Source organism: Rosa rugosa, chromosome 3, assembly GCF_958449725.1.
Source record: "Rosa rugosa chromosome 3, drRosRugo1.1, whole genome shotgun sequence".
Taxonomy (NCBI): Eukaryota; Viridiplantae; Streptophyta; class Magnoliopsida; order Rosales; family Rosaceae; genus Rosa; species Rosa rugosa.
In genome coordinates, this window is record NC_084822.1 from 38,747,929 (window position 1) to 38,818,811 (window position 70,883).

Here is a 70,883-nt window from a genome sequence, read left to right on the forward strand (position 1 = left end):
TGTTCATGTTTCCTACCCACATGAAGAAAGCTAGATGTTTTTCTTTTTTTCCTTGAATATATTTTTCTACTACAATCTCTTTAATAGATCATCATCACTTCCATGTTTTTGCACCTTCATGCCTTGCTTTCATTTCATCATTTCTCTATCTTTTCCATATTTTACAAATCACTTTCATACTCCACTTTCATTATTTTTCTTCCACTCATCATTTCACTCTTCTTTTTCTTCCCTATATAAACACATTCTCTTCTCATTCTAAAACACACATTCACAACATCAAAACAGCTCTAAGATGATCTAAGTTCTCTCTAGAGCAACCTCTCTAAGAGCAACTCCTCTCCTTCTCTTTCTCTTACCAGTGATCACACTCCTAGTCCTAGTCTTCTCAGAAGCCGACTTTCAGTGCCACCAAACCCTCTGTCAACGTACTTCAGTCCTAGTCTCCTCGAGAGCCGATTGTAGTACCACGACCAAACACCGACACCAAGACACATACACATTCACATTCACAACATCAAAACATCTCTAAGATGATCTAAGTTCTCTCTAGAGCAAACCTCTCTAAGAGCAACTCCTCTCCTTCTCTTTCTCTTAGCGGTGATCACACTCCTAGTCCTAGTCTTCTCAGAAGCCGACTTTCAGTGCCACCAAACCCTCTGTCAACGTACTTCGGTCCTAGTCTCCTCGGGAGCCGACGGTAGTGCCGCGACCACAACGGTTACAGAACCAGCCAAGCAAGGGTAACGCCCTAGCAACCCAGCCAAGCTAAAGTCACGCTTTAGCAAGTTCTCCTCACTTCCCAGTGGTTCTCGCTCTGCTCGATCTACAACATCAAGTATCGATTGTGATTTTCAAGAAGCTCAGCAAAAGTCCTCGCCACGAGGCACAAAGAATCCCACGACGAGGTTGGTGCTCTCCTCGTCCACAATTGCTTGAAAGAAGTCAGGTCAAGGGACACCCCCGACGACCGCACCCGAACGGTGCTGGCACGCCCGCGCAAGAAAAGAGACTGTTGACCAGCTGCAGCAAAATTGGAGCCAAACAGGTATTTTCGTCAATTTATGTTTTCCCACCAAAAATTCCATGGGAGATGATCTAAAATTCCTTTCTTTTTGCTGAAAATAAATCTGTCATCAAGGAAAATATTATATTTGGGTTTATGGAAGATCAATTTAAGTTATTGCATGTACTGGAAATTTGACTTATTGTTATGATCCCAGGAAACATAATAATTAAAATGAGAAGAGGTGAGAGATTTATCGTTTTCAGCCTGCTAATTCACAAATAGAGAGTGATCTGGATAAGATCAGATTGTCTGCTAACTTTATTAATTGTTGATTCTATATCATCTTATTTTAGCTCTTCAAATGTAATTTGTTGGGTAGATACTAGTTTTCTTTCAAGTTTAGGGTTTGAGTCTTTCCCCTTTTAATTGAAGAACTCTTCAGACAAAGAAGGAAAAATGCTTGTTCAATTCATTATGCATAATCAATTTCAATAGCAATCATAGCAGATTGTCTCTAGTAGAGTTGTAGAAATTGCTTGAAACTTTTAGTATTTATGGTTGTTGTAGTTATTTGCTTACTCTTTAAATATAGATCCATGGTTATTTGGTTTCATCGGCAATGAAGAAAGATGTAGCAAGTGTTTTTGTTTTTTAATAAAAATAAATATGAATTAACGGAGTGAGTTTTTGTTAAATGGCAAATAACATGAGATTTTTGGTGGAAAAATATAAATTGACGAAAATACCCATGACAGAAAGCTACATGACACTTGACTTAACGGTGTTATTAACAGCGTGTATGAATCTTATGCATAAATAATAAGTTGAGGTATCAAAGTGATATATTTAGAAGATGGGGTACCAAAGTGTAGAATGACTTTAAGTTGGGGTACTGTTTGTGACCTTTTCCCGAGATATCGTGTTGATACTAATATATTTTTCCTTTCCTCTTATGAGATATATATTTTATAGATAAATATTTGGTTATTAAGAGTTTTTTTATTTTAATTTTTAAATAAAGGACAAGTCTTGATTAATGAAACTACTAAATACAAGAGAGGGATATTGAGCATAAACTCCTGATTACAATCAACATAGAGAGAACGTCCTAAAATGATATCAGAAGTCTCTACAAAATTAAGTTAACAGATAAGAAGGTTGCTCGTAGCCGACTAAGAAAACCAGGAGGGGAGGATAAGAGGAAAGAAATTAAAAGAGAGAAAAAAAAAAGGAAAAGAAAGAGATAGACGGGGAGACAGGGAGGAAGAAACATGTAATACCCGCAATTTTCCATTTCGTCTCGTGAAATTGTGCGAATTGATTAAAGTGCTTTTGCACGAATATTACCCGAAATAATTCAACTTTTTGAATTATCGAAGTTTCGAAATATTCGTTTTAACAAAAGCTCGAATTGTGCGATTCAAGAAAAATCGACTTTTCTACGTACGGAATTTGGGAAAAACTTCCTTCATAAAAGTTGTAGAGCTCGTCGATATGATCGCGTGCATATGTCGAACGAAATTTTTGGAGTTCGTACGATTATGTTACGAATTTTGGAAATATGAGATTCTTTTTATAATCTCTTTTCCTCGGATTCCCTTTTAGAAATTTCTTTTTCTTCCTTTTCCTTTTCCTTTTCCTTTCCTCCGGGTCTCCTTCCTTCTTTTTCTTTTTCTCTTTTTTTTTTTTCTTCTTCTTTCTCTCTCTCGCTCGACCGAAACCGAAAACAGAGCAAAGGCTCTTCGGTCTCTCTCTACCTCCACCGGCCACCAAACGGCGTCGAACCACTTCCTTTTGCTTCGTCTCAGCCTTGCGCAGCTGCCAGAGGCAGCCTTGCACCGTGACACGGCCACCAGCGGCGGCGGGAAGCTCCGCCCGGTTTGAGCTCGTTTTGGAAACAAGCTTGATATCTCAAGCTACCGGTCACCAATCCTCACCAAAATCCATCCACAAGCTCGCCTCAACTTCCTGAAAACTCCCAGAAGCAGCCTCACACGGCGGCGTGGCCCGTAGCAGTGGCTGCAAGTCAAACCCAACCAAGAACGAGACCGGAGCTATCGATCAAGATATCTCGAGCTGTAGTGCATCGTTTTGATTGATTCTTTTTCCAGTGGGTTCCCCTTGATGTTATTAACAACTCTCTAGAAGGCATCGAGGCCTGAAATTGAAGCTTTGACGTCGAAATCGAGCCTTGCCGGATTCTGCAAAATTCTGGAATTTTTCCGACCACCGAAGCTTTCGATCGGTATATCTCGAGCTACAGACCATATTTTTCTGTGATTCTTGAACCAGTGAGTTCTTCTTGAGTTTCTTAACAACTCTTCAGAAGAAATCGAAGCCTTAAATTGACGTTTTTACGTCGAATTGGAGCTCGCCGTTTTCTGCAGTTTCTCGCCGGTTTCTGGAAAATTCCGGCCACCTTCATACTGTTCAAGGTAATTTTCGACCCCTTCCGGTCATTTTCAGACTTCGTGCTAGTTATGAAAGTTGTCAAGCATGATGAGAGGAAGAAGAGCAGCCCGGCCCCGACACCATTGGTGGTGGTCGGCGGCGGCTCTGCCACTAACTCCGGCGGCCCTTTCCGGCCACCTCCGGGGATCAAAAATATGGTTTCTGTACATTTTCAGATTCTATATTTCAATACGATCATTTTGATTTATTATACGCAATTTTTGGTTATCATATGATTAAGTTATGAATTTTTACGTTTCGATCGATTTTGATCGTTTGATTCATGATATGTGAAGTTAGGACCGTCAGATGGACTTGTAGTTTTGATATGATGATCTTATGACTGTCCCATTGGCTTTGTGTGGTCATGGGCGAAGATCCGACCGTTGGATCTTCGTATAAATGCAAAACAGTGATTAGGAAGGCGATCCGTGAGGATCCGACCGTTGGATCATCATTTAATTTCAATCCGACCGTTGGATTGTCGTTTGATTATGTTTTTGAGTTATTGGCTAAGTTAAGGTCATGTTTGATTAGGTGATCGACGGTTTGATTTGGCGGACGATTCGTGAAATTGTATTTTGAGCTGTTAAGAAGACGCAGCGGGAATTTAGAGGTGAGTAAACCTCACGTGGTTCATATTACGAACCGAATAAATTTAATTACCTTATTTTGTCGTAATTGCGTGAAAATATTTATGGAATAAATATTTGTTTTAAAATCATATGGACTTGATCAACTACGGTCCATGGGTAAGTAAAATGATTTTTACTATACAAATGAATTTCTCGGTTTTATTGCATGTGAACTATAGTTGGTAATAGTGATTATCCCTGAGCGGATAATTACGTATATATATATTTACGTGATTATATGTGGAATGGTGTGACTTTGAAGAGTGTGGAATTTGGGATGATTAAAATACTATGAATTGAAATTTGACTTATCATATTTATATGTGATGATCATGATTGATGAGTTCTTGTTAATATTCATGATTTACATTGGAGTATGTATAGAGTTAGAGAATGTAGGGTTCTGAGGATGAGGTGTCCGAAGTTCGACGGTTAAGGATAACCGGAGTGTTTGTGTGCTGAGGACGGGGATGTCCAAGGTGCGACGGTTTATTATTAACCGAAGTTGTGTGCTGAGGACGGGGATGTCCAAAGCGCGACGGTTTATTATTAACCGAAGTATATGGTGCTGAGGACGGGGATGTCCAAAGCGCGACGGTTATAGTGTTAACCGAAGTATTTTTGCCGTTGCTTGACCCTAGGCCAAGGTGTCAGAGGTAACGAGGCAGTTAGAGCTCTAACGTGTTATTGGGATGGACCAGAGTGGTGTTATGTGGGTTGGGTGTTTGCAGGACCAGTGTGGTGTATTGTGATTTGAGGATTGTGAAAATGTATTCCTTGTGGTTTTCCATGAGTGGTTTGATGTCTCTTTGCAGACGTAATACTGTTGAATTTTACTTGAATTGTAATTTAATAAATCAACAGTTCTTTCTTGTTTACTCATACTGGCTGTAAAAAGCTTACCGGGTTTTGTGTTGTTGCAACTCCGGGTACACTATTCAAATTGTGTAGCGGGTAATCCTACAGGACAGGAGAACCAGGACGGTGATCGTGCGGTTAGAGCAATGGTTATAGTTTTACAGCAATTGTAATAGTGAGGCGAGTTAAGCTCATTTGAGCATTACAATTTGATTTGGTGGGAGTGTGCTGTAATAAATAACTTGAGGATTTGGGTTATTGTAAATTTGAGAGTTGTGAAGTGTGGTTGTTTGTGAGAAAAAAATTCAGGATGTTAATTGTAATTTGTTATTATTCATGTTTCGGATTTGAATTGATTATTCAAAATTCGGGGCGTGACAGTTTGGTATCAGAGCGTAAGGTGCATATTTGGTGATGTGTCAATACCTTCCGAGTGATGGCCCGTCTGCAGCGGATCCCCATCGTGTGCTCTTCGGTATTGGCTAAGTCATTGGGTATGCGTGAGTGTTGGGAGTTGTTTAGACCGCTAGGTCGTTTTAGGAACGTGAATGCCTTCCCTATAGTATTGACTTGGTTAATATGAATTTGTATTTGACTTATACTGTGTTTTAAGTGTTATACATGTATTAGCCAAGCATACTATACTCCTTAGGTGATGGATATTCGAAGGGGTTGTACTTAGAACCTTACAGTTGTCTTGTAGGTTCGTATGGGAATAAGTTCAGTGGCCGCGAGTTACAATCCTTGAGGAATAGGAACCTCTTGATTCAACTCTGTTAAGTCAACGAGGATTGTTTTATGGAAGTGAGGTTCTTTTGGATGTTGAAGTGTTTGGTTGAAGGCATGATGTGGACCTATGCACATACCTAGTGTGGATACGAGTATTAATGGATAGAAAGTTTGCCTTCTTAAGTTGGACGTACATATGTTTTTGGATGAGATATACATGTCAAATAATAGATATCTTGTTTTGTAACGAGATGTCTTAGTGGGGTTTTGGTAATTGGCATGGGTGATGTGTTTAAAGTGGCTTTGAGATAACTATGCTAATCTTGTGTGAGATTGAGTTATTAGTATAGATTGAGAAGGTTTTGTAGTGACGCTATATACACAACGTGATGAACTTTTAGAAGGAAAAGTTATGAGTAAAGGTATGGGTTTTTCCCTGATGTCTATAGTAGACTTGTGCATATGGCAGCGTTTGTGGCAGTGCCAGTAATGATTTTGTAGCAGCTTTCGTAGCAATGCTTATGTGATAGGCAGCTTGTGTAGTAGTGCTTGTGTGGCAGTGCTGGTAGTGCTTTAGTGGTAGTTTGTGTGACAAGGAATTTTATGGGGGCTAGATAAAGCTAGGCTTTATCTTGATTGTATTCTAAGTGGTAGGACACCTGTAAACAGGGATTGGAAATTCTCCGTTTGGACACCTTGGTCTGTTGACCTGACTATGACTTGTGGACATAGTTTTATTTAAGTGAAGGAAATTGATTTTGTGAACTAGTTTTCTTAAGTTTTGGATCGTAGTATGGAGTTGGACTGAAGTGAATTTGAGGTTGTTGTGTTTTAAGTTTAAGTAGGCGGGACACTTAAAGTTTTGAAATGGAATTTGATCTTGGTCGGTAATTAATGGGGAGATTTAGAGTCAACTCTCTGTAAATGTTATTAGATGAGGGTGTGTTTCTGTGGTGATGGATTTTAGGAGAAATGGTTAAGTGCAATTTTGGGTATTGATTGTAGTGACATTGTTGGGTATCCATAGTGGTTCAAGTGAATTACTATGCGATATGGAGTTTGATTCGGTTTCTAAATCGTAAATTCATAGGGTATGAATTGTGGTAAGTTTAATGGAGAAATTAATAGAGGAAATGGTTGAGATTTTATAAGATTTGTATGAGTAACTCTAAGGATGTGGGTTTTTCCTAGCTAACTCAGGATGTGTTTAGCTTTATTAAACCCTAATTCTAACGACAAAATTGTTGTGTTTGGTTTGACTCTAAGGATGCTAGCTAGACCCCTGTGCAACTTAATTGATTGTTTGTGATAAATCATTATGATTGATGTGTGCAGTAGAGTTGTTTATGGTTTTGAAAATAGTATTGGGTGACCAAGGTTCGATCATTGGTGTTGTTGTTGGTTAAACAAAAAGAAAAGAAAACATGCACACCATCTTATTGATTTAATATTACAAAAAGGAAATTGGAACTACGCTATACTAAGCCTAATTGGTAGCTCCGGATGGGTTGAGGCTGAGCTCAAGAGAAACGTTAGAGCCACTGTTGTAACCGCCTGAGCCACCAGAATAGTAACCAAATGCGCTACCTTCCTCAGAAGTAGTCTTCGGGTTACCAAAGACGTCCTCGCCGTGCACGAGGAACAGAGGAAGAGTTTCAACCTCCTGGTGATCTCCTCCTCGTTGTTGCAGGGATGTTTGTCCTCCTGTTGTGCCAAAAGAGTTGTACTGGTATTAGTGTTGAAGTGTGAGGAAGAATATGAAACAAAATTTAAATCAAGAAATCCTTCATTACCAGTAGAATAGGTGGAACCAAAGTTGAGATCAATGGATCTACCATCATCAGTAGAACTAGTGGACCCAAAATTGATGTCAATGGATCCACCAGCTGGCCCAAAATTGATGTCGATGGATCCACCAGCACCAGTAGAACCAGTGGACCCAAAATTGAGATCAATGGATCCACCAGTACCAGGAGAACTAGTTCCCATGGGCACTTGAGCAGCCTGATTGCACCTCTTCATCTGCTTCTCTCGAGCCCTGACATTCTGGAACCAAAAATAAATGTTCTTGCCCTCAACCTGTCCATACTGTTGCAGCTGGAGACAGATCTCGTGAATCTGCTCTGTAGTTGGGGTCTTAACTCCCTTGTCGTAGTAAAGATCCCTGAGGATCCTTATTTGATCTGGAGTAGGAACCCACCTGGCACGGCTTCGCCAGAAATCTGTGTTGGCACTACTCCCGGCTGCTTGGTTGTTTCCTCCATCCTCGATTTGTTGCTGGGTTTGTAGCTCCATTAGTTGCAGAGTTCGTGGTTCCATGGTGATGAGTTGAGAGGAAGTGTAAATTGAAGAACGAAGTTGTTGAGTGTTTGTGGGAGATTGACCTTAGAAGGATTAAGGTCGATGAAGGGGTATTGGAGATCTGAAAGTTCAGAGGAAAGAAGAGATCGAATCTTCAAATGGAAGAAAAGATCTGAGAGAGAAGGATTGAAGATTTGAGAGTGAAAAAAACTGGGGATTTGAGAAGAGAAAGGCTGAAGAGTTGAGAGAGAAAGGCTTGAGCTCGGAAGAAAATTTCTTTTCCTTTGGAGTGAACAGTCGCGTCTCCAGAATGCACCTATTTATAGAACAAGGTGAGCAGATCTCCACCGTTGGATGAACGATCTCAGAATTTGAATCCACGCGTTGGATTAAAGTCGCCCCGAAACCCGGAAAAGCTGTTGGCGCGTGTTGAGCGTGTAAGGGGACCGAGGGAATCTCGAGGCGCTGTGGCAGACAGCTGTAGCCGAAAGCAGATTTGACTGCCGTAAATCACGGAAGGGATAAGCCGTGACACAAGTGGGCCGTACTTGGGCCTGTCTCGGATCAAGGCATCACTGTAGCTGTGGGTGGAGGCCTGATGGGCCGAGTTTCAGAAACAGTTTTGGACATGATGGGCCGAGTTTCTGAAACAGTTTTGGATGAGTTGGGCCGGATTTCTGTAACAGTTTTGGATACGTTGGGCTGGGTTTCTGCAACAGTCTTGGATGTTTTGGGCCGAATTGTTGAAACAGTTGAAACAGTTGGTTTAAATAAAAGGATTGGTATGGATAATAACGTGAGCAGCCGTGCTCGAGTGGTTGAGTGTAAAGTTCGTGTACAAGAGGTCTGAGGTTCGAACCTCGCCTCTCGTTTATTTTTATTATGTTCGTTTAAGACATAATAAGTTTAACGTTTGTACACATTATATTAAGCATAGCTTGTGCTCCAGTGGTTGGGAGCGAAGCATTGGTTTAGGGGGTCTGGAGTTCGAGACTTGCCTCCACTTATATTTTATTTATGTCGCTTATGACATAATAAATATAACAAGTGAGCATATATTAATGAAAGCAGTTCTTGCTTCAGTGGTTGGGAGCAAGACCTTCGTGTTTGAGGTCAGGAGTTCGAAACTTACCTCTTACATTATTTTTGGAATCTTGTATATACTCAGTATACGGACGTATTTTTATACGTAGAGCAGTAGTTTCGAAAATTTCTACAGTTTATTCTGTATAAACTACAGAAAACTTTAAATCGGGAGAAATGGACTCGCGATTAAATTTCGGGACGAAATTTCTTTAAGGAGGGTAGATTGTAATACCCGCAATTTTCCATTTCGTCTCGTGAAATTGTGCGAATTGATTAAAGTGCTTTTGCACGAATATTACCCGAAATAATTCAACTTTTTGAATTATCGAAGTTTCGAAATATTCGTTTTAACAAAAGCTCGAATTGTGCGATTCAAGAAAAATCGACTTTTCTACGTACGGAATTTGGGAAAAACTTCCTTCATAAAAGTTGTAGAGCTCGTCGATATGATCGCGTGCATATGTCGAACGAAATTTTTGGAGTTCGTACGATTATGTTACGAATTTTGGAAATATGAGATTCTTTTTATAATCTCTTTTCCTCGGATTCCCTTTTAGAAATTTCTTTTTCTTCCTTTTCCTTTTCCTTTTCCTTTCCTCCGGGTCTCCTTCCTTCTTTTTCTTTTTCTCTTTTTTTTTTTTCTTCTTCTTTCTCTCTCTCGCTCGACCGAAACCGAAAACAGAGCAAAGGCTCTTCGGTCTCTCTCTACCTCCACCGGCCACCAAACGGCGTCGAACCACTTCCTTTTGCTTCGTCTCAGCCTTGCGCAGCTGCCAGAGGCAGCCTTGCACCGTGACACGGCCACCAGCGGCGGCGGGAAGCTCCGCCCGGTTTGAGCTCGTTTTGGAAACAAGCTTGATATCTCAAGCTACCGGTCACCAATCCTCACCAAAATCCATCCACAAGCTCGCCTCAACTTCCTGAAAACTCCCAGAAGCAGCCTCACACGGCGGCGTGGCCCGTAGCAGTGGCTGCAAGTCAAACCCAACCAAGAACGAGACCGGAGCTATCGATCAAGATATCTCGAGCTGTAGTGCATCGTTTTGATTGATTCTTTTTCCAGTGGGTTCCCCTTGATGTTATTAACAACTCTCTAGAAGGCATCGAGGCCTGAAATTGAAGCTTTGACGTCGAAATCGAGCCTTGCCGGATTCTGCAAAATTCTGGAATTTTTCCGACCACCGAAGCTTTCGATCGGTATATCTCGAGCTACAGACCATATTTTTCTGTGATTCTTGAACCAGTGAGTTCTTCTTGAGTTTCTTAACAACTCTTCAGAAGAAATCGAAGCCTTAAATTGACGTTTTTACGTCGAATTGGAGCTCGCCGTTTTCTGCAGTTTCTCGCCGGTTTCTGGAAAATTCCGGCCACCTTCATACTGTTCAAGGTAATTTTCGACCCCTTCCGGTCATTTTCAGACTTCGTGCTAGTTATGAAAGTTGTCAAGCATGATGAGAGGAAGAAGAGCAGCCCGGCCCCGACACCATTGGTGGTGGTCGGCGGCGGCTCTGCCACTAACTCCGGCGGCCCTTTCCGGCCACCTCCGGGGATCAAAAATATGGTTTCTGTACATTTTCAGATTCTATATTTCAATACGATCATTTTGATTTATTATACGCAATTTTTGGTTATCATATGATTAAGTTATGAATTTTTACGTTTCGATCGATTTTGATCGTTTGATTCATGATATGTGAAGTTAGGACCGTCAGATGGACTTGTAGTTTTGATATGATGATCTTATGACTGTCCCATTGGCTTTGTGTGGTCATGGGCGAAGATCCGACCGTTGGATCTTCGTATAAATGCAAAACAGTGATTAGGAAGGCGATCCGTGAGGATCCGACCGTTGGATCATCATTTAATTTCAATCCGACCGTTGGATTGTCGTTTGATTATGTTTTTGAGTTATTGGCTAAGTTAAGGTCATGTTTGATTAGGTGATCGACGGTTTGATTTGGCGGACGATTCGTGAAATTGTATTTTGAGCTGTTAAGAAGACGCAGCGGGAATTTAGAGGTGAGTAAACCTCACGTGGTTCATATTACGAACCGAATAAATTTAATTACCTTATTTTGTCGTAATTGCGTGAAAATATTTATGGAATAAATATTTGTTTTAAAATCATATGGACTTGATCAACTACGGTCCATGGGTAAGTAAAATGATTTTTACTATACAAATGAATTTCTCGGTTTTATTGCATGTGAACTATAGTTGGTAATAGTGATTATCCCTGAGCGGATAATTACGTATATATATATTTACGTGATTATATGTGGAATGGTGTGACTTTGAAGAGTGTGGAATTTGGGATGATTAAAATACTATGAATTGAAATTTGACTTATCATATTTATATGTGATGATCATGATTGATGAGTTCTTGTTAATATTCATGATTTACATTGGAGTATGTATAGAGTTAGAGAATGTAGGGTTCTGAGGATGAGGTGTCCGAAGTTCGACGGTTAAGGATAACCGGAGTGTTTGTGTGCTGAGGACGGGGATGTCCAAGGTGCGACGGTTTATTATTAACCGAAGTTGTGTGCTGAGGACGGGGATGTCCAAAGCGCGACGGTTTATTATTAACCGAAGTATATGGTGCTGAGGACGGGGATGTCCAAAGCGCGACGGTTATAGTGTTAACCGAAGTATTTTTGCCGTTGCTTGACCCTAGGCCAAGGTGTCAGAGGTAACGAGGCAGTTAGAGCTCTAACGTGTTATTGGGATGGACCAGAGTGGTGTTATGTGGGTTGGGTGTTTGCAGGACCAGTGTGGTGTATTGTGATTTGAGGATTGTGAAAATGTATTCCTTGTGGTTTTCCATGAGTGGTTTGATGTCTCTTTGCAGACGTAATACTGTTGAATTTTACTTGAATTGTAATTTAATAAATCAACAGTTCTTTCTTGTTTACTCATACTGGCTGTAAAAAGCTTACCGGGTTTTGTGTTGTTGCAACTCCCGGTACACTATTCAAATTGTGTAGCGGGTAATCCTACAGGACAGGAGAACCAGGACGGTGATCGTGCGGTTAGAGCAATGGTTATAGTTTTACAGCAATTGTAATAGTGAGGCGAGTTAAGCTCATTTGAGCATTACAATTTGATTTGGTGGGAGTGTGCTGTAATAAATAACTTGAGGATTTGGGTTATTGTAAATTTGAGAGTTGTGAAGTGTGGTTGTTTGTGAGAAAAAAATTCAGGATGTTAATTGTAATTTGTTATTATTCATGTTTCGGATTTGAATTGATTATTCAAAATTCGGGGCGTGACAAAACAGAGAAAGGAGTAAGAACAGGAAGGAAAAGAGAAGGAAGGGAGATGGAGAGGGGGAGAGAGAGAATAACAAAAAGGTGAAGAGGAGAACGAATAAGCATAAGAGAGGATTGTAGTTTTTTTTGAAATTGGTGCGGGTCTCTCTTGTTTCGGTAATAAGAAGAGAAATGAGAACTTGGTGAAATCAGTGCTGAGGTTCTTCTAATTTGCTTTTGCAATGGTTCTTTTTGTTTAATTTTCCTTTTTATTATGATTTTGAGATGTAAGCAGTTTTGTTAAACTGATTTTGCTTTGTAGTTTAATTCATCAGTTTTGCTTATTTGTCCTTTTGGATGATTTAAAATTGGATGTGATTGAGCTTAGTCTGTTTCTATGAAATTAATCTGCTTGTGTGAGGGAATTCTAATTCTACAGTTATCATTGGATTATGGTGCTAATGAACCTTTGGATTGGGTAAAAAGGGTATGTGTGTGGGTAGTGTAATTTTATTATGAAATTGAAATATTTCGTATCCTGGATTTGTGCATGTATCAGAGGTGTGTTCCATATTTTGTGAACTTTTGAAAATCAGTAGTTAACGTTGTAAATAGCATTCAAACTGTTTACATAGTACGAATCTTCTAGCCAACAGAAAGGCGGTGTTGGTGTTGTGCACAATATTTATTATGTGACCATGATCAATGACATGATCGTCGGGCTTATGTAGCCCTAAGCTTTGATAGCCAAAGACATAGTTAAAGGACGTGCAATGACACTCCATTATTATTAATGCATTGGGCTTAGTAGCCTTAGGCTTCGGTAGCCCTACGCTTTGATAGCCAAAGACATAGCTAAAGGGGTCCAGTGGTAGTCCATTATTATTAATGCATTAGGCTTATGTAGCCTAAGCTTGGTAGCGAAAGACATAGCTAAAGGACATGCAATTACATTCCATTAATAGTATGATAATGCATCGGGCTTAGGTAGCCCTAAGTTTTGGTAGCCAACTATGTGCCGTGGTAGCCTATTATTATTACATTGTATGATTATCTGATAGTAATTGTTGTTTTCGGAAAAACATTATAATTATTAGCCCAATAGTTTGATCTTAATTTATATGGAAGTACTGTAGTTAGTAAAGAACAAGTTTTACATTTGTGTTGTTATCAGTAACGTGTCTGGTTTTGATTTTGTGGGCTGGTTCGTTTCAATCTGCCCAAAAATTCAACAGGGTTAAGTGGTTTAGCCACATATACTGCCAGTATTAAAATTTCGAATCAATCAGCCCTCACTTGGCTTACACTAACAAAACATAAACCCCTCAAAATTAGTCGTTTTGATATTGCTACGTCCATCAATACGAGAAATTTTGATCCATTACGCATAAGCCATGCTGAAAATCGGCATCACCATCGCCAACCCTAACTCCACCTTTGACAAACTGACTTGAAGTCAGTCACTACCACCGGCCAAAATAAAACAATTTCGACAAATTTGATTTTGTTGTATTAGTAAATCTTTTTAGAGCTCATATGAGACTTTGGATTTTTTTTTTTTGACTTTGTCAAGGGGAACCTAAAGGCTTCCTAGGACCAAGATAAACCACTTCGGCGCATGTGAAATGCTCCAACTGTGCATTGCAGCACAGTGCCTAGTCATTTTGACAGCTTCGGGGTTCGAACCTAGGTTGGGGAGTACACCCAACAAGACTTTGGATTTGCTTTTGGTGAAAATTTTAAAAGAGTGCAATCAAATAAAAAAAAATTAAAAAAAAAAACCTTCTGGAATTTTCTAATAAACAAAAAAGCATTTCGTGATAATATAAATAGCCAAAAACCCTTTGCGTTTTTCTCTCTCTCTCTCTCTCTCTCTCCCCTCAACACTCCTCCCAAACCAACCGCTCTCGCGCCTCTTGAAGATCCAGCAAAACCCTAGACACCGCCAAACCTCCATCGGAGGTGAGAGAAGTCACTATCAACCACCAATCTTCTCCTCTTCTCTCACCTCGCTACCTCCGATCCACCAACTCAGGTGCCTCCTCTCGCTCTTCAACTCTCTTACGTTGCTCTCTTCAATTTGTTCTTGAAATTTCTGCTTCCTTCAGATCTCGCTTTGTTATACTCAAATCTGAAATCACTATTTTGACTTGTACTGAAATTCTACGCTTCGAAAGGGTTTTCCTTTTTTTTTTTTTGTTTTTTGAGCTGATTCAGCTAGGGAATGAGTAGAGATTTTATGTATAACAGCGTGAGATAGATGAGTAAAGTGGATTAATTTTGTGAAAAGATTTACAGTGTTTTAGTTAATCGGAGAAAAAGGTGTATTTTTTATATTGAAATTCAGTTAAATTATGTAAGAAAAACGCTCGGAAGTTTCAATTGAAAGCAGTGGAGACTTTTGGAATTGAGTTTTCTTCCTTGTACAAATTGAATGGTTGATCTTATTTTATTGGTTCGTTATGTTTAATGGTTTGTTTTGGTTTATAGAGGTTGAACAGAGATGGCGTCCCCGGCGGTGCAGCAGCAAGTAGCTCCTACTGCCGATGTGGTATGTATTGATATTAGGGCCCTTGATATTATATACAATAGTAGTCGAATTTTTTTTTAAAATAATTTTTTATTATTTTTATAAGAGAGTTCCTTGAGGTTGCTAATTGAACTCGAATGAAACATTTGGTTAAATATAGGTTGGCAATGCGTTTGTTCTTCAGTACTACCATATCTTGGAGCAGTCTCCTGAGCATGTTTACCGATTTTATCAAGATGATAGTAAGTTTGGTCGCCCTGAGGATAATGGGATGATGAAGACTGTAACCACCATGGATGTAAGCTCCTTTCATACCCTTGGTTTCTTTTTAGTGTCACCCTTTATGTTTATGTAAGATCACAATATATCAAAGTGTCCTGTTTGCGGCCTAGTGGTTTAAAGACAGTGTATCTTTAATGTATATTTTGTGTACTGCCGAGCTAATACTGATATAATCTCTGGGAACTTAGAGAAATCAGAAAAGTCTGCATATAATTCTTTTGCTAATCTTGATTTAGTGGCAGTTTTAGACCACTTATTTGTTAGAGCCAGGAGATTGTGGGTTCTTGTTACTTTTGTATATCTAAAGCTGAAAATTTGAGATTTTCATCAACTTGATAGAACAATTTGAATTATGTACTCCTAGTGGAACATATAAACTTCTGAGAATTTGACTCCTGTGGGTTTTGATTTTATTGGGCAGATAATCAACAGGAAAATAGTTGAGAATGGGAAGCTCAGTGCAAATGTTGTAACTGTGGATGCTCAAGAATCTTTCAATAGGGGTGTATTTGTCCTTGTGACTGGGTTTATAATTGGAAAGGACAATTTGAGGAAAAAATTTACCCAAAGCTTTTTCTTGGCACCACAAGAGAAAGGTGGCTTCTATGTTTTGAATGATGTTTTCAGATATGTGGATGATTCCATTCACCAAAATACGGACCATGGTTCAGTTGCTGATGTTGAACCTCCTCTTACTTCGGAGCACGGTATGTATTATAATGATTATTATGTGAAATTTACAGCTTTTATGTGCTCTAATTGATGTTGAGAGTAATTCTGTTGCAGATCCTTCTTTTCCAGACAGTCGTGTTTCTGAGCCTGTTACTGCTGTTTCTGAAGACGTCACTGTGGAGGAAGTATATAATCCTCCTGAGAATGGGGAAGTTCCAATTGAAGTAGAGGAAATTCCAGTACCTGAAGTTGTCGATGAAATCCCAGATGATTCAGAGGTAGTGACTGAATCTGGATACTCGGCACCGGTTGTGGCCATGGTGGAATCTGAGAAACCTGCATCGGTGGTGGACGATGCTAAATACTCAGCAACTGTGGTGGCTGAAGCTGGACGTTCTGCACCGGTGGTGGCAGAATCTGTACATTCGGCACCGGTGGTGGTCGGATCTACTCCTAAATCAGAAGTGCCTAAGAAGTCATATGCCTCAATTGTAAGTGGCTGTTATGCAGTATATCATCCTTCAAAGTCTTTCATATTTGTGATGTTTTCTGCTTTCAGTTGCAGTTATGGTATTCCATTTGTGGTTAATTCAGTGATAAATGTGTCCAAAAAAAGAAAAAGAAACACTCCTTTATTGTTTATCTGTCCTTTGCTGGGGTCTTATATAGTAACCACTTGTTCCAGGTTAAGGTTATGAAGGAGAGTGCTTTACCATTTTCTACTCCTGCACATGCTTCTGTGAGAGCTATCCCAAAGCCCCAAGAGCAGCGGGTCATTGCTGCTCCACAACCTGCTTCAATTTCTGAAACAGTAGTTTCCAGCACAAATGCTAAAGAAGATGGGAACCAACCAGAGGCTGAAGGTGTGCAATTCATTCATGCTAGTTACCTTGATCTCACTTCTATTGTTTGCTGTATAATGTCATGCTTGTGTAATAATATAATTATGCTATCGTGAACAGTTGAAGGGCACTCTATCTACATCAAAGGTCTGCCTTTTAATGCCACACCTGCTCTAATAGAGAATGAATTCAAAAAATTTGGACCCATCAAGAACGGTGGTGTACAAGTTAGAACTCAAAAGGTTTGTCCTTTCTCAACTTGGCTTATCTTCTGATTTATGAGATCTTTGTATAGTAACATAGGTTTATCATCCCTTCACCTTTACATTACAGGGCTTTGGTTTTGGGTTTGTGGAATTTGAGGATGCAAGTGCTGTACAAAGTGCACTAGAGGTACTTAACTAGTTTGGTGTGCTGAGTCTCTTCTTTTTTCATACTGTGATATCTTGGTATGTTTGAACAAAATGATAGTACTAATCTGTTCTGTTTTCCCTTGCTCTTAGTATTGTTGGCCATGTTTCCTTCATTAAGAAAGGCAAAAAGAATGTAGTTGATATTTGAATCCCTTGGTTTTGCATCTGTTCTTTTATTTTCAACTTCTAATATGAATTGTATCTCGATATGTGTTTTAGGCTTCACCCATCATGATTAATGGACGCCAAGTTGTTGTTGAGGAAAAGAGATCTACGAGTCGAGGTGAGTGGAATTGACGTGAACATCTTTGTTTGTGACTAATGTCTCTACTAGTATAGGGATTTGAGTATGGGAACAGGGTGGTGGGTATATCTCTCTTTTGGTAGTGCATATCTTATAGATTAGTGTACATCTTTATTGATACTAGTTCTCTTTCTAGTATTCACGATCACAGTCAGAGTTGGGCAAATCAGTCTCATGGATCATTTGACACTAGTTCTCTTTCTGTTATTCATGGGTTTCATGGAGGCTGATGGGAAGTTGCTGTTCAATTTTCTGGCATGGGTGCTAATTCCAGCATTTAATAGGGAATTACTGTTTCGTAGTAGAGTTTTATTGAGATCTGCAGATATTTATAATCCTTCCACTCTTCAATTCTTGTTCTTAATGTTTCTTGTGTGTGTGTTCTTTTATGTAGGGGGGAATAGGGGAAGGTTTTCGTCTGGAAGGGGGAGTGGATACAGGAATGAAGGATCTAATGGGTACAGGAATGAAGGAGCTAATGGGTTCAGAAATGATGGACCTAATGCTGGATACCGAAATGATGCACCTAATGGATACCGGAGTGAGGGACCAAGAGGACGTGGAGGCTATGGAGGTGGTAGAGGTTATGGCCGCAGCGAATTCAAGTCCGAATTTGGAGGTAGGAATACAGGTAGGGGAGGATCATCGGGCCGTGGAGGTGATGGGTATCAGAGGTCTGAGAATGGTGGTCGAGTGAATCGTGCTGGTGGGCCGACTGTTAATGCAGCAGCCAAAAGTTCAGCTCCCCGGGTGTCTGCTTCTGCTTGAGAAAGTCTTGGCTTAAGTTGGTTAGTGGATACAAATGATTTTTTTGGAAGTATTTCAATGGTGAAGTTGTTTGATAGCATATTAAGAGGGCTGTTTCTGATCTTTTGGGGGATGTGAACCACCTAGTATAAACCATAGGATTTTCTTTGACCATTTTTTGTTTGCGGTTTTCATACTTGAGCTGCTTTTTGGGTTTGATAGTGGCCTAGATTCCTGCAAGTACATGTTTCCTGATGAATTGCTTGTGGCCTTGTGGGTCTCTATTCTCTTTATTTCGGAAGGAAGTGAGAATTGTTTAGGTTAGTTAGCAATTCGCCTTTTTGTTTAGGTTCTGCTGTACTCTTCGTGTTGTAGGTCTCTATGATTATTCAAGTAAATCTAATGTCTGCGGATGGTGTTATCTTGTCAAGGAATTTATCAAGCCTCAAGTACTATTAAGAAAAATTCTGAGAATGAACAGATGGAATGAGCATGGATTTGTTTTATTCATTTCCCAAAAGTCCAGGGATTGCAGCCCTGGCTTAGACATCTAGTCCCAATTCTAATCTGTTCCCATCTCTAAACTCATTCCTACTTGATTTAGACATTTTCTCTGTGCTTTAATCCTCAATGGACCTAATCATGAGGCTTTACAAAATGGATCAATGAAGGGGGGTTGATTGATTCTTGTTGAACCGAGTGCTTAAGCAGGAGCAGCAGCAGCAGCACTGCATGTTATTCTTAATGAAATCAATTGCATTTTCTTTTATAAAAATTGTCATGACCGTACTCTGCTATACAAACGTACTTATATGGACAAACTACGGTCAGTAAATCTGGAAAGATGCATATACTGAAACCCAAAAAAGGGCGCAGCACATCAACAAGAATAACAACACAAAACATTCAAGATTCGATCTGAACTGAAAAGGTTACATAGTCCAGCAAATTCATCTCAAATTTAGTTCCCGATAGCTATCTAGTTAGTTTCTCCACCATCTGCACATGCTGATTGTTGTCCTAGAATAGGAACTGGAGTCACATCCATCTGCGCTAGTTCTCAACATCGTTTGCTTCATGTGCTCTTTTTGCAACCACTTCTTGTAGACTACTTTTTCTTGGCGCTACAGTTTCCTTGTCCGTCACATTGATACTATGTGAATCAACGACTGACTGTTGAGAGTTGAAGAAAATAACAGTTTCTTCTGATTAGAGAATAAATATGCATACACCCACCAAGTTCCTGCTCTCGAGCAGGAAAGTCTTCCAGCCAAAATGGTGGTGGCACTAGTACAATCTTGACTAAATCAAAATGGTTATCAAGTGGATCTCATCATCTGCACCAACTCAAGATAAGTACCATATTCTTGCTTTCTTTCAGCCTATGGTGTATATTTTTTTATTTTGACAAAAGCAACCTACAAACAAAACAAAGATCCTAATACCATCAATATGGCAATTAGGCAAAGAAGAAATAGAAGAAAGATGGCACCAAACCAGGTACAATTAATTGGATATATGGTAATAAACTCGGTGAAGCTCCCTTCTTCATGTATACTTGAGGTAAGTGCGACTATTCATATAGTCGGCGAGCTGTGAGGAGTAAGAACTTCCAACCATTCCCTTGTATTCCTTCCACCATCGCATAAAACTGCTCTTCTCCAAGAAAATATCAGGACACACTGTATGGTTGTCGACGACATCCCACACATAGTCCTCAAACTCTTTCAACTCCTCGTTGTATGTTACTTTCTCTGCATCAGTAACTGCTTTCCCATTCTTCAAAAGGTTGCATAAGATAATGGCGTCCTCAACGCGTGCCCAGAAACAAGAATCCTCATTTGAAGTGGCAGCCACCTCTCTTTTGGGCTTTGGTTTCTGTGTTGCTTGCTTCTGCTCGAGCCATTTCTCCAACAAAATGAAATGTTTAGGCCTTTTCCCACCATTTTTGTAATTTCTCGCGCCACTTTTCTTGTAGAACTCTGCAATGTGAAGTGGTTCAATCATCCTTCTGTAGTTTGTACCCGCCCAAAGCCAACGTACTCCAAGGGGAGATCCTTCCATCTGAGGCTTATTCTCTACTTCTGTAGCTGTGTCCTCCCAGAAATTCCAAAGCCTTTTCTTGTACTCATTAACATTAATATCACTCGGATTGCACTGCCTTTTGTACATGTCATAGTATCCAGTGTTCAAAAAGTTTGACTCCTTCTTGTACCACTCGAATAAGGCCAAACACGTTTTCATTTTATTCAGTTTCTTGTCTGAACCAGAATTCTTCTTCTTCTGAATTAATAACTCTGTTTCATGTTTTTTCATCCTTCGAATCAGATTCTGCATCTCTGTATCGGGCAGTTGCTGTTACAAAGATTAAGGTTACAAATAACTCAGTAAGCTGCGAAACAAGTACAGAAAGATCATAATCATATTTCCCTTGGTTTTCTTTTTTTAAAATTTGATGTAGTTCTTTAAGGGTCCAAACTAAATACTAAACAAAGAGTAAAATGGTAATTTGTTGCAAAATGTATATATATTCAAGCATGAAGTTGCTATATGATAATAAAAAAGCATTGAAACTCTGCTACCTGTGTGAGAAATCCAATTACTAGAAGTTGTGTGACAATGCTTGCTTGAAGTGGATCTCTTTCCCTTTCAATAGACTGGGAACTGCTCTTACATAAAGCCTTGTGCTTGAGATCTTCCAAAACTTGACCGTAACGAAACTCTATATTAGGATCTTGGTTTTGTGCACTTACAGAATTGGTTGTCACCAATTGTTCCAAGATGAGGTCCGGATCCTCAGAGCAAGCACAGCCGGATGAAGAGCATAATAGGAATGCCCCGAAAGGCTTGTAAGTACCACTCGTATTTCGGGTTAGAAAAAGTTTAGGTGTAGGATCTTGGTTAGAGGCTACATGCAAGAAGCAAGATTTCCATGTTGCGAATTGCAACACGCATTGTCGGAGGTGTTCATCGCCAACAAGGGGTGAGCCAAAAGTAATGCAAAGGGGGCGTTTGGTTTTCAATAAATCTAGCCTTTTCAACAACCATAAGGTGAAAAGCGTAGCCACACTGCCTCCCACAGATTGTCCGGTGATGATTATTAGTGAAGTCTTACTAAGATTTATCAGCTGCAACATTAAAAAAGGTTACTTGCAAGCTAAGCTAGTCGCAATGATCAGGAACAAATAAGAGATCCAAGCAAGTTATTAGCTCTCAGTACCAACTACCAACCTCATTTTTCTTCCGATTCAGCTCATTGTAGTTGGAGCGAAAGAGCTTGATTGCTGATTGATTGATCGAGAAACTTCCGTTGCTTTTAGTGCATAAAAATTCAAAGTCAGTAAAATTGTCGGCCTTGAGATTTGACGATGAAATCAAGCCTTCTTCTTCTTGAAGAGAGCCAAGTGGAGTGCCAAAAGCTATGATGGTAAGATTTGAATCTTGGATTACATTGCACAAAGTTGGTTCTGCATTTGGATTAATCTGTTTTTGTTTCTGAATCACACTCCATGCCTGGTGTACCGGATCAGAGGTCACCACCAAGTTTGCCGATTCTAAACCGCTGCTAAATCTACCATCATCAAGAACAGGAGTCAAAGCATAGTAGAAAAACGAAAACTCATAAATCCTAGCAAAGAATAGGTGGAGTTTACTTACTGGTTGTGAATCATCTTGAATGTGCTCTCCTATTTGCTTAGAAACACAGCAGAATAATATGGGGCTAGAACAGACGGTAGTTTCAAGGGTCTCGAGTCTCGACACATGTGAGGATCAGCTTCTACTTAATTTCCTTCCAATCAGGAATCCACAAGGAACTTTACCCAGATCAACAAAGGACAGCAAGTCTTCGTCTTTGTATATGGCTAAGTCAACGTCAAGAATATATTCCAAATAATTCAAATGGTTCTCTTTCCTGCTTCTGGGTCTTTTCCAAATAATATTATAACCCTTTTGGGTTTTTATTTGATGCAGAAGAAAGAATATGATCAAAACAATGCACCGCACGCGTTTTCTAGTCATCCACATCTGCCTAAATTCACACTAGGAAATGGGATTTAGGAGTTTGGTTACATTGCATCAAATCAAGTAATTAGACGAGCTCAATGGAAGAAATGGATTAGCTCCAAGAATAGAAACAATGGAGCATTGCAGAAATGTATTGAGCTTGCAATTCCGTGGCAAAGATAAAAATGCATTACCTAGTACACAATTGTCTTTGACAAGTAAAAGTAGTAAAAGTGCATAATATTATATATCCACTACATCATTGCTTTAGTGGATATGTTTGGGAATAAGAGACATAGTATGCAGATTTACATTTCTGGGTCCAAGAAACAGTTCAAGGCAGTTTACTGATTATCACCAATTTGAATAATTTAGCATCCCAGGTAACCTCAAGTTGTATTCCCTAATAAAGATAAACCTAAGATTGACATGGAAAACAAGTATGCTACACTTAGATTGATGCCGATCTTCTCTATACCTAATACGAACAATTGGACATGCAAGGAGCAGCAACCGAACCCGAAAGTGGATAACAGCTTACTAGCTTCAGGACTAGCATTTGCAAATCCTCTAACTAGGGCTTCAGCAACTTGAGTCATTTATATCCCAAAGTTGCAGCCCTGAACAAACTCTAGATCATAATCAACGTGCTTTTCCCAGATTGGCTTGAACTAGTTCATGGCAATATCAAGCCAGGGCTTCATATTCCCATTGAAGTGCACCACTGCAGCATTGCGAATCTCGTCCATGCTGATGCTCGGATTATAGCCAAGTCCCAGAACATGCCATGACTTGTCCAGTGGCTTTGTTGTTGAGTAAAATGTGATCAAACCTGGGGGTAAAGTCCCCAATTTCCACAAGGTACGATTCTCATTCTGCAACGAGATTAACATCCATAGTTAGTGCTACTCAATACAGGACCAGAGAAAGATTAAAAGCAATAAAAACAAAATCAACCCTAAGATATCCTGAAACAGAATAACCAAGAAAAATGACATATAGCATCAACAAGGCATAACTTCCCCCTGTGTTTCCGTTACAGCTTATGATACATTCTTTATCATTCCCTTAGTAAACTAAAGAGATGTTGAAGAACAATCGAAAACTAAACAGAGAGAAGGAGAGAGTGTAGATGGAGAGATTGAAGAGTGAATTGGTGAGTTTATTCTTCTCACATTGGAGGGTTTACATAGGGATAAAAAGCATAGAAAATACACTATTATAACCCCCACATTCCATTACACTTATCTCTTTACTATTGTACCTAATACATGATATAGACATTAATAGTATAAAATCAATTACACTATAACACTCCCCCTTGGATATATCATGTTTAATAGTATTGTCTTGGTGATGCGCTTCTAAGTTGCCTCGTTAAAAACCTTGCCAAGTAATAAAACCCTGTGGGAAAAAACAATCATGGTCGAAGGAGAAAAAGAGCACAACGCGCATGAGTGTGGAGTAGCAATACCGTATCTTCGGAGATAAGTGGAGTCTTCTTATCAGCATCATAAGTAGGTAGTATGTCTACGAGAGGGATGCAGTATAAGTGGGGCGACCATACTAAAGATGTGCCTCATTAAAACCTTACCAGGTAAAAACCCAGTGGGAAAAATAACCCTGGACGAAGGACAAAAGAGTACACGATGGTCTGGATACTCCCCCCTTGTGTCGCTCAAACTTGGCGGTGACGCTTCATCCGTTGCCTCGTTAAAACCTTACTCGAGTGTAAAACCCTGTGGGACAAAAACAAGCTCGAGGAGGAAAAAGAGTACAACACGTCCTTCACTCTTCGAGATCGAACATGTAGACATCATAACTCCCCCTGAAGTCGATATCTCCCCCTGATTGCTTCAATCATGGGAGTTCGGATAACCTTTCCAATCCGATGTTTTTCACATGTTTCTCGAAGGTGGATTTAGGTAACGACTTTTAGTGAATAAGTCCACTACATTATCCTCTGATTGGATTTGATTCATTTCAATATTGAGGAGAGTCTGTTGTTGCTGATTATGCTTGATGTTGTCGCTTTTGATGTAGCCTTGCTTCATTTGTTCAAAAATAAGCAGCATTATCCTAAATGCTTGTAGGCTCATCTGTGGTAGACTTCAAACCACAACTATTCGAACATGCGTAACTACGGATCCAATCCATATACATTCACGAACCACTTTGCGAAGAGCAATAATCTCTGCCTCGTTCGAAGATATAGCGACTAAGGTCTATTCTGTAGACCTCTAAGATATTGCGGTCTCATCCATGGTGAACACTTAACCAGTTTTTGGGAAGACCTTTGTATGGGTTATGAGATACCCAACATCAGCAAAACCTTCCAAAACACTTATGTTGTTTTTGGGGTGGGGATAGAAAACGCAGGCCAGCGTTTGGCGGCATTTCTGGCTGTAGGGATAGAATAAGTCTATATCGATCATACATCTCAAGTATCGAAGGATATCTTTTACACCAATTCAATGGTGTCGCGTTGGCGCAGAGCTATACCTTTAGCTAACAAGTTTATGGTAAAATGAGATGTCCAGCCTTGTGTATTTGAGCTAAGTATAATAATGCGCTTATTATACTTAAGTAAGGCACACTACTGCCTCTAGCACATCTTCGTTATCATCCTTTGTACGAAGAGGATCATTTTTCAGGATCAAGACTATGGACAATTATGGAGGTGCTTGAAGGCATGACCTTGTCAAAATGCCTAAGCTTTTATTAACACGATGCTCAAGTTTCAAACCGAGGCATAATCGTGTTCTCCCAAAAATCCTTCATCTCAAACTCGGATTTCAAGTGTTCAGCAGTTTCCCTTAGCTCTTTAAGGGCTTCTAATGAAGATCATGTCCAACATGAACCGCGATAGAATCCGAAACTTGTTTATGAAAACGCGATGACATATACTTTTCCAATCAAGTAGTCACTTTAGTGAGCGTTTCAAACTTTATTGCAAACGCGCTCCGTGGTCTAAAGCCACTTGACTTGGGTAAATAAAGTTCATTATGAACTTTCATATATATTCCTTATCTAGATCCCCATAGAGATACTTAGTGACCACATTTATAAGCTGCATGTTCAGTTATTCGGGATCTACCAAACTGACAGGGTAGTGAAGTGCAATGACATCCATTACGAGAGAATATGTCTCATCGTAGTCAATTCCAGGGCGTTTTTGTGAGAAGCCTTGCGCCATAAGGCGAGATTATCATCTCTTTGTCTCAACACGCTTTCTAACGAAGACCTATTAATCAATAGGTTTTATGTAAGGAGGTGTTGACATCACTGGCTCAAAGACCTTCCTCTTCGTTTAGAGAATTCATCTTAACCTGGATCGCATTTTTCCATTTAGGCCAAATTTCTCTATGTTGGTATTCATGCTTCAACAGAGTGTTCTCTATGTTGGTGTTCATGCTTTAACAGAGTGTGGTTCGATATCATCGTACTCAACAAACTCATGCGTAATAAAATGCGCAATTACATCATCACTTATGATGGAGTTTCTATCCCACGTCTCATGTATACTAGTGTAATTTTCATAGAGCTCTATATTCTCAGGAATAGGTTCTGACGTTTGAGGCGTCCCCCAACGATAACCATAATCCGGAAGATACTCATGAGACGGATGTTGAGTGTGATCCAAGGATTGGTTTGTGCCAAAGTATCATTCGAATCCACTGGCCTCCCATGCATCTTAGCTGGAGCCATGGCCTGTAACGCCAGAGTGCCACTCTCTATGGCGTTGGCGCCTTGCCTACCTCTGTGTAGGGTGGCGCTACATCCTCTTGTAGGGACGTCCTTCCTTGTAGGCATATTTGCAGCAAATGTGTGTGATCTTGTCACTTTAATAGGGATCGAGATGAGACATAGTGGGGACAGACCACGACAATTCCTGTCGTTCCTGCTGAACATTCATGTTCTTATCTCCCCCTAACGACGGGGAGACTGTCTCATCAAAGTGATATTTTAAGGAGATCGCCTTGCAAGGGCATTAAGTGGCGGACGATTGTTGGAGTCTCAAATCCAACTGAGTTGCTCACTCGTTTTGAAGGACCTATCATAGTGCACTGTGGCGGCGTAATTGGCACATAAATGGCTCACTCTAATGTGCGTAAGTACAAAATACTTGTACCCAGCCACTAGCTGTAACGCAGAGATACATTGAGTGGCGGTAGGTCGGAGATGATTTAGCATAGTTGTATGCGATATTGCATCACCCCAAGCGGTTTATAAGGAGATTTGGTGCGCATCACCAATGTCCAAACTATCATCGTAGTTATTTCCGCGAGACCATTTGGGTGTGTATATGGGAATGTGATGTCCAACATCTCCCATTGCAATAACCATCGAAACTCTTCGATGTAAACTCTCTAGCATAGTCAAACCCGATTGACTGAATAGGATGATCCGGGAGTGAGCTCGTTGTCATATGATATGTGCTAGGAGTATAGCATAAGTAGCTTTTACAGATGGACAATGGCACAACACGTGACTAGCGTGTTTGCGTGTCAACCAACAACATGAGATGTTTAAACGTCCGCAAGTTGGTTGAATGGGTCCATAATATCAATTTGGATTCTTTGCAAGAATGGTATTTAGTGTCCTTTGCATAGGATGGTCTCGATCCTATCTTTGCTAAAAAGCAAGCTTTGCAAAATAAATGATATCCGTGTGAAGTCTTTAATATATGGTTCATCATATCATGACCTGGATGTTCCAAACGGTCGTGCCAAAGCTTATATGTGTCAGAATCCCATAAGTCATCTCTTTATGACATGGTTTGATTTAATGACTTGAATAGTGGCTGCATGCAACCCACTAGAGCAACACATAAGTTCCTCTAATACTCGTTTATGTCCGTAGTCATTAGAGGTGATGCAAAGGAACTCTTGTCTATTCTCACCATGTGTTTTCACATGAAAACCATTGGCTCTTTATATCTTTCAAATAATAAAGTTCGGATTTTAACACATGTCCATGACATTGAATAATAATGCGACACTTTATTAATAGTCAATGATTACATCAAAGTTTTCCAAAGTCTATTCCAAAATCAAACTTTAGACAAATTGTAGTCACTCAATCCGTTTGGTAACTCCAATAAAATATGACCAGGTAAGTAGAGAGATGTTGGTGGAGCGAGGCTCGCTTAAATACCCCGATCTCAATTACTTTCCTAGACATCATATTTTATTGGGTGCGCCACTGAGAAAGAGTTAATACAATTGTCATCTATTGATTAAGGCACATTTGCCGTTCTTGGAAAATAGAAAGGACTATTCTAATCAAAGTCTGCGGCATTCTCGTGCTCTTTATTTGCAGCTTGGAAGTCCTTAGTGGTGAGAGTGATATCTTCACCATCTTTATCTTCAGCAAGATTGATTTCTTGCTCTCTCAATTGCCTATACTCCTTGTAGCTTGCAGCTAGTTGGGTACTTGCATGGCATTGCTTGAACCAGTGCTCAATTGATCCACATCGATGACACATGTCATTATGGTTAGCTCCCTTTATTTGAGGTGCAGGTTGTGCACGTTGTGGATATGACCGAGGAGGGTTGCTGCTACTACCATATCTCATGGTGCGACCTCCACGGCTGGTGTTGCCATATCCACCTCTCCCACGTGTGGCGTTGCCATCCCGTGTGCCCGCTCTATAGTTGCGGTTTCCTTCCTTATTGAGGCAGTGATATGGACTTGTTCGTCCTCCATATCCCTTGTTATTAGGGTACCGCTCCTTGCGCCCTCTTTTGGGTGCAATATAATTCGCCTCACGAACGCTCTTGGTTCCTATGGGCCTTGAATTATAATTCTTTACGAGGATGTTGTCGTGTTTTTCAGTTACCGACAAAAACATTTATGAGCTCATTAAACCTCGTAAGTCGTCCAGCATTGAAGTCAGTGCGATATTGCTTTGACAGTATAAGTGCTGCGACAGGGAAGGTGGAGAGAGTCTTCTCAATTAGCTCTTCTTCTGTGAGAGGTTTTCCACAGAACCTCAACATGGCTTTGAGGTGAAGAGCTTCTGAATTGTATTCAGAAACAGACTTGAAGTCGGAGAAGCGTATATCATTCCACTGAATCTTCAAGTCAGGGAGGAGGGTATCTTGGATATTGCCAAAGCGCTCTTCTAGCGCTACCCATAGCTCTCTTGCATTCTTGATCGACATATACTCCAACCTGAGTGCTTTGTCCATATGACGTCGCATCAAGATAATTGCTTGAGCATGCTTTATGGGTGTTCGATAGAACACAAGGCCCTGGTGAGGCGCCTGGATTATGGGCAATATCTCCCTCGAAGTGAGATAGTTCTCAACATCGGTTACCCAGCTATAGTAACCTGAGCCTGTTGAGTCAAGCATGAGAAAGTCGAGTCTAGGTTCATTCGACATTCTAAAAATAAGAAGAGAAGATATATTAGTTTCGGAGTTATGCTTCCACGAAAACTAAAATAATAAGATTTCCGAGCTATGCTACCAAGAAATCAACTTCCAAGAATATTTAGATTAGACCGAAACAATGATGTTTATATGGTCATAAATCGATGCTTACGGACGCTCTTAGTCCGAAGTCTTATGAACATTCTTAGTTCATTGATTACGAACGCTCTTAGTTCGTATAGCGTGAATCCCCACGATTCAATGCTTACAGACGCTCTTGGTCCGAAGTCTTATGAACACTCTTAGTTCATTGATTACGAACGCTCTTAGTTCGTATAGCGTGAATCCCCACGATTCCGCTTTCTGATTGTAAGTTCCTGGGAAAAACAAGAGAGGTTAAAGAAATAAAAACTCAAAAGCGGGAACTTTTAGTAAGAAATACCTCGAAATAGTGTTGTCGAAAAATCACCGAAAAGTGTCCGGAAAGTCGCCGGAAAAGTGTCCCGAAAGTCGGCGGAAAAGTTGCCGGAAAGTTGTCGGAAAAGTCGCCAAAAAAATGCTCGGCAGCTGCTGCGCAGCGTCTCGGCAGGTCCGCTCGGCAGATGTCGGCAGGTCCTGCGCAGCTTCTCGGCAGCTGCTGCGCAGTGTCTCGGCAGCTGCTCGGTAGCTGTCGGCAGGTCCTGCGCAGCTTCTCGAGCAGCTGCTGCGTAGCGTCTAGGCAGGTCCGCTCGGCAGATGTCGGCAGCTCTTGCGCAGCTGCTCGGCAGCGGTCCGATTTTTCTGGCCGCCGGTTCAGGTAGTTTCCGGCTGGTTCTGGTGGTTCTGAGACCGGTTATGGACTCCTTGGATCAAGGGATTTGATATGTGGTAGGGTTTGGGGGTTTGTTGTAGGTTTGGAAAAATGACTTTGATGGATTTGAACTTGCTCTACTCTTTGTCGATTTTTTATTCTAATTCTAGAGCAACATCGTGCTGATAACGTGTTGAAGAACAATCGAAAACTAAACAGAGAGAAGGAGAGAGTGTAGATGGAGAGATTGAAGAGTGAATTGGTGAGTTTATTCTTCTCACATTGGAGGGTTTATATAGGGATAAAAAGCATTGAAAATACACTATTATAACCCCCACATTCCATTACACTTATCTCTTTACTATTGTACCTAATACATGATATAGACATTAATAGTATAAAATCAATTACACTATAACAAGAGATACATTATTTTAAGGCAACAAAACCAACAAATGCACCATAATTTGCATAATCAAACAAATATGTTGCATATATACCAAAAAGATATCAAAACATTGATTTAAAATGTAAGGATTCTTGTCAAGAATGGCACTGAACAGAAAATAAGAAAATCATCACTTTCCAGATTCTGCCAGTAGTGATAATCCGCTGCCAGTAGTGATAATCTGCCAGTAGTTAGCAATTCAACTTTTTGTTTAGGTTCTGCTGTATTCTTCGTGTTGTAGGTCTCTATGATTATTTAAGTGAAACTAATGTCCGCGGATGGTGTTATCTTGTCAAGGAATTTATCAAGCCTCAAGTACTATAAGAAAAATTCTGAGAATGAACTGATGGAATGAGCATGGATTTGTTTTATTCATTTCCCAAGTCTATAGGGATTTTGCAGGCCCTGGCTTTGTTCCAATGTTTTAGTCCCACTTCTAATCTGTTCCCCCTATCTAAATAAGAAGCTCATTCCTACTTTTTTTCCTGAAGCTTAATCCTAATTGCATTTTCCTTTATTAAAATTGTTATGATCGTACTGGACTGCTGTACAAACGTGCTTATATGGACATATGACGATCTGTAAATCTGGAAACATGCATAGGCTGAAACCCAAAAACACGGCGCAGCACATCCAGGAGAGTATTGGATCTAAATCGGAAAGGTTACATAGTCCAACAAGTTCATGTTAAATTTGATTCCTGGTAGCTATCTAGTTGGTTTCTTCACCATGGGCACATGCAGCTGATTCTTATCCTAGACTAGGAACTGGAGTCACGTCCATCCGTGTTAGTTCTCGTTCAATCCTCATCACGTCTGCTTCGTGTGCTCTTTTTGCAATCCATTTCTTGTGGACTGCTTTTCTTGGCGGTATAGTTTCCTTGTCTGTCACATTGATACTAGATGAATCAACAACTGACTGTTGCGAGAGAAGTACAAAATAACAGTTTACTTCTGATAAGAAAATATATGCACACATCAAGTTCCTGCTCAAGAGCAGCAAGTTCTTCCAGCCAAAATGGTGGTGGCACTAGTACAACCTTGACTAAACCAAAATGGTTATCAAGTGGATCTCTGAAAGAATGGATGGATTTCAAAACTTTTTAATTAGTGCGGAATTAGTTTAACAATTAAACTACTAACTAAACATAAAATCCATTCCTTTAACCCATGATCTTGGCTTATTGTGATATGTATATAAACATAGCATGCATAGTAAGGAAGAACAAAGAGGTGTTGAAAATTCTGATCATGGTGAAAGAATAAGCCCTAAGCTACATAACAGAGGAAGAAGAAGAACAAAGGAAGAAGACGATGTACTTTTCTGATTTTTCTCTAGGTAGCTTTTTTACAATAGGTAACCAACATACAGTGAAAGATAAACCTCCCTATTTATACTGACTATTATTATCACTTTTATCTTTGACTAACTGTATTGACTCTGACTATACTCTTAACATCCCCCCTCAAACTAGTACTTGGGGACCAAGTACTAGGTTGCAGCAAAGATATAAACTGTGCAGTGTGAAATCCTTTGGCAAAAATGCAGCAAATTGATCAAGCACTTGTCTCAACCAGGTGGAATGAGCGGAAGTGATTGCCATAAATTCGTAGACTCACAAGCTTGCCTACAAGTTCTTGGTGTCCGCAAAATTTCAATTTTCTTGAGGAGAACTTGCTGCAAATGAGGCTTGACAACTAGTGATTGAGAAGAATTGTTATTTGGCTGAGTGGCAATGGAGGGTGGATGTAGTTGAGTGCAGATTGAAGCAGACAAATCTTTAGGTGCTACACATCTTGGTGGTTGAATACTACGCAAACATTCTGTTGCATTGTGGCCATTATATGGAGATTGAAGAACTTGACTATCCGGCATATAGTTGTTATTCAAGTCACAAAATTTCTGAGAATGAGATGGCTGATGTCTATAGCGGCAACTTTTTGCAACGTGGCTAGGCCTCTTATAGATTTGACATACCACAGTAGAGCTTGAGGGACCATTCTGAGGTTGAGAGTTCCTTTGAAAACATTTGTATGCACTATGACCTGGTTTCTCACAAATCTGGCACACAATTGGATTGTTATAAGATGACCTGTTGTTGTTTCTTGGCCTATTGTTGTCATTGATCATGTTGGAGTAGTTTGCACCCTTGTTTGGAAAGTTGGGATAATTCATGTTGTCTTCTGTATGGCCTCCTTCAGAGCATGAATTCTTTGGTGCTTGTGAGAATGAACCTTGCTGTAGTGGCATTTTACTGTATGCACCATTGTTATTGGAGAAACCTTGCTGTTGTGAGTAGTTGTATTGAGGAACATAACCATATCCACCATTTTGAACCATGTGACCACCATTTTGGGCCATAAATCCACCGTATTGAGGAACATAACCATATCCACCATTTTGAACCATGTGACCACCATTTTGGGCCATAAATCCACCGTTTTGAGCCATAGAGTTACCCTTCTGAGGTGCATAACCATAAGATGAAGCAGATAATGAAACATAATTTCCATTTCCAACACTATTGTTCAGCATATATCCAGAATTAGGTATTGACTGTGGAAAACTAATATTTGAAGTGAATGGAAGCATTTGTTGACAGTTTGGAGGAGCAGTAGGCACATTAAAAGCTGAGCTTGATATCATGCTATTCAGTGGGAACCCAAAATGTGTAGTAGAGATAGGTGATGGAGCATTATAAAGATGGATATTGGAGTCAGAAGATGAGGTGTTGAAATGATTATAAGCAGGCATACCAGATATCACATTAGTATAGGTAACATTAGGCAAGAAACCAACATTTGATGCAGCAGTGTGTAGGGGAGGTGCCAAAGAACAATTACCAGCATACTGTGATGGAAAGACTGCATGAGATGATATTCCTGTACTTGGTATTCCATATTGCACACTTTGAGATGAATTGGCAAGATTGTTTAGTGCAATCATAGCAGCAAGAGAAGACAATGGCAATGCTTTATGTTCGAATGCAATCTCAGATTCAGCAGAAAGCAACAATGATCTAAGTTCTTCCAAATCAATATTATTCTTTCCCCTAATGATTTGCCTTGTGTGACCATATTCACTAGGTAATCCAGCAAGAATGAGTACCATAACATCTTGATCAGACATTCCAACTCCCACGATAGCTAATTGATCTCTAATACTCTTAAACTTCAACAAGTACTTTTCTATGGAATCAGATCCCTTCTGAATACTTTGCATAGCAGACTTTAATTGCACAATATGGAACTCAGAGTCAGGAGCATACCTCTTCCTGAGAGTGAGCCAAACCTCCATTGCAGATTGACATCCAATGACTAGAGTAAGTGCATCAGCAGAAAGTGTAGTTGTGATCAACGAAATTACCAAGCTATCTTGTTCCAACCACTTTTCATAAGCTTCGGCATTGTCGACACTCTGAAACTGTGGAGGGCAAGTATAAGAACCATCAACATATTTCAGTAAACCATGGCCACGAAGGTAATGATGCATCTGGAAAACCCAGGTGGGGTAATTTGTTTCGTCAAGTCGAACAGAGATAGGATTACAAAATTGATTTGAGATTGCCATATCAGATCTTGATGAGAACAGCTACAAGATTGAATCTTGAAGAGGAAACCAACTTGAATCTTCGAACAAGCTTCTTGAAAAGTAAGGGAGCTAAGGAATTGAGAATGAACAGCTACAGATATACTAGAAACTTTGATATTTCTTCACCTGTAATTATACAAATCTTGATTTTTCTTCGTAATTGTGCAGAAATTTGGTAATCTGATCTGGTAATTGTACAAAACTGAATCAATCTGAGTTTTTGAAGAATGAAATTGACGAACTGATACAGATAGCAGTGGAAAACAATGGCGGTGAGCGATGGTCAGGCCTCCATGGGCTCTGATACCATGTTGAAAATTCTGATCATGGTGAAAGAATAAGCCCTAAGCTACATAACAGAGGAAGAAGAAGAACAAAGGAAGAAGACGATGTACTTTTCTGATTTTTCTCTAGGTAGCTTTTTTTACAATAGGTAACCAACATACAGTGAAAGATAAACCTCCCTATTTATACTGACTATTATTATCACTTTTATCTTTGACTAACTGTATTGACTCTGACTATACTCTTAACAAGAGGGAGTTTATGTTCTACTCACCATTGGAGCGTGATTTTAATCCGATCCAAGTGAACCACCAAAGTTCCTCTCCTTGATCTCTCCTTGTGTGTGTTTCCTCCACCTTGAAGCACCTTGAATTAAGAACTCATTCTTGTGCTTGTAATCTCCTCCTTGATGTAACAAGTAAAGCCACAAAAATATATGGCCTCTAAGGATCTTCACCAAGTGAATCAAGAGATGAAGAAAGATGAAAGAAAAGAAGAAATTATGCAAGTGTTCTTCTTTCCTTTAATTTCTGAAAAATGGACCAAGAGAGAACTCTCTTTCTCTCTCTCTAATCTGAAAATAATAGTGTGGAGACACTCACTTATTTCTTTGTCCATGCTTTCCCTTTTATATAATAGGAAATAACTCCAATTACTAAAAGAAAAATATTGACTTTCATAAAGCCAATATTTTGGCTGGTCCATACATGTTATTGGGCACTAAAAATGTGTCTTGGGCTTTCATTTAAATCTCATTTAGTGAAGCCCAAGTCCACACCAAAAAACCCGACAATCGTTTAGGCCCAATAGGTTCGGTTTTACCCGAAAATCCTAATTATGTTCAAATAATAAATCTAATTAATTATTTGCTCATAACCAACTCTTGTTTAATCTTCTTCATATACAATCTCAAGGATCCACTTATATGGTGTGCGATCTCTTAGGTTCTAATTAACAAGACAGTGAAGTTTATAGAAACCATTCTATTTTGTTTACGAATCAAAAACGGAATTTTTGATTCTCCCTTGTTATTAGGATAATAAATGTTTATTAATCCTCGGGGACTTCACAAGTCATGAGTGACGTCTTGCAACATATCATGACTACCCTAGTTAATGTAGAATGACAAAGAACCTATTCAATTGGAATTACAATACAATACGGTCATTCTCTAACACGATGTTCTAAATCACATCATCGGGGTATGGAATTGATATGTCAATCCCCTAATGTGATTTTCATTCTTATGTGATTCTTAGAATGTGATTAAAAAACTCCTTTTTTTTTTTAAATCTCATTCAATGCTTTGGCCAAAGACTCATTGAATCACATCTTTGAACATACACCTTATTTACTTAAGGATAGAGATTCCTTGTTGTACACTCACATGTCTCCATGACTGAATTGATTATACCAATGAATGCATCTATTATATCCATTAAGGGACACAATATTATTGCATCATCAAGAGATAATCCATTCACTCATAAGACAACTATGGTGTCTCAGGTCAAAGGACTAATTTGTATTATTGCAATTTAGAGTTCAAGTTTGACATGTAAGTAAGACTCCATACAAGAACTCTAATGATCGCGTTCAGTGTACTCTTTAAGTTAAGAGCACCCACATACTTGTATTAGTGTCTCTACACAAATGACAAGAGACATATCATCCTCCATATTGAGCATACATAGTATGTGCTAGTCTTTCCGGATTATCAATGTCCAAGTGATAATCCTATGACTAGGAACCTTTTAGGATAAGAGTGTGATCTGTAAAGGTCTCACACATCTAACTCTTTAGATTACTTTCTCTTTAACTCATATTCCTTGGACCTTGTTCAATCAAATATTAAATATAAGCAATGAACAATAAACTTGCCCTTTTGATTAATAATAATTACAATAATAATTATATCAAAATGATTGTTTTAGGACACAATTCCTTCAATCTCATCATCTGCAACACTAACTCAAGACAAGTACTATATCCTTGGTTTCTCCTCCAGCCTATGGTGTATATATTGTGTTTTGACAGAAGCAATCTACAAACAAAACAAAAGGTCCTAATACCATCAATATGGCAATAGGGACATCCCACCAAGAAGACAGAGAAGAAATACAAGATAGATAACACCAAACCAGGTACAATTCATTGGATATATGGTAATAACCCAGTGAAGCTCCCTTCTTCATTTATACTTGAGGTAAGTGCGACTGTTCATATAGTCAGCGAGCTGTGAGGAGTAAGCACTTCCAACAATTCCCTTGTACTCCTTCCACCATCTCATAAAAGTGCCCTTCTCCAAGAAAATACGAGGAGCCACTGTATAGTTGTCGATAGCATTGCACACGTAATCCTCGAACTTTTTCAACTCCTCCTTGTATGTTACTTTCTCTGCATCGGTAACCGATTCTCCATTGTTCAAAAGGTTGCACAAGATAATGGCATCCTCAACGTGTGCCCAGAAACAAGAATCTTCATTTAAAGAAGCAGGCATCTGTCTTTTGGCTAACCCTTCTATCTCCTTTTCCAGCCATTGCTCCAATAGAATGAAATGTTTAGGCCTTTTCCCACCATTTTTGTAATTTCTCGCGCCACTTTTCTTGTAGAACTCTGCAATGTGAAGTGGCTCAATCATCCTTCTGTAGTTTGTACCCGCCCAAAGCCAACGTACTTCAAGGGGAGATCCTTCCATCTGAGGCTTATTCTCTACTTCTGTAACTGTGTCCTCCCAGAAATACAAAAGCCTTTTCTTGTACTCATTAACATTAATATCACTCGGATTGCACTGCTTTTTGTACATGTCATAGTATCCAGCGTTCAAAAAGTTTGACTCCTTCTCGTACCACTCGAATAATGCCAAACACGTTTTCATCTTATTCAGTTTCTTGTCTGAACCAGAATTCTTCTTCTTCTTCTTCTGAATTAATAACTCTGTTTCATGTTTTTTCATCCTTCGAATCAGATTCTTCATCTCTGTATCGGGCTGTTGCTGTTACAATGATTAAGGTTAGAAATAACTCAGTAAGCTGTGAAACAAGTACAGGACGATCATAATCATATTATCCTTAATATTTTTTATTTTTAAATTTGATATAGTTCTTTAACGGTCCAAAATAAATACTAAACAAAGAGTAAATGGTAATTTGTTGCAAAATGTATATATATTCAAGCATGAAGTTGCTATCTGATCATCAAAATGCAGTGAAACTCTGCTACCTGTGTGAGAACTCCAATTGCTAGTAGTTGTGTGACAAAGCTTGCTTGAAGTGGGTCTCTTTCCCTTTCGATAGACGGGGAACTGCTCTTACATAACGCCTTGTGCTTGAGATCTTCCAAAACTTGACCGTAACTAAACTCTATATTAGGATCTTGGTTTTGTGCACTTAGAGAATTGGGTGTCACCAACTGTTCCAAGATGAGGTCCGGGTCCTCAGAGCAAGCACAACCGGATGAAGAGCATAATAGGAATAACCCGAAAGGCTTATAAGCCCCACTCGTATTTCGGGTTAGAAAAAGTTTAGGTGTAGGATCTTGGTTAGAGGCTACATGCAAGAAGCAAGATTTCCATGTTGCAAACTGCGACACACATTGTCCGAGATGTTCATCGCCAACTAGGGGTGAGCCAAAAGTAATGCAAAGGGGGCGTTTGGTTTTCAATAAATCTAGCCCTTTCAACAACCATAAGGTGAAGAGCGTAGCCACACTGCCTCCCACAGATTGTCCGGTGATGATTATTAGTGAAGTCTCACTAAGCTCTATCAGCTGCAACATTAAACAAGGTTACTTACAAGCTATGCTAGTCGCAATGATCAGGAAGAAATAAGAGATCAAGCAAGTTATTAGCTCTCAGTATCAACCTCAGTTTTCTTCCGATTCAGCTCATCGTAGTTGGAGCGAAAAAGCTTGATTGCTGCTTGATTGATTGAGAAACTTTGGTTGCTTTTGGTGAATAAAAGTTCCAAGTCAGTAAAATTGTCGGCCTTGAGAGTTGACGATGAAACCAAGCCGCCTTCTTCATGAAGAGAGCCAAGTGGAGTGCCAAAAGCCATGATGGTTAGATTTGATTCTTGGGTTATATTACACAAAGTCAGTTCTGCATTTGGATTAATCTGTTTTTGTTTCTCAATCGCACTCCATGCCTGGTGTACCGGATCAGAGGTCACCACCAAGTTTGCCGATTCTAAACCGCTGCTAAATCTATCATCATCAAGAACATGAGTCAAACCATAGTAGAAAAACGGAAACTCACAAATCCTAGCAAAGAACAGGTGGGGTTTACTTACTGGTTGTGAGTCATCTTGAATGTGCTCTCCTATTTGCTTAGAAACACAGCAGAATAATAGGGCTGGAACAGACGGTAGTTTCAAAGGTCTCGAGTCTCGACACGTGAGGATCATCTTCTACTTAATTTCCTTCCAATCAGGAATTCACAAGGAACTTTACCCAGATCAACAAAGAACAGCAAGTCTTCGTCTTTGTATATGGCTAGTCAACGTCAAGAATATATTCCAAATAATTCAAATGGTTCCCTTTCCTGCTTCTGGGTCTTTTCCAAATAATATTATAACCATTTTGGGTTTTTATTTGATGCAGAAGAAAGAATATGATCAAAACAATGCACCGCACGCGTTTTCTAGTCATCCGCATCCGCCTAAATTCACACTAGGAAATGGGATTTAGGAGTTTGGTTACATTGCATCAAATCAAGTAATTAGACGAGCTCAATGGAAGAAATGTATTGAGCTCGCAATTCCGTGACAAAGATCAAAAATTCAAAATGCATTAGCTAGTACAGAATTGTCTTTGACAAGTAATAGTAGTAAAAGTGCATAATATTATCCACTACATCATTGCTTTAGTGGATATGTTTGGGAATAAGCGACATAGTATGCAGATTTACATTTCAGGGTCCAAGAAACAGTTCAAGGCAGTTTACTGATAAATATCAGCAATTTGAATAATTTAGCATCCCAGGTAAGCTTAAGCTGTATTCACTAATAAAAATAAACCTAGATTGACATGGAAAACAAGTATGCTACACTTAGATTGATGCCGATCTTCTCTATACCTAATACGAACAATTGGACATGCAGGGAGCAGCAACAGAACCCGAAAGTGGTTAACAGCTTACTAGCTTCAGGACTAGCATTTGCAAATCCATTAACTAGAGCTTCAGCAACTCAAGTCATTTACATCCCAAAGTTGCAGCCCTGAACAAACTCTAGATCATAATCAACGTGCTTTTCCCAGATTGGCTTGAACTGGTTCATGGCAATATCAAGCCAAGGCTTCATATTCCCATTGAAGTGCACCACTGCAGCATTGCGAATCTCGTCCATGCTGATGCTTGGATTATAGCCAAGTCCCAGAACATGCCATGACTTGTCCAGTGGCTTTGTTGTTGAGTAAAATGTGATCAAACCTGGGGGTAAAGTCCCCAATTTCCACAAGGTACGATTCTCATTCTGCAACGAGATTAACATCCATAGTTAGTGCTACTCAATACAGGACCAGTGAAAGATTAAAAGCAATAAAAACAAAATCAACCCTAAGATATCCTGAAACAGAATAACCAAGAAAAATGACATATAGCATCAACAAGGCATAACTTTCCCCTCTGTTTCCGTTACAGCTTATGATACATTCTTTATCATTCCCTAAGTAAACTAAACAGATGCATTATTGTAAGGCAACAAAACCGACAAATGCACCATAATTTGCATAATCAAACAAATATGTTGCATATATACCAAACAGATATCAAAACATTGATTTAAAATGTAAGGATTCTTGGCAAGAATTGCACTGAACAGAAAATAAGAAAATCATCACTTACCAGATTCTGCCAGTAGTGATAATCCGCTGTGCAGTTCACCCTTCGCCAAGCATCCAGATCAAAGAAGTTCATTCCATAAGCCCAAGCGCAGGCATTCGGATTAAACTTCTCCTTGATCAATGGGTGTGAGAAATTCATGTACTGTGCATAACGATGGAAGGACCCAAAACATGTCTCAACCGCCCCATTCACCTTCCCATCCATATCAATTTTCCACAACCCAGTTAAGTCCTTCTGAACCACAATATCATCATCCAAAAACAGAATTCTGTTCAACTTCGGGTACATTTCAGGCAAATAAAACCTCAAGTGGTTCAATATAGACAAATACTTAGGGTTCCTAAACTTCATGTTTGTTGTGTCTTTGGTTGCATTCTCAAGCTTATTCTCAAAGTAAAACTGTTGCAACTTTGCATTCTCTAATTGCTTAAGCACCGGCACATACGAAGAATTCAAGAACTTGTAATCCTCCACAGCCTTCACCTCAACTCTTGCCCCATTGTAGTCCTTCAACTTGAACATAACCTGCATTGCTCCAAGATTCATCTTATCAGTCACCACATGAAACACATGCTTCCACGGCTCGTTGGCATTCTTCACTGCTGAATTCACCACCACAGATGCGGCAATCACATTATCCGAAAATATAGCATAATGGTACAGGCTCGGGTCCTCCAATTCCGGCGGCGTCGGCTTCCCTTCATCGGTATACTTCTCGGGATGCGCAATCCGCTCCTCCATCAACCGCATTGCAACGCAATGCAAGCTCTTCGGGATCGACTTGGCGGCAATCAAGCTGGAGAAAGCTCCCTGCTTCTTGGCCTTGGTCAGCTGCTCATTCACTTGGAAAATGGTGTCCTTGAGCTTCTGAATCTTGAGCTGGTTATCGAAAGACTCTTTTGCCTCGGCAATCACTTGCCTGGTCACTTTGATACGCTCCTTCACTTCCTTCTCGAACTGCCGCAACACCGATTCGTCGATGGAGATCCCGTCGGACTCAAACAGAGCCCGATAGGACGGCTTGTTCATGAGATCGGAGTAGTTCCGGGAGAGATCGGCGAAGATCCTGACCAGCTTAGCGTTCTCGAGCTTCAGCTTCCGAGCATAGCTAGCGTAAGCGAGGGCTAGGGTTCGGTGATCCTCGGCTTGCTTCCGGATCTGATCCAGCCGGGGCTTTAGCGGGTCGGACTTCAGAGCCAGCACCGACCTTCTCGTGGACCCCAATCCAAAAGAACCCGAATTGAAACCCTAAATCCCCAAATCAACCACAAAAGAATCAAACTTTGAAAACCGGCGACGATTTAGATCAAGAAATGCAAATCGGAAAAATCGAAATTCTACTATAAAAAAAAAACCGAATAATCTCAAACTTGAAATCCCCCATTAGTGGAGTAAAAGACTTACCAAGGTGTCGAGATCAGAGGAGTCTCCAGTTGGGGAAGTGAAGATGAAAGTGAGGGAGAAGAAGAAGACGACGGCTGAGGCGGTAATGGCCAGGGCCAGTAATCTGAAAGAGGAGCTTCGATTGGCTGCTCCGCCTCTACTGGTGGCGCCGGAGAGTCGCGGGTTCGCCATTTTGGGTTGGGTTTGGCTTGGCTGACACAGAGACTCTCACACTGACTCAGACTCAGACATCAAATTTTTTTGGGGGGGGGTTACTATTATCTAAATATCTATCTAGATATCAATTATGAACTGTAAAAACGCGGATCAGAGAGAGCGACATAGCGGTGCTTATTATAATCCTAATCGTGGGACCCGAGTAGATAGTGTTTTGCTTGACTTCTTCACTTCGTTCGTTAGTGGTAAGTGAGAGGTACTTTTTTACCATATTAATCCATGATTAAATGTCATACTTGATGTGTTGAAAAAAAAAACAATTTCAAGTTGGAAATTTATTTTTTAATCATGCTTGGAACCTAAACTTTGGACTTTAAGGTTGGAAGATGAAGAGACTCTTTAACTAATTGATGGTGAATCTCACTGTTTAGATGATAAATTTGTTGACTAGACTTAGCAAGTATGCATTTGTCACAACTCAGAAGGTCGATTTCTTTGTTGACTAAACTCTTTAATATGGTTAATTTATTGAGAAATATGAATTTTGATTTTCTCAAATGAAACTTGATTTTTCTTTTTCTTTCTATGATATCGATGATGTCACTATTTTGGCGCCTAAGAGTTTTGCCGTATCGGATTTCAATTCAACCATTAGGTTTAATTAAAGATGTATTATTAAAATTGAATCTGTTTATTCTGAGTTTTTTAGTCATGCTGGTGAATTGGTTCATTAAGTTCCTGGTTACGAAATTGTTAAAGATGAGTTTTGAATGTGTTTAAGTTTGAATTATACGGTGATTATCACTTTTTTTTTCTTTTTTTTTTTTTAAAAAAAAAACCCCACCCCATTCCTACCCTTGATGGGGCTCGAACTCCTGACCTCTTATATATGAGACCAAAGCCTTACCATCCCACCAAACACACACATTTTACGGTGGTTATCACTTGAATCTTATCATCATAATCAAATTGTCTAAAAGGAATGAAGAATGCTAGAAACTAGGAATTGGCCTTATTTTTGTATTTTTGTAATTTTTTTTTTTTGGAGAAGAGAAAGAAATTATAAAACAAAGCCTTTAGAGCAACCAAAACTAAACTGATCTAAATTAAAAGCATTGAGCACAAAAAAGGAGATTCTGTTGGTCTAAAGTTGCGGAGAAATGAGGTAACAACATCTGCAACAAAGTTGGCTTCTCAGTACACCGTACACATGACAGAAGAAAATGTCTTCAAACTTGGAGGACAATTCCTTTGACAATGAGAGATCTAAGACGCCAAGGAATATCACAATAGCCATTAATACAATTGATGAATTGATAGCTTGGAATCTCCTTCTACTTGGACGCGATTGAAGTTCTTGCCAAGAGCTTGAGAAAGGCCATCCTTAAGGGCTCTGCACTCGGCAATAGGGATGTTTGAGAAGCTAAAATTGCTAGCACCAAGAAGAATGGGAGTGCCAGAGTAGTCTCTTATGATGAACCCCACAACAACATCTCTGTCATTATAACAGAACCATTGAATTTATCTTGACATAACCTTCAGGGGAGAGAGCCATCTGATAAGATTATGGGAATTTTGAATATTAGGGGTCTCCTTAGGGTTGTGACGCTTGTAGTCACCACCGATAGTAGCAGCAGCATAGGCAATAATATTAGGAGAGGGAGGAGAAAATCTAGAAATGAGATTATTCCTGGCCTCCCAAACCTTCCAGCAGATTAGGAGACAATCTTAAATTATATCAGGAGAACTTTTGGAGAAAATAAACTGGTTGCAGTCAAAGAACAAGGTTAATTCAGAAGGCTTAGGAAGGTTAGAGATTAAGCTCCAAACTTCCTTGGTAAAGGAACACAAATGGAAGAGTATATTGATATCTTCCAGACCTAAGTTTAATAAAAGTTAACTAAATTAGTGTGAGATCCCCACTACTAGCAAAATAGTAATACACACTTATTAGAATCGCAGTTACAGATATCTATGAAATTAAAACTAGCAAATAAATTATATTTTTATTATTACTCACAAATATCCGTGTATAAAAGCTTTATCACAGATGTCTGTTAGTACAAAATTATTTAATAAATGATTATTTTATTATTATCCATAGTTAAGATGTGTGTAAAACCATAGTTACAAATATCTATGAGTTTAAAATTAATAAAAATAAATTATATTTTTATTATTACTCATAAATATCCGTAAAAGCTTTCTAACAGATGTCTGTGAGATACCAAAAAGTTTTCTAGGGTTAGCTCCGCAAAACTCGGACTGGTCGGCGTCTGGGTTGCCAACAATTGTTCTCGTCCGGTGGCACTCTTTGTCGGCGGTGGTTCACCTCGCCGGTGAGGGCTGCTGCCGGATGGGGATTCTAAATATGCCTGGGAGCTTCTTGGAGACGGTTTTGGCTTGGGATTGGGCCTGGAGGGCTTGGCGGCGAGTCCGAACTACGGGGCCTCAGGCCGGTGGCTGTGTGTACATGGGTGGGGCACCTCAACGAGGGATTTCCAGATCCGGCGAGTCGAAGGTGACTGGGCGGTGGTGGAGGATCCTGGATCGGGGAGCACGACGTGGTGCAGCGATTTCTGTAGCAGCGTAGCTCGGTGTGGGCTTTGCGACTCAGGGCGTGGCGACGGGGGTTGTAGCGGCGTGGGTCGTTGGGAAGACGTTGGGGTGCGGCGGAGGAGACCACTGGAACTACGCCGGAGTTGTACACACGGCCAGTCAGCTGAGGATGATGAAGTTTGGGCTTGGGCCAACCCAATCTTTGCCGGACCCGAGTTTGAGCCTTTTTTCATGGGGCTGTCCTTTTTGGGCTGCTATGATGGGCTGGGTTGTTTGCCCTAGTCCCATCCCTATGTTATTAGTTTGTCTAATTACAATAAATTCCTTGTAGTAGGAATACTCTATGTACTTCTAGCGCCTCTGGAGTAGTACCGAAAGAGGGTATCCGCTACCTCTACGTCTTTCAATGTCTAATGAGTGGGTCTATTTCTATGTATCATTGTGGGTACTACCACTATCTTCTTGTCTGTCTATAGATGGCAGCGGAAGGATATGTAACAGCCTATTCTGGCTTGTAATGAATATATTGACACCCGCCCTTTGAGTTTGGGTTTTGATTAAAAAAAAAAAAAACAGATGTCTGTGAGCCCAAAATTATTTAATAAATGATATTTTTATTATTACCAACAGTTATCTGTGTGTAAAACCATAGTTACAGTTATTTATGAGTTTAAAATTAATAAATAAATTATATTTTTATTATCACTCACAAATATCCGTGCGCAAAATCTTTCTCACAGATGTCTATGAGTTTAAAATTAATAAATAAATTATATTTTTATTATCACTCACAAATATTCGTGTGCAAAACCTTTCTCACAGATGTCTGTGAGTATAAAATTATTTAATAAATGATATTTTTATTATTACCCTCCGTTATCCGTGTGTAAAACATTTCTCACAGATATCAGTATCAAATAAATATGTAGGACACACAGACATCTGTGAGAAATTTTATGTCACGCTGATTTTAGTAGGCAATAGTATGAACATTGCTTATGTAGGGTCCAGTTGATCAATTCACACTGATATTTGTATCTAAAAATCAAATCCTACTGATATTTAATCAGTGTGAATGTCAATGTGGGTTGCTGTTTTTGCTAGTAGTGCCCACATCGCCTCGCGGGAAAGGAGGTGATGTTCGTTAGTGAGTAGATAGTGTTTTTCTTAACTTTTTCACTTGTTCGTTAGTGGTAACTGAGAGGTACTTTTTACCATTGTAATCCATGATTAAATATAATAATTGATGTGTTGAAAAAAATAATTTCAAGTTGGAAAATGTTTTTAATCATGCTAGAAGCCTAAACATTGGACTTTGAGGTTAAAATATGAAAAGACTCTTTATCTAATTGATAGTGAATCTCACTGTTTAGATGATAAATTTGTTGACCAAACTTAGCAAATGCATCTGTCACAACTCTCAAGGTCAATTTCTTTATAAATATCAATTTTTATTTTCTCAAATGAAACATGATTATTTTTGTCTCTCTGCTTCAGTGATATCGATGATGTCACTATTTTAGCACCTAAGAGCTTCGCCTTATCGGATTTCAATTCAATCATTAGGTTCAATTGAAGATGTATTATTTAAATTAGATCTATCCGTTTGTTCTAAGGTTTTTAGCCATGCTAGTGTTGGTATATTAGGTTCCCGGTTACAAAATTGTTAAATATGAGTTTTGAATGTTGTTGAGCTTGAATCAATGTTTTAAAAAATGCGTAAGGCTCACCTTAAAATGAGTCAGTTTTGATGCTAAGACGATGAGGCGCAAAAAGCGCAAAACAAAGCTTAAAAAGAGCTGCCTAAGGCTCCAAAGGCGCACTCCTAGAGAATTTTTTATTTCTTTTTCAAAACTCAAAACGACGTCATTTGAAATTTCAACTTCGAATCTTTAATTTCATTTTATGTTTAGTAATTTTGTTAAATCATATGGTTCTAGTACTCTACTTATTATGAATAAATGACAATTAATAATTTTTTTGTTTACTCTTAATGTTCTATATACAAGAATTATAATTACATAAGTATAGATCGTTTATACCGTAAGGTTTACGCCTTATTGAGGCTCTCCCGAAAACTCCTAGAGCTATGCTTCAGTGTTTTAAAACATTAGCTTGAATTATACAGTGGTTATCAAAATGATTTTGATCATCATAATCAAATTACTAAGAATTGGCCTTATTTATGTGTTTTATTTTTATTAATTTAATAGATTTTTTTTTTCCAGAAGAGAAAGAAATTCCAAAACAAAGCCTCTAGGGCATGCAATCAAAACTAAACTGATCTAAATTGAAAGCATTGAGTAGAGAAATGGGGAGTCTGTTGGTCCAAAGTTGCGGAGAATTGGAATTGTGGTCCAAAGAGATAACAACAACCGTAAGAAAGTTGGCTTCTCATTACACTGTACACATGACAAAAGAAAATGTCTTCAAACTTGGAGGACACAACTCCTTGATGTCTCTAATAAGATATCAAAGACGCCAAGGAATATCACAAAAGCAATTAATACAATTGATGATCAACTTCAAACTTGGAGGACAACTCCTTGATGTCTCTAATAAGATATCAAAGACGCCAAGGAATATCACAAAAGCAATTAATACAGTTGATGATCAACATGGAATCTCCTTTTACTTAGACGTGATTGAAGTTCTTGCCAAGGGTTTGAGAAATGCCATCCTTAAGGACACTGCACTCGGCAATAAGGACGTTTGAGAAGCCAAGATTGCAAGCACCAGCAAGGATGGGGGCACTAGAGTAGTATCTTATGATGAACCCAATAGCAGCATCTCTATTGTTTATAACAAAACCATCAAAATTTATCTTGACATAGTCTTAAGAGGGAGGGGGCCATCTGATGAGATTATGGGAATTCTGAATATTAGGGTCTCCTTAGGGTTGTGATGCTTGTAGTCACCACCGATAGTAGCAGCAACATAGGCAATGACATTATGCAGAGGGAGGAGAATATCTGGGAATGAGGTTATTCCTGGCCTCCCTAACCTTTCAACAGATTAGGAGACAATCTTTAATTATATCAGGAAAACTTAAGGCCATGTTTGTTTCCCAGAATCTGGGCATTGGGAAAGGAAAGTGTTTCCTTTCCTGCGTTTGGGACAGCCAAGGAAGGGAAATTGGTTCCCAAAGGAAAGGAAAAAGTGGAGGAAATTGGTTCCTCCCCCCTCCCCTCAGGATTCACTTTCCCAATGGAAAGGAAAATGATTCATTTCCTTTCCACCAACCAAACATGGCCAGAGAAAATAAACTAGGTTCAGTCAAAGAACGAGGAAAATTTGATATCTCAAAAGTACCCCGTGAGCTTTTCTCTCTCTCTGCAGTTTTGAGAGTCGACAGCACCTCCTCCATTCCTCCACCCTTTGTGGTGTGTCTTCACCCTTTGTGGTGAATCTCCCTGAGTTTTATCTCAAATCTGAGGTTATATGTCTCAATTTTATTATCTTTTTCTTTGCTCTAACCCAATTCATCTCCAAATGCCCAGATCTACTTTCACTTCTCTCATCCTCACACAACTCCCCCTTTCATTCTCTATCCCATCTTCTTCTTTTTCCACAATTCTGCCATCACACTTGTGCTCGACCTGGGTTTATATACCGAACTCTACACCTAAGAATAGTTGCCGAACCGATACTCCACCGATGCTTGTGGATGTTGCCGGACCAGTGGCGTTGTGTTGCTCGGTGGTCGATCTCCACCACCACGACGGCCGATCTTATGTCTTTTGGTACATTTATCCTTCTTTTGCAGACTATTCGGGTATGGAGAATGATGGTGGACAAACTCTTGGCATCCGGAAGTGAAGCGTTGGCTGATGTTACTCCCTCTGCAACTTGGAGGTCAGCAGCCATGGCGGCTGGTCTCCTGGAGGCAGTGCTTTGTGATTCTAGATCTAGGTTTTTTTTTTTTGTTGTTGGGCTTTTGGGCCTCGGTGTGTTATTTTCTGTTGGATGTAGGTTAATTAAGCTTTTGTCTATTGGGCTTCTGGGTCTAGGACCTTTGCTTCCTTATGTACATCTACTTCTACATTTGTAGTTGTTTTGTTAATGAATGAACTATTTGCCCAAAAAAAAAAAAACGAGGAAAATTTTAAAAGGCTTAGGAAGGTTAAAGGTTAAGCTCTAGACTTCCTTGGTAAAGGAACACGAATGGAAGAGATGATTGATATCTTTCGGACTTGAGTTTAAAAGATGTTAACAAAGTTAGTTTTTGTTAACTATATAGACACGTGTCACAATAATGTGAAGTGACAGTGTAGGGACTATGGACTACGATATTCAGAGACAAATGATCCTGACTCGTTGTTAAGAAATTTGAAATAATTAATTTGATCGTTGGAAAAATGACATAACTAATGCAAGAAATGATGTAGCCTAAGTATTAATGCAAGGAAATAGTGAGGAAAAATAAATCCTTTAGAAGCATGAAATGAACTATTTCCCCCCACATTTTTCACTCTTTCAATGAAGTGTTTCATTTTCTTTTGCATTACCAACACAATAAAAGATTGAGTTTCATTTCCTAAAATTTTCAAACTAATACATTGAATTCTTGGATATCTTACTCGGAAACCTCTTACTTGGAAACTAGTAATGTACTTAACATATAGGTTAGAATTTGCTATTAATTAAAGGCTAATTTATGAAGAAAGTGTTCAGATTTATTTGAAGAGAAAAAAACATAAACAGTGCCTGAACTTTCGCTCACTAGTAACTTTCATATCTTAAATTTTAGAAATATCAAATTGATACGTGAGGTTTTGAACCCAATCTAACATAAATACCTGGAGTCACTAATGGTGTTAAGGCCGTCATCTTTTGAAGGGTAGAGTTGTCTTTTTCTATTATGTCTTCAACACTATCCATGTTCCCCCAATTTGGTAAGTCCCTCTCTCTTATGGAGTGGGAGTGTGTCTCCGATTTGCATATGGTGGGATCTAGATGTTAGATTCGGTCCGGCGGTGTGGTTTCAGTATGTCTCCCCCATGGTAGTTCTCTGCATCACATTTGCGGCCAAGATGAACGGAGGCTGTGCCTTTTTGGGTTGTGGGACGGGCGATCATGTGGTGACTGGGTCGTTTGCGGCAGTGGTGTTGGTTAGGAGCACGACTCGAGGGATGAAGGTTTGGCAGCGGGGGCTGCCTCGCTAGTGGCACGTTTTAAGGGCTGAGGTCTGGCAACGGTGGTTGTCTCGTGAATTGCCTGCTTTTGTGACGGCGGTTAGTGGCTTGGAATGTGGCCGCGGAGGTGGCCAGGGTTCTTCCCCAGGTCATGGATTGCACCTTTGGGCTTGGGCTTCTTTATTGGGGCTTGAGCTGCTCTTTTTGTGTTTTATTTTTATCTTTATTTTTATTTTATCAAACTTTATCCTCTGTTGGGGGAGAAGTTTGTAGTTTCTCAGACCTGAGAAATGTTGCCAAAAATACCCAACAATATTTACGCACATTTTAGTCTTTCGTAGGTAGTGTATGGTAATTTTTTGATGTGCTTTATTGATAGTTAAAGAGATTGAATTGCTTAGGTAACGACTCCTTTTAGTTTCTAACAACCCTACTGAAGTGGATCGTTTTATGTAATTTTGCTAATCTATAAAAGAGTTGACAAGTTTCATCTCAAAAAAAATAAAAAAATAAAGTGATACTTACCGTGGATTTTCGGATGTGGAATATAAATGGCTCAATTGTTCGCACGTTAGGCTACGATTTTATTCTTCGCCTTGAATTGATAGTTTACTTTATCATTAGTATTAGATCCATCAGATGATATTGAAATTGCTGTTTTTTTTTTTTTTTTGAATTGGGGTTTGGAATCCAACATAACTGGGAGGCTCAGCCCCACGCCCGTTATTTATATTATTAAATAAATTTTGCTGCACCGGGGGTGGACGTAATACCTTAACCCCGAGCAAGCATAGTTGCGTTACAATTATCCTCATAGAGAACGTCCTGTATAACAAATTTTGATACTTTGCATTTTATGTATTTGGTCATGTGTAACAAATTTTCAACCTAGAGAATGCAGAGCTAAGCAAGAAATAAACCAGAGAAAGAAAGCATCAAGCATACCAACAAAGACCTGTAAGATCACATGCTACAAATAGCATAAATTGTACTAGGAAACAAAGAAAGAAATCAAGAAGGAAAGCCAATATCTTTTTTGAGGGCAACGGAAGACTAATCCATTGATATAAAATCATGACGACCTCTCTCGGTCAAGCATGAAGGGTACAAACCACCCCTCATATTACAATGCATGCTCATCAGATAAACTGAAACTCAAAGAAAATCCAAAAAAACTAAAATCCAAAACAAAGAAACTACCAGCAAAAGCAATAAACTAAAAAAACACGAACCCTATGACTTCCAAAGTGTGACACCTTCTTGATTTCTTTGACGCCTAAGACCCTTATGGTGTATGTCTCCAGAACCAAAGAGGCCCCATCATACCCTAGTTGGCATAGAGGATCATCTCCTACTCGGACTGGGAAACAGGCAAAGCTGCCTCTCCCCTAGGCATACTGCCAGAACCCTCCTCGATTGAGGCCATGGAAGAGCCTCTGCTCACAGACACCACCTGCTTAATCTTGTTGCGCTGTCCCCTAGGCCGACCTTTCTTCTTATACACTTTGGGAGGCGATGTCACCTTCACCTCCACCAACCCATCTGAGGAAAGCCAATATCTTGATGGGGGCATAATACAGTTAAATGTCTCGGTTTATTACAGATTGTAAGGACATTCCTCTACTTATAAGACTCTACTACCCAATTATAACTTAATTTTATCCCTCAAATACCTACAGCAGTGAGGTCAGTTTATTTGAAATGCATCGATCTTAATCAATATAAAATTATAAATTAGCGCACTCTTAGATAAAAAATTTATATAGTCACCATCACAGTTAACCTGATCGACAACGAGTATGTTTTGAGCAACCACGTTGATAAGGATTAGCAGGTGTGCGCTCACCATTGTTGTTACTAGGAAGACAACCCGGGTGCGGTCCACCGGGTCTTTGGCAAGGGTCAACAACTCCAGGGTGGTCAAGAAATTTCCTATTAGCTGCGACTCCATGGTTCAACGCCACCATGCTAATTATGAGCTCACAAAGGATCACTGATTTCATGTTTGATAACCCCATGATTTTTTGCTATAACGTACACAGTTCTATCGTATTCACTTGATGTTGGTAAAGACTATGAGTCATTGGCTATTTATATGAGTTTTGGCTGCGGATTTAAGTTTGAAATGTGAAGTTTAGAAAATTTTGGTTTGTTTTGTGGTTAATTTGTTGTCTTTTCCTGCTTCATTTGGTAATTTATGACCAGATATTTCTTAGTTTAGCAAAAGCACACGGTGACATGATAGAATATTTGGGGTTTACAAAATTTATATAGTAAAAAGTCAGTAAATAACTAATACTTTCAACAGTTAGCAATTCTGAAAAATAGAAACAATACAATAACAGTTAAAGATTCAACATTTGCTTGATGAAATTATATACAAATTAACATGGAGTAACCATGAGTTTTTACATGAGGAAGAAATTGCAAAACAGTAAAACGCCATAGGTTTTATTACTGTTTTAGGAGGTTTACTCAGATATATATCATGAACATACTCCTTTAATTTGAATAAACTGCTTAACAGATATGGTCATTTAGTCAGCTGGTGAATATATTTTGCTAACAACCTCACTAATTGTAGTTAGTAGTGTTCACTTGGTGATCTAAGAAATTTATTGTCACCTAATTATGAATTTAATTTCAATAGATTAATGAGTGTTTAATCTCACGTTCTCAACCCTCTATGGTGTTGGTGAGGAGAGAATCAAACCGGGAACCTCTATCAACAATTTTTAGAGAGAAATGCCTTATCTATCAGACCACATAGTAATAGACATTTATACTAGGTAAACGATATAGGTGATCACGAACTTCTTAGTCACACAATGTACATGAGTGTGTAATAATAGTTTATAATGTAATGAAATCCATTTAGTTGATAGACTCTTAAATTATGTTCAATGTTTTAAAAGGCTAATTGGCGTAGCTGAGACGTTTTCAGGAGAGTCTCAGTAAGGCGTTCGCCTTGAGGCGTAAGTAAACGAGCTATATTAATAAGTACATAAGTCCTATATATAGAACATGTATTGTAACAAAAAAAAACATTATGGATTGTCATTCATTTATTCATTCATTCATTGATCAACAAAATGGAGTTGATATACTGAATTGATGTTCAAAACAAAACATGGCTATACGGCCATACCTATATCAACTTATATCATAAACAGAACAACTAAGTACTTATATCAACTTAATGGAATTGATCTACAAAATGGAGTTTACATATGGAATTGATATTCAAAACAGAACATGGCTATGGAATTGATATTCAAAACAAAACTGATACTTGATAAACCTCTGTAACCAATAAATAATCAATAACTTAATAACAAGACAAGTAACAAGAATATGCAGATAATTGAAAGATGATCTCAGGATTTGTGTCGATATGCCAATCTGGTTCCAACAGCCGAACAATGCATGTCCGTCCAAGAAAAATGGAATTGATCGGCATCAAGAAAAACAAAACTCCTTGAACTCCAAAGTGCTTAACAATTAATACGGAATTCAACTCCAAAACTCCTTAAACAAAATGGAATTGATCGGCAATTTGGCATTCAAAACTTAACAGAAGTACTGAACAAAGTGCGAAAACTGTACAGAATGGCATCTGTGCTAACCCTTGAAAACCTTTCTTGTATTCTATCACCCCCAGATCTCTAAATCAAAGGTTCTAAACAAAAACCAACCAACAACATTTATACATGAAAATCCACAAATACAGCTAGTTATACTATATACGGGTAAAGCTATGGTATGTTAACATTTCTCATACATCAATTATTTTTAACACATTGTAGAATTTGATGCATACCATAGCTTTACCCTTCCTACTATATACTTGATGCATATTAGATTCAGAATTTGAACTGAACTCAAACTCAAATGGTACTCAATTCAAATTCAATTTTATACTTATCAGATTAGCAGCAAAAGATAAGGAAAGAATATGTATGATACTTATCGATTGAAATATAACTATAAACTTTAAAGGATTAAATTCTGCTTACTATCTTGTACTTTGAAGAGTTCATCAGTTTAGTTTAGACCCTACACTTCTAATTTAATCAGAAAAGTCTTTGCACTCTCCAATTTCATCAAATTGATCCAATCCGTCAATTTTCGTTGTTAAAATGCTGACGTGAGACCTTCTCACAGGGAAAATTCCTAAACTACCCATCGCTAGGCAGCCCACCGACGCGTTAGTGTTGTGAATGCAGATGGGTATAGTTTGGAAATTTTTCTCGAAAATTGACGGAGTGGTGACGGATTGGATCGATTTGATGAAATTGGAGAGTGCAATGACTTTTCTGATTAAATTAGAAGTGCATGGACTGAACTGATGAATTCTTGAAAGTACCACTACTAGAAAAACAGGTCCTTTCACACGGATCGTGTTGTCACAGAGGTTCACACGGACAATTATCCGTGTATAAAGTGCTATAGTACACACGGAAATCCGTGTGTATATATTTTCCACACAGACTATTGTGGCCACATAAGGTTCAAACTGGGACCCAATATTTTTCAAGTCAATTTACACACGGAGTCCGTGTGAAATAAAGTATAATTCAGAGAATCCTGTAAATTTGTCAGAGGGTAAATTAAAAATTCACACTGTTTTTCGTGTGAAATATTGTTTCACACGGATATCTGTATAAAAATATGAATAATAAGATTCCGGTACCAGTTTTTAGTCATGTCAAATAAGTGTAAAATTAATTTACACACAGTATTCCGTGTGAATATGTAAAAGCATAAGATTTTAATAATTTTCTTTTCAGTTTACACACGGACTACCGTGTGAATCCTTTTCTTATTTTTGTCAAATAAGTGTAAATTTAATTTACACACAGTATTCCGTGTGAACATGTAAAAGCGTAAGATTTTAATATTTTTCTTTTCAGTTTACACACAGATTACCGTGTGAATCTTTTTCTTATTTTTGTGTGTTTTATAATTCTCTCCATCGCTCTCTCTTTCTCACATATCTTTCTCCGATTTCCTCTTACATATTTTCTTTTCTCTCTTTTTCTTTTTACATCTTCTTGCCCTCTCTCTGTCTCTAGATCCAGATCTAGATCTGTCTCCAGATCTTTTTCTCTCTCCTCCTTGTCCTCGAACTCCTTCCACCCCTCGCGGAACTCGGACCCGTCTGGCGGCAGAGGGAGGACTCTCAACAAGGCGGCGAAGGCGAAGTCATGGTTTCCGGCGATGAAGACGACTTTCTGACGTGGGTATCTGGAGGGGAGAGCGACGAAGAAGTCAAGGACTTCGTTGGTGTGGAAGCCGTGGACGTCGCCGATGCAACAGACAAGTCTGGGTTTTGGGTCTGACATGGTTGGAAGGTGCGATCTGTCTCTAACTCTGTCATGAATTTCTGGGTTTTCAATTGATGTTTCGAGCTCGTGATCAACTTTGCTCTTTCTTGTGATTGTTTCTCGCCTCAGACAGATCGACACCATCGACCTCGGAAAACAGATCGACACCATCGACCTAGGCAAATAGATCGAGATTCATAAAGGTATATATAATCACTTTTGGTTTGTTGTTTGTTTGGATTCAAACTTACTGATCCATATTGCGTCAGAGATCGATTGAGTAGCCGAGATGAATTCTGAAAGTGGATCTTATTTGCAACAACACTTGTGTATGATTTACTGCCATAAGATCCCAGATTTGCAAATCTCAATGAAGAACGATGAAGGAAAGATCCCAGATTTGCAAATCTCAATGAAGAATGATGAAGAAAAAATCCCAGATTTGCAAAATCTCAATGAAGAACAATGAAGGAAAGATCCCAGATTTGCAAAATCTTAATGAAGGACCCAAAACAACATGAAAATAAATGGAGGACCTAAAAATAAATATCAAAATATTTGAATAATTCAATAAATTGATGAATTATATGTAACCTGGAAATTGCAAATTAATAATTAAATGTTTGTAAATTTGGAAATTAATATAATTGATTCATATGGGACCACCTAATATAGCTCACACAGACAAGTTTTCCGTGTGAAAGTGATTTAGCAACGCTCGCAACACATACAAATTCTAAATCCGTGACTGTACTGTGTGAAACTACCCATACACACAGATTTCCGTGTGTATTTCAATGTATTCACACAGAATCCATCCGTGTGAAAGTACCTATTTTTCTAGTAGTGTACAGGATAGTAAGCAGAATTTAGTCCAACTTCAAATCATACTTATCGATTGAAATATAACTGTAAACTTCAAAATCAACTCGAACTTGGAGTCTCAGGCATAATCTCTCTATTCTTCTTTGGCTTCTCTACGTTAAGCTTTTGGTCATCAATATTATGTATGATCTTCTCTGTTTTTCTCATCGCCTGAAGCGCGTCTTTTAATTCATTGATTACGTTACAGTATTTAACCAATTAGCTGATACTCTTAAATTGTTGTTTAAGAACTTCTTAAATATTAATTAGAAAATGAAGCCAAGTTGGTTGAATGGACCACCATTATTCATGTTCTTGCCAATATGAGTCATTCCATCTCGGATCTTCAAACGTAGAAAGGAAGGCTTTTGACAAATGTGATAAGCGTCTTTAATGTCAAAATATCCTAGAGGATTTTCTATTAGTCTTTTCTTATTAAAGAAAAAAAAAAAAACTCGAATTAGTTACTGGGTTTGTGTTACTGGGCATCTGTAAGCTTACTGTCGGTTTCATACTAATTACTCAAAAGCCTTTGGCATGTCATTGTCCTGCTTGCTCATGCCCACACCATGAGATATGATCATCAAGCTATAAGGTATGGTTAAAGTTACATAAAATTATTGTGGGGAGCAACTCCAATTTGGTTGTCTCGCAAACGAACTACAACTACGGCACGCCATGTGACTTTTAATAACACCCAAGGGGACTCCCCATTATTAAACCACCAAGCTACTAATTATTAACTCTCCTATTCTCCATTATTCAAAGACATTAGGGCAACTTTTGCTAGAGAAATATCAAAATGCATCAAGTGAGTTTTTGGATCGTTATATATGCGATCATACCTACTCACTCACGAAGTTGGGTGTGAGTTAGGCATATGACAAATTGATTTTCTATCACGGTCGTTTAGGTCATAGTAGCACCCACCACAAATGAATTAGACCATGGTAGGGAGTCGGTCCTTTTTTTGGTACAAATCAACCAAGTAGAGGATGGAATGGAAGCAGAAGTTTATTTCATAATTAATATGAAGACAGTTTATATCTTAATTAGAGTGGAATAAGAAAAAAAGACATGCATTTGTGGTAAAACAAATAAGACATATTTACTTGTGCATGATTTTTACTCAGTGCACATAATTCCACTACTTGGCATTAACAAGGGTAAAAGAGAGTAAATCAATGGTACCCTTTCTTGCTATGCTTGGTGACATGGTGCAACCATCCAAACCCTTTGAGTGCCTTGGTAATCTTGACAAGATTTGGCCTTCCCATGTGCCCCAAATTCATCTTCCCTGCTGAGAATTTCAATGCCTGCAAGCAGCACAATTGCCCATTATCCAGTTCTTCATCTTCTTCCTCTTCATCATCATCGTCATCTACCTCATTGTGGTCAACCTTATTGCCATTGGTCTTCTTACCCTGCTTCTTTGACTTGGTCTTGATACCTTGCAGAACTTTACCTGATTCTGTCTCATCATATGTCTCCCAAAGCATGTCCATTCCTTCACCTCCTCCATCCACATTTTGATGCCTCTCCTCAAAAAGCTTGCATGCCAATGTCCTTCTCCACTCTTTTTCTTTCCTCATTGAACCAAAACTCCCAAGATTTGGATCCATAATTTGAGAATCTTCCATAGCTTTCACACCAGGACTTCCAAGGTTTGGTCCTAGAAATTGGGAATTAATCACCATGGATTTGGATCTAAACCCTCCACCATTAGCACCCATATCTCTATCCTTGGATTCTCTCCTCATTGATCTTTTTTCTTCTTCATCTTCAACTTTATCGAAGTATGCGCTTAGTGGCTTGACCTCTTTCTCTTCCTCAACTTCTTTTTTGTTCAAAATTACACTAGCTGCTTCCAACACATTTTTTGTAGTACCTTTGCCTTCAAGACCGGTACTTTTATCAATTGGTGCGTCAGAGACTTGTGATGAGCATTTTTTCTCAACAGGGTTCTCTCTAGTTTCTTCCACAATTGCACATGAAGCTTCAAAGAAATAACTAGTACTGCCATTGCCTTCAGGACTGGACTTTTCATCAATTGGTGCATGAGAGACTTGTGATGGGCATTTCTTGTCAACAGGGTTCTGTTCCAAAATGACACTTGAAGCTTCCGAGAAATAACCAGAACTCTCACTACCTTCAGGACTGGATCTTTCATCAAATGCTGCATCAAAGACTTGTGCTGAGCTATTTTTCTCATCTGGGTTCACTCCATTTTCTTCCCAAAGTGTACTTGCACCTTCCAACAAATAACCAGTTTTGCTATTTCCTTCAAGACTGGAACTTTCATCAATAGGTGCATCAAAGGCGCTCTCTGACTTGATTTCCTCAACTGATCTCTCTCTAATTTCTTCCAAAATCGCACTTGCAACTTCCAAGAAATAACCAATACTGCCATTACCTCCAAGAATGTAACTTTGATCAATTGGTGCATCAAAGGCTTCTTCTGAGCTCATTTCCTCAACTGGGCTCTCTCTAACTTCCAAGCTTGATGTGTCAAACACAATCTTATACACTTCAAGCTCCTCGAAAGATCGAAACTCTTCATGATCATCACCATTGTTGTGATCCACCTTAGGGTACTGCAATTTTGCTACAATAGTTTGGTAAGTGGTGACAAGGGAACAAGTACCCACCTTGATCTTGGGAAATTCAGAATTGGAGTTGGGAGAGACAGTGAGGTAAGCAAGAACAAGCAAAGCAGTGGTGATGAACAGAGGGGATAGGAAAGACAGAAGCTTGAGGAGGTATGGTGAGAAAAATATGAAATAAGAAAAGTAAAGAGGATGGGACAGAATGAAGAAACAGACATGGAAGAAGTCAGCAAGGAGATCAATGCTAGAGAAATTTGAGTTCTTGGAGGAGAAAGATAGTTCAGACATTTTGATGTTCTTGGGGTCTAAAGAGAAATGAAAAGGGTGGAGATAGTGATCAAGAAGAATGGAGGTGGGGGAAGGTTGGTTTGCTCTGCTCTGTTTGTTGCAGCAAACAGGAGAAAAGTGATCAATTGGAAGCGAGAGCGCCGTGAATAAAGGAAATTGACTGTGAATAAGTATCAATAGGATTACAAAAAAGCTACTTCGGATTAATAATCTAAAAGAAGAAAACATGTTTTTGGAAACTTTCTTCTTTTTCTTTCTCTTTTTCTTGTCCCATCTACAACCACAACCACCAAATTATGCTCCTTTTCTAATTCGGATTTACCTAACTGACCCTCTCTGTAACTTTAGGCCTCATCATATTATTGAAGATTAATTATTTCCATGCATATAGGTATATGCAAGTAGATGGTATCTATTACTCTCTGTTTATATCTAATTAACTAGATAGTTGTTGCTACACCAAAACTTCAGATCGAGCGGTATCCAATGATGTTGGCAGAAAGAACTTTGGGATGTTTCTCATCTTAAACATGGACTAGTAGAATCATGAATGCATCTTAGCGTTGTAACCTGTTACTGATCAACTACCCTAGTGTGGTCATAACATGAAACCTTAATTGGCATTACTCACAAAACCTCAACTATGAAATGCTCGAGTGTAAGGGAAGGGAAATGTTCTCTTACAAGGAATCTTACATATTATGTTACTAATTGTTTGAATGCTTTTTCTAAAATTATACAAGATAAATTGAGAAGTTATATGTTGTTGATATATCAACGTAAATAATAGAATCAGTATTTAACCGTTAGGAATACTAATAATTTGCAATAATGCAACATCTTTTGCAAGAGATGGAACATTACCCACCAATACATGTGTTGAGTCTAATCATGCATATTGGAGAATAATTAGCACAGATCAAGAACTATGCAGAACCAGATGCCAAAAGGGAAATTAATGCTTTGTGTACAACTCATTGACTCTCCACAAACACCAACCCACCACCAACTGGTGTTCACTGCTGCCACAGTTACTTCCTTCAAAATCAAGTCATTGAAATCAATCTAGGCAAGGGCCACACAGTAAATAGAAGGGGATAAATAAAATCAATAATCTTATAATCTCTATGAAAGGAAAGAAACACAGATGCGATTTGGGAGGTTAGGAAGGAAGTGATAGCTAGCTTAAGTGCACATGGGAAGTCACTCATGGATACTCAAGTGCTTGCCGTGCCAATGTGCCATGCATAGTCTTGGTCTCTAGCAGCTTTTTCACCTTACAAAAGAATGGACCCTTCTTTAATTATCTGTTGTCACTCTCTTCTACTCATGATGTTGAATGATCCGATATGATATATGTTTGCATACCGACAGTCAATTTGGCAGTTTCAACCTTTCATTCATATATGCTTTTGGGCTTTGACTAGTGAATGTGAATCAGTCCTTCTAGTAAAGTAGTTATGTAGGGCTTCACTGCTAACAGATCCCTTCGGATGCTTTGTGCAGTGGTTGAGCTTGAATAGTAAATTAATGGTCTGTTAATCATGCCTTTAATTAGGGTCCCTCTCATGGAAGACTAATTCAATCATGCACATGTTACAGAAATTATTATATCCTAATGAAGTAATGATACACAGTAGTTGCTGAGACAAAATCACAGGCAGTCTAAGTACTTGGTTAAAGAGGGGGAAAAAAAATCCTATGCAGACCAGGATAAGATGGCTCCAGTTGGCAACAGAAGTTTCCATGTCATGTTTGTATATAACCGTCTGTCAAGAACCTCCTTATTGCGCCACAAGCTGATGATCACTACTACATCTCCTCCAGATTGATCAATTTTCCGTAATTCGACGAAAAAGAGATTTGCAGCAGCGGGTGGTATTGCCACCAGAAGATATAATCCAATTGATTCAACAGCGGCTGGACATATTATCTAGATATTACACCTAAACTCCTTAGAGTTAGCTAGAGTTACAGAAATATTGTGTGCTATGCAATCCATGAGCCAATAGGGTACATTCATCCAACCAAAAAGAGAGTCCACTTCTTTGGAAAATAAAACTAGCTATATATTGTATAACAACAACATTACCTTCACGGAGTTTGTAATTCACACCAACTCGGAGTCATTCAACTGGGCCATGAGATTTCTAGTGTCAGCAACAATAGGCTTTTTTATTCACTAAATTCACCGCCTGAAGACAGTTGGATTCCACAGTAAGAGAAGAGAAAAAAACAAAACTGTAAACTGTTTGAAGCCTGAAGATCGAGCTGCTTTCTGTTTAGTAGACGCTCCCGTATAAAGACCCGCACAATTCCCCATGCCTTGCCGACCCATTAATATTGAAGCTTCATGTATTGATTGCACTAGGTCCTCTATTTCTGAATCATCATGTATTCATATTGGCTGTGTTTTGAGTTTATAGTTTCGCTGGCAAAATGTTATATGCATCCGAAAGGTCGCTCCAACAAGCAAGCAGAGTATTCCTTATCATAGATCTTTAGGTTCTTCTTACTCACCAATACGAAATGGCTCAGTTCTTCTTCGATCTAGCTATCTTTACAAAGTTGATTATTCCTGTGCGGACCAGGATAAGATGTGCCAAAAAGGAGATTTGCAGCAGCAGTAGGTGGCTAGGTGCTAACAAGGATATGTACTAACCACGGGAAACTATGGTTTTGTAGGAGTCATAAGCATATTCGAGTCCTGTCAACGGCTGCCTGTATATATGTTGGAGAGGAAAGATCCCACATTGGAAAAGTGACAAATAAAATATAACTTATAAGTGGGTGGATCCCACTCAATTGTACCGAGGCCTTTTGTGATTAAAACCTAACACCTAACGGGTGGTTAAGTTGGGACAGTATCGGTACAATGGTGGGCCACGGGCCACGCTTGTCGCTGTTTAACATGGTATCAGAGCGGGTCCTTCTCCAATTGCGTCTCCACGTAGGCACGTATCATGAGCCCAAATTGTGGTTCCCTGTATTGCCATCGTCGCTGTTTAACAATATATAATAGACAGCAGAAATGCTACCGTTTATGTGTTTTGTTTAGATTGCAATCACAATATTGTAATATTCTATTTGCCTTACAAAGTTTAAAATCTTGATCATTTGACGTTAAAAAAACCAAATTTCTTGTCAGAAGCAAAGCACTTTTCAATGATCAGTATAGGAAAATATGACATTTGTTTGCTAGTGAAAAAATGACACTAAAGTGGTTGAAACTTGAAGGCTTGGATACCCTCAGCAGGACTGGTTCAAACTTCAAAGATACTATTCGACAATTTTTGTGTGTATTGCTTACTCATTCTCCAAGCATTCGTTCCGAACTGTTCGAGTCTCGAATTTTACTGCAAGTAGATCTCAACCTCGAGTAGAACTCAAGTATAGTTGTAATTAATTAATACTCAACGGACAATTCTTAGGTTCACCCTTAGGGTGAATGAGCAAATTTACTCTCTCTTGCGATTAACGCATAATAACTTTATAATTTTCAAATCCAACCATTCATGTTGTATAACATAATATAAAGATTAGCTCTGTAAAAAAATCAATCAAATTGAAGACCTTTTAGTTATTCATTTCTATGAAATACATGGACGGTTCATCATAGTAGTAGTAAGTGTTGTTAGAATCATCCATTTGTTTGATTCAATTAGATAATTAAACGATTTCCGATTCGATTGATTTTTTTACAGAGATGATCTTTAAAGGATAATTTAATATATAGACCGTTGGATTATAAATTTATTAAGTAAAAATATGTTAATCGACAACGGAGGTGAATATGTTCATTCACCCTAGGGGTGAACCTAAGAATTGTTTATATTCAAGACATGAAAGTATGTTAAACCTACCAAAAGGCGAAATTTCAATAAATTTCTCCATTAATATCCTAAAATGAGTCATTTTCTAAATTTCCCTTTTCACTCCAAAGGGCAATGAGCCTTGGTAAGCATATCTCTTTTTGATCAGCTGTGCTAGAGTAATTATCGTGTGGTTTTGAATTATCATGTGACATTGTCAAGTAGTGGTCAAGTCCAATAACACAATTGACACATAACCTTGTTCGTAAAAAAAAAGAAACAAAAACAAAATTATATCAACCTGATCAATTAAAAGTAATTTTATTACCCTGTGAACTAATTATAATAGCCTGGACCATAAACACATGGTGCTCCTACTATATACTATAATTTCTTAGGGATAAACTAATTCTAAACCTAGCCGCACAAATGCGAGAGAGAGGGGAAAAACCCTAGTTCACCAAAACACCCTAACTCGGACTGCATGGAGGACGTTGACGAGATGGTCGTCCGTCTGGCTGCATCTCTGGGGATGGTAGATGTACGCCAGCCGGTGGATCTTCGATCTTCTCGTGGCGGAGGGCTGCATCGCTCTCAAACGTACCTAGTTGGCAAACTACTGACGACCAGAGCTTTTAAAAAGCAGTCGTTTATGGCGATGTTCTAGCGGGCATGGAGACTATATGATCTCTACACCATCCAAGAGCATGAAGATCGTTTTCTGTTTACCTTGTCAGAACCAACTGATCACAATCGGATTCTCCGAGGCGGTCCGTGGGGTTTTGACCGTGCCCCGGTTGTTCTTGCATCATATGATAGGAGCATTTTAATGCGACATTTTAATATTTAACTCCCCGTATTTTGCTTAGTTATTTCCTTTACTTAATCATTTTTAATTTAGTTTCTATTTTCTAGGTACATCGGAGAGAAGAGGTAAAAAGAGCAGAAATGAGTGTAAATGAAGGATAAGTCATTTTAGAAACTTTCCTCTTTCATTTTAGGAAATATTTCCTATTTTGTTTTAGGGAACTTTCTTCCTTTGAACTTTCCTATTTCTGATTTTCTTGTTTTAAAGAGGGAATTTAGGAGTCTATCCCATTGAGAACTCTTGAGTGATGAAAACAAGGAAACATGAAGGATAAGATGAAGCACAAAAATAAGGAGGAAATCAAGGAGTTTTCATTCACATAAATTCTTCTTATTTCGTGGAGATAAAAGGGGAGTGTTCATAGTCAATATTTATTCCTAATTATCTTATTTCTTATTGATTATAGACTCCAATTAATTTCTTATTTTTCTTGATTATAGGAGTTCGTTGTGAGCACAAATCTTGCAAGAAATTAGTGCAATTCAAAGGAGAGGAATAAGGGATGTATATGGTCACTATTTAAGGAATATACCATGAGTCATTAAGGGGAAAAAAGATCAGAAAATTCAAGACTCTGTCATGAGAAAATCAAGGAAATTTGGAGGAGAAATCACCTCTAGATGATTGGCCATGATTGCATCACAAGAGAGGAGGATTTCACTATAAATGGCAGCAATTCTTGAAGCCAAAAACACACCACTTCTCCCACAATTCTACACACTAAAAATTCTCTCAATTCTCTAGTCTTCAGAAGCTCTGCGTCTCAACCAAGGAGGAGAAGAAGTCATGCAATACATCAAGATCCTAGCCGCCATCCACCACCCTTGTGTCGTCCCTAGAAGATTGCTTGCTTTCAAGGATCTTCAAGTTCTTCGTCTCAAGACTTTGACATTCATCTTTCACGATGTATTTCATACTTTCTTTTGTTTTCCTTTGTTTGATTCGTAGAGTTATGGATTCTAGTTAACATGACGTTAAGGGCAAAGTTTAAAGCCTGTTTATATATTTTGAAATAAAGTTGTGATTTCTATATGTTGATTTATATGTTGCTTATGTGAGATTGCTTGATTGATTTTGGATTACAGAAAACTTTTGCATGTTTATGTTCTTTGGTGGCCAACTTAGGATATATGCATGTAATTGGTGCTAGATTTAGGTAAACAATTCACCTAATAGTTTTGTGAACCTAAATCATAAGTAGTAAAGGCTTTGGACAAAAGTCGAAATCAATTAAGGAGGATTGCAAATAGATGAACTTTCTCATACTAGGTTGTGCACTTTGGTTGACATCCTTTCTTTGTTCTTAATTCGTTGAATGTGTTCTTGAGTAGCTAGCTTTCAAGACTATGATTGCATGTTCAATAGGTTTAATTTAGGTGTTTTCACTTAGATTAAATATTCAAGGAAAGTAAAATATGAGAAATCTTTTGCTTATTAACGTTTCACATGGTCAACTTCTTTCTCATGACATAGATAATCAACTGTAGGAATTGTGATTGGATTTCTTGCATATGAATGTGGTTTTGATCTTTGTTCCTTGCGTTTCACCCTTTGTACATGTATTTTATGTTTTAATTTGTAATTTCAGAATCCTAAAACCCCCTATTTTTAATTTCTTGTTTCTTTTGTTTTATTTTTGTAAATAATACTTTTTACTTTTATTAATTCTTAATTTATTTTTGCAATTACAGGTGTACCCTCAATCCCCGGCTTAAACGATCCCTACTTATTCTATACTGACAACTACATTTTGCAGGGTTAAATTGCGCGCTTGCTTTTAGCGCATCACCATATGACGGGGTTAGAGCGATAAAAGATGTCCCGCTCTCTACCCTAGCCTTCTGGATCAAGGTGTGTGGATTGCTGCAGGACTTCCACACTGATCGATAGTTTCGTAGGATCGACAGCGCTTTTGGGCGCTATGTTTAGAAAGATAGAAGTATAGAACAGAGTCTGATGCAGGGAATATCCGAATCCGGGTTGAAATGGACCTTCTGCAGCCTGTGATTTTCCTTTAAAGCTTTACGGTGGATGACCGAGTTGACGTGGACTTGGACTTTTTCTTTGAGAATCAATATGGTAGATGCAAGGATTGTGGCCTTGTTACTCATGTGGGATTACCATGCACTGGAACACTGTTGCCAAAAGAGGTAGGAACTGAAGCTTCACCAGCAAGAAGAAATCTGGAACGTGCTCTGAACCGGGTGGAGGTCATACCACATGTCGGACAGGATTTGGTCTTTGGGCACAGACTACTCCTCAGGTTGGTCTAGAGAGGTTTCTGTTGGCAGCCAAGCCTAAGGTTAGGAAGGAAATACGGCGGCGGCCTTCTTCTGGTAGTGGAGAGGGTAGTTCTGGGGTGCAGATGGAGTCAACAGTTGATGGACTTGAGAGTGGTAGTGAACCAAAATCTAGTGGTTCTGATCGAGGGCTGGCTGGACTTGATAGCTCGATAGAGCAGGAGCTGGGTAATGCTATTGTTACTCCTAGCTGTGGACTGCGCCAAAAGCGCATGGAAGAGGATGGTATTTCTCCAAAGAAGATGAGGTTTAGTTTGGCTGTTGGGAGGATTAATCTGGATGCTATGAAAATGGGGTTATGCACTGTGAAACCGGTCAAAGAAGTATTCAAGAAGAGGGGTAGACCTAAAGGACCAAAGAACAAGACAAAGGAGCTCAAAGTTGTACAATCTTCACCTATGAAGAAGTCCCCGACGAAGAGAATCAAGACTCCAAGAAAGGAGGAGAGATTGGTGAATGGTTTGCCGAAATTCACCATAGTTGAGGTTGTCAATGGTTCTAACCCATCCAAGGGTAAGGAACTTATAGTTGCTTGATAGTTTTTTTCCTAGAAATAATTGTCTATGCTTATAAGAATATCTCTATGAGTCTTGTGGAAGTGCTTAACTTTAGAGTACCACAATTGCGTACTCAGCATGTAAGGTTAGGTAGACTAGATTGCCTGCAAGGCGAAGTGTTTTTATGTGGCATAGATTACTCTGAGCAGAAATGTTTCAATGGAGTAGTCTTTTGTACTATTATTTATCTATGAACTGGGCTTTCTACTTTATCAAAAAATGCACACACACACACACACACACACACACACACACACACACACACACTATAATTTCCCCAATGCCCAAAACCAAAAAATACCATGGCCAATTACATATAAGGCAATTTTTGAATTTTTTTAGCCTAAGGGCCACTAACTATTTTTTTTCCCTAAAAATGAAAACCCTATTCCCTCTAGCAGTGTGTTTTCTCAGGTTAACATTAACGGCGCCGCTTCTTGCCGGCGACGCGCACAGCAGCTCAGGCCGACTTTCTCACGCAAAGCTCTTATGCCCTTCCTTTGACCCAGTACAGAGATGCTATCTACGTTCACCGGATTTGATTGACGGTGCTCGAGCTCTGATTGTTTGGGCTGAAAAAAACCATGGCGGCGATGATGGATTTTTGTTTAACCATGGTAGATACTTTGAGGCGTTGAAGTCATCACTGGTCGGAGTCAATTTCAAAGGAATTCAATGTCGAGATTCTTGGCAACTTTCTTCTTGGTTGTCAACCACCGATTTCCTTCAGATCCTAAAACTGTGAACTATACTCGAGATCGATTGCAACTGGGTTTGGGGATCCAACTGGGGGCTCGGAAGAAGATGACCAGCGATCATCTGCGATTAGGTTGTCTTTCGTCGAGGACGACAATGGAGTGCGGCGGTGCCAGTTTTATTGGGTCTAATTTGAACCCCACTTGGACTATGTGGCTTCTGATGGAGGCGATAATGGGATATGCAGGGGGCTTCCTGTTGCAATGCATGCCTGCAGGCTATGGTCGAACGGACGGGTGTTGGTTCGAAGCGGCGACACCAAGAACCTTATTTGGCTCTGGGTGTCCAGATCAATTTTGGTGGCTATGCGTTTGGGTTGTGTTTGGACCCAAGTTCAAACCTGGATGACGTCGATAGCAGGGATTCTCTCATTGTGGTGGCTGTCTGATAGGTAAAATTGATGGCAGCGCCGTCGTCACGGTGTTGTGCACCAAAATGAGGGAAAATTATCCCACTTACCCCAGCAAGAGATTTTTGTTCCCACCTACACAATTTAATGAGAAAATACCATTTTTCCCTAAGCCTAATTATCAAACTACAACATTGCCACTCTTTCCACTCTCCTTTCTCTCCAGACAACCTCTCTCTTTCCTCTCTCCTCTCTCTCTCTCCAGACGACGCTCTCTCTCTTCACTCCAGCATTATGCCAGCAGCTCTCTCTCTCTCTCATCCCCACCAGCACGACGCCGACATTACCGCGCCATGGAGGCTCCGGACTTGGAGGACGAGATCAAAGATTTCTCCGGTTGCGGCGAAGAGACTCGACGGCGAAGAGCTCCTCGAAGCCGAAGACGACCGCGACGTTGATGCTGGGTCTGTTCGTCGGGCTCCTCGAGCTTTTCTCCTTTGTGGTTCACTGAGTTTGCAGGCAAGTTTTCATTTGAAGCCCCATACTACCATGCTACTGCTAGTTTACTAAGGGAAGGTTCGTATCCTTCTCTCTAATCGTCACTGATAAAGAAGAACATTATCATCATTTCCAAAAAAAAAAAAAACCATTATCATATTATTTGTAGAAGTCATTTTAAATGGCTGTGTTGCTTTTTTTTCATGACAATGGCTACATTGCTTTTTTTTTTCATGACAATGGCTACGTTGCTTATTTCATGACAATGACAATGGCTACGTTGCTTCTTTCTTGGTTTTGTTTAGTCGCAGTCAAGTTTGACCTAGTCTAGTTTCTATCTTCTTATTGGCCTTTGTATAATAATAGATCTAATCCACAAGATGATGATACTGCTCATTACGGAGCTACAGTATAATATAATTTTTGACATCTATTGGAGTGCAATAGACTTTTATTGAATGTCTATTGGGGGGCAATACATGTTTTGAATTGATGAAATTTTTTTTTTTTTCCTTAATCAAAGTTTTATTTGTTTAATTTTAGGGAGATTAGTTCCAATTCCGGCAATAGACGTCTATTGAGGGGCAATACATGGCTGATAGTCGTCTATTGGGGGGCAATAGACCTCTATTGCCCCCTCTATAGATGTCTATTGGGGGCAAAAAAACTTTTCCGGTGAGATTTTCAGTAAATTCCTGTGGGCGGCGGCCGGTGACCGGATTCTGACCGGAATCTGGTGACCAGTGACCGGAATCCGGCGACCTGTGACTGGAATCCGGCGAAAGTTGGCCGGTGACCGGAATCCGGCAGCCGATGACCGGGCTCCGGCGAAGTCTCCTATGGTTTCTCTCTCTTCCATTTTCTCTCTCTCTCTCTCTCTCTCTCTTTCTCTCTCTAAAGTAACAAAGGGGTGAGGGTAAAATGGTATTTAAAAAAATCAAAAAACAAAAAAAAAATCTTAATGGGGTATTAGGGAAGACCTCCTTAGAGTGTTTTGGGTAAAAGGGAATTAAAAAAACTTAATGGGGTAAGTAGGAAAAAAATCTCTAAAAATGGGGTAAATGGACAAAAACCCTTTGGTTTTTATACCCACCTTTTAGTTAGTTTTTCTATTTAAATTAGCCTATTACTATGCATACTGAGACATAGTTAAATAGGCTTGCTTTGAATAAGTGAGCATGACTTGTCGTATGAATGATCATATCCTATGTATCACCGTGGTGTGTTCATCACAACTTGTCTATCTGTAGATGGTAGCAGAAGGATATGTAATGGTCATTCTGGCATTACCTTTATTATTAATGCAAAGTCCTTGAAACGCTTTAGTTCAAAAAAAAAAAAAACTATTTTTTTTCCCTCATAAGGCTAGTAAATTAAAAATTGTGTTAAATTTTGGATATAAAAACCAACATATTTACGTAAATGTCACTAGAGTAAAAAGTCAACAATCATGATCTCTCTCCTCTCCGGCGGGGTCTCCGGCCAACTCCGGCAGGTTCTCCAACGACCTCCGGCGAGGTTTTCGACGACCACAAAAGTACTGTCACTAAAACCAAAAGCTACTATCACTAGCAACAAAGCTACTCTAGTGAGATTTCTGGCAACCTCCGGCGAGGTCACAAAAGCTACTGTCACCAGCAACAAAAGCTATTATCACAAACAAAAGTTACGCTCTCCAAAACTAAAAGCTACTATCTCTACCAATAAAAGCTACTGTCACAAACATCAAAATCTACTCTTACCAACAACAAACACTAAACTACATTATCAAATCCAACAATTGAGAAAGTTCACTCTAAATTCATTACATGCATATTTCTCAGACAAATATTTGTCTCCATAAAAAAAAATATATAGAGAAACAATGTTCATTCTTTGCTTAAATCTCAAGGATCCCCAATCTCCCCTTATCCGCGGGACCCGACTAACTAATTGGATACTAAACTGGCGGGACGTGATTGGATGCAACATCATCGTCTTCGTCCCCTTCCACCTCAAAACATGCGATCTTAAGTCTTAACTAACCCATACATACACTGTTTTCCAGAAAACTACTACCAAGCAGAACAAAAGCTACTTATATGTAATTTTCTAAAAATACTAGAGATCAGGATTTGAATTAGCCAAAATATAGGAAAAAAAGAGGGAAAAAAAGAAAAGAAAAGAAAAGAGAAATTTCTAAAACGTAAATGGTAGTGAGACGTGAGACTAGTCAAAGATGCATTAAATTTCTTGGCTCACGTCATTCCCATTCCTTAAACCCCAAGCTCAGAGGCTCTCTTCCTTCTCTCTCCAAAACCAGGGTTTTAGTTTTCGTTCACCAATTCTTTTTTTTTTTTTTGATTACAAGGAAGCCCGAAGGCAAAGGACAAAAACCTAAAACACAATTAGTCTTGGTTTGGACAAACCCAATAGATCAGCTTCCAGAAGAGGCACAACATCAGTAGAAGGAGAGCTAAAGAATATGCATCCAGGTTCAAACCCATGCCCAATATTTGCTAACAAATCAGCCACTGAATTACATTCTCTGTAAACATGGATAAGGGACACATTCCAATCCCTACTCAAGAGTTCCTGACAACTTGCCACAATACTATAAAGAGGATGGAGATGAGCAATGGGAGAGAGAACCAACTTAACCGCAACAAGTGAATCCATTTCAATTTTCAATTGTCTACACTCATTCTGCCAAGCCATTTCCATTCCTTTAAGAAGCCCCCAAAGTTCAGCCTCAACAACTTGACCAATGCCCAACTTGACAGCAAATCCATTCATCCATTCCCCCTTATCATTTCGAAGGGCTCCTCCAGCACAAATAATCCCTGTATTTTTGTGACAACTACCATCAACATTTAACTTAAACCAATCCTTAGGCGGAAATTGCCAACACAGCTGAGCCATCAGTCTTGGAGGTTTAGCATGTGTAATCATATTTGCTTCAAAATAATCTCTGGTAGACTGATGAATGATTAAACTAGGCCAAACTGGAAATTTAAAAGTATGATCCATGATGATGCTACACCTCCATTTCCAAATATACCAAAGCCCCATAGCAAAATAGCAACACCAAGGAATCTCGTATTGCATTATCACAGAGGATTTTAAATTGACAAGCAACCAATCATTGAAAGGAAGAGTGTAAGATGAGGAGAACTCACTTGTAGGATGGAGGGCAGGCCAAATCCTCATAGAAATATTGCAGTCTTTGAAAAGATGGTTCAAGGATTCCAGTGGGAAGCCGCATCTTGGACAATGAGTATCAGTAGCCAAACCTCTACGAACTCTGCCGTCATTCGTTAGCAATCTATCATTCACAAGGGTCCATAAAAAGGTTTTCACCTTATGAGGGACTTGAAGCTTCCAAATAAAGTTCCATAGCCATGGTTGGTGTTCCAAGTACAAAAACAGAGAGTGATAAGCAGTTTTAACAGAAAAGTTACCATTCTGTGATAACCTCCAAATGATCGTGTCATCACCACTGCGAATACCTCCTGCATGCATACTCAAAATTTTTAACTTCACATCCTCAGATAAAAATTCTTGCACCCGGTGTAAATCCCATCCACCACAATAAACATCACACACTCTTAGCCCTTCGAGATTGGGAGGAATAGGCTTCAAAGCTATAGCAGCCAAAACACCAAGACCTGTCCAATTATCATTCCAGAAGGAAATTTGCGTCCCAGATCCAATCCTCCATTTAGACCCCTGAGGGAGCAGTTGAGCTCCATAGAGGATGCCTTTCCAAGTACTAGAACTAGAAGGAAAAGGTGATGTTAGCTTTCGCAAAATGCAATCATCTTTGAGATATTTTTTATTCAAAGCCTGGGCCCACAACCCTTGTTCCTGTTGCAGAAGCCTCCATCCTGTTTTAGCTAGCACAGCCTGATTCATCATACATGTCTTCTTCAAACCCAAGCCACCATAACATTTAGGTTTACAGACTGTATCCCA

General features: G+C 39.2%; 5 protein-coding genes and 2 long non-coding RNA genes across 8 annotated transcripts; 3 read left to right on the plus strand and 4 right to left on the minus strand.

The window, feature by feature from the left end:
• Nucleotides 1-2,699: 2,699 nt before the first annotated feature.
• LOC133740950 (uncharacterized) lies at nucleotides 2,700-5,258 on the plus strand. Its single transcript, XR_009861530.1, has 3 exons — nucleotides 2,700-3,444; nucleotides 3,998-4,076; nucleotides 5,047-5,258. It is a non-coding gene; the product is annotated as an uncharacterized LOC133740950 (long non-coding RNA).
• A 4,453-nt stretch (nucleotides 5,259-9,711) lies between these two features.
• On the plus strand, nucleotides 9,712-12,270 carry LOC133740883 (uncharacterized). The gene is made up of 3 exons (XR_009861482.1): nucleotides 9,712-10,456; nucleotides 11,010-11,088; nucleotides 12,059-12,270. It is a non-coding gene; the product is annotated as an uncharacterized LOC133740883 (long non-coding RNA).
• A 1,906-nt stretch (nucleotides 12,271-14,176) lies between these two features.
• LOC133735374 (nuclear transport factor 2) lies at nucleotides 14,177-18,542 on the plus strand. Its single transcript, XM_062162786.1, has 10 exons — nucleotides 14,177-14,357; nucleotides 14,813-14,873; nucleotides 15,013-15,150; nucleotides 15,556-15,841; nucleotides 15,921-16,297; nucleotides 16,492-16,669; nucleotides 16,769-16,890; nucleotides 16,982-17,041; nucleotides 17,281-17,344; nucleotides 17,760-18,542. Exons 2-10 carry the CDS (start codon nucleotides 14,826-14,828, stop codon nucleotides 18,131-18,133), a joined length of 1,647 nt encoding a protein of 548 aa, XP_062018770.1. The 5' UTR covers nucleotides 14,177-14,357; nucleotides 14,813-14,825; the 3' UTR covers nucleotides 18,134-18,542.
• Nucleotides 18,543-19,295: 753 nt separating this feature from the next.
• Nucleotides 19,296-22,211, minus strand: LOC133735372 (senescence-associated carboxylesterase 101-like). The gene is made up of 4 exons (XM_062162785.1): nucleotides 21,770-22,211; nucleotides 21,344-21,683; nucleotides 20,695-21,240; nucleotides 19,296-20,467 (listed from the first exon to the last, which is right to left on the minus strand). The coding sequence occupies exons 1-4, from the start codon at nucleotides 21,781-21,783 to the stop codon at nucleotides 19,661-19,663; spliced, it is 1,707 nt and encodes a 568-aa protein (XP_062018769.1). The 5' UTR covers nucleotides 21,784-22,211; the 3' UTR covers nucleotides 19,296-19,660.
• Nucleotides 22,212-35,563: 13,352 nt separating this feature from the next.
• On the minus strand, nucleotides 35,564-38,225 carry LOC133735828 (senescence-associated carboxylesterase 101-like). 2 transcript variants are annotated; one of them, XM_062163253.1, is made up of 4 exons: nucleotides 37,898-38,225; nucleotides 37,472-37,811; nucleotides 36,831-37,376; nucleotides 35,564-36,597 (listed from the first exon to the last, which is right to left on the minus strand). In XM_062163253.1, exons 1-4 carry the CDS (start codon nucleotides 37,909-37,911, stop codon nucleotides 35,800-35,802), a joined length of 1,698 nt encoding a protein of 565 aa, XP_062019237.1. In that variant the 5' UTR covers nucleotides 37,912-38,225; the 3' UTR covers nucleotides 35,564-35,799. The 2 variants fall into 2 exon arrangements, with proteins under 2 accessions (XP_062019237.1, XP_062019236.1); XM_062163252.1 differs by having other exon boundaries at nucleotides 35,564-36,603.
• Nucleotides 38,226-38,376: 151 nt separating this feature from the next.
• Nucleotides 38,377-41,110, minus strand: LOC133735829 (galacturonosyltransferase 8). The gene is made up of 3 exons (XM_062163254.1): nucleotides 40,855-41,110; nucleotides 39,451-40,698; nucleotides 38,377-39,079 (listed from the first exon to the last, which is right to left on the minus strand). Exons 1-3 carry the CDS (start codon nucleotides 41,023-41,025, stop codon nucleotides 38,804-38,806), a joined length of 1,695 nt encoding a protein of 564 aa, XP_062019238.1. The 5' UTR covers nucleotides 41,026-41,110; the 3' UTR covers nucleotides 38,377-38,803.
• A 14,783-nt stretch (nucleotides 41,111-55,893) lies between these two features.
• On the minus strand, nucleotides 55,894-58,019 carry LOC133738099 (uncharacterized). Its single transcript, XM_062165543.1, has one exon. The coding sequence runs from the start codon at nucleotides 58,015-58,017 to the stop codon at nucleotides 56,077-56,079; it is 1,941 nt and encodes a 646-aa protein (XP_062021527.1). The 5' UTR covers nucleotides 58,018-58,019; the 3' UTR covers nucleotides 55,894-56,076.
• Nucleotides 58,020-70,883: the final 12,864 nt, after the last annotated feature.

What these genes read in the sequence shown, in the direction of transcription:
- LOC133738099 (XM_062165543.1), bottom strand. Translation starts at nt 58,017, where the DNA reads ATGTTTTCTTCTTTTAGATTATTAATCCGAAGTAGCTTTTTTGTAATC.
- LOC133735372 (XM_062162785.1), bottom strand. An exon ending in TGAATCGGAAGAAAAATGAG is followed by an intron (nt 21,241 to 21,343) that starts GTTGGTAGTTGG and finishes TTAATGTTGCAG; the next exon opens with CTGATAAATCTTAGTAAGAC. An exon ending in TAATTGGATTTCTCACACAG is followed by an intron (nt 20,468 to 20,694) that starts GTAGCAGAGTTT and finishes TCTTTGTAACAG; the next exon opens with CAACTGCCCGATACAGAGAT.
- LOC133735374 (XM_062162786.1), top strand. Translation starts at nt 14,826, where the DNA reads ATGGCGTCCCCGGCGGTGCAGCAGCAAGTAGCTCCTACTGCCGATGTG. An exon ending in TAGCTCCTACTGCCGATGTG is followed by an intron (nt 14,874 to 15,012) that starts GTATGTATTGAT and finishes GGTTAAATATAG; the next exon opens with GTTGGCAATGCGTTTGTTCT. An exon ending in GAACCAACCAGAGGCTGAAG is followed by an intron (nt 16,670 to 16,768) that starts GTGTGCAATTCA and finishes TATCGTGAACAG; the next exon opens with TTGAAGGGCACTCTATCTAC.
- LOC133735829 (XM_062163254.1), bottom strand. Translation starts at nt 41,025, where the DNA reads ATGGCGAACCCGCGACTCTCCGGCGCCACCAGTAGAGGCGGAGCAGCC. An exon ending in CCTCTGATCTCGACACCTTG is followed by an intron (nt 40,699 to 40,854) that starts GTAAGTCTTTTA and finishes TTGGGGATTTAG; the next exon opens with GGTTTCAATTCGGGTTCTTT. An exon ending in ATCACTACTGGCAGAATCTG is followed by an intron (nt 39,080 to 39,450) that starts GTAAGTGATGAT and finishes ATCTCGTTGCAG; the next exon opens with AATGAGAATCGTACCTTGTG.
- LOC133735828 (XM_062163252.1), bottom strand. An exon ending in TGAATCGGAAGAAAACTGAG is followed by an intron (nt 37,377 to 37,471) that starts GTTGATACTGAG and finishes TTAATGTTGCAG; the next exon opens with CTGATAGAGCTTAGTGAGAC. An exon ending in CAATTGGAGTTCTCACACAG is followed by an intron (nt 36,604 to 36,830) that starts GTAGCAGAGTTT and finishes TCATTGTAACAG; the next exon opens with CAACAGCCCGATACAGAGAT.